Below are 72,089 nucleotides of genomic sequence, written 5' to 3'. Positions count from 1 at the left end.
AGTCCTTGACTAAAGCCCGATCGAGGTTTCAAACAGAAAATTAGGAACAACAGAGAAAATGTCATGATACTTTCACCATCCAGGTTAAAAGTGCTAATCACTTACACCGCTCAAGCTCCGACACAGTGCTGCCTATGCCACCCCAGTTTCGGTATCACGTCATCTACACCGAGTTGTTTTGACTCCAAAAGCTGAAACATTGAGAACGGAATAGTCAAAGATTTAGACTATTTTTGACATCTCTTAGTGATAGTCGATTCAAATAAGGATACATCGTCGAAAAGAATATCCGAGGATTTTTGGCAGTGTCTGAATGTCACGAGACAGACTCTCTTTAGTTATAGAGTCTAGGAGGACACCGACGACGCTGACATGCGCATTTTCCATTCTTTCAAATAAATTGTTGCAGGCTGTCACTGAGCTCTTGTACTTTACTGTCTAGCTGTCGCACCGCCAGGGAAAATTCTGAAATCAAGAGCCAAACCTACTTGGGAACGTCCACCGGACCTATCTGAAAGAAGATTTGGTAGGGGTTTACTTCTTAGTCAACCACGACGGAAGCTCTGGCTTGTACTTTGTTAAGGGAGAATTCACCGCCAACTACTCCACACGAATCTCCTCCATCCACTCCATCTCCACCTTCATCACTGAAGCTTGTCAAAACAGAAGTTCTAGTCATGGCTAACGTCCCACCTCAAAACCTTGCTACTGTATTGGCGGATCTCCAACACAACTTGGCTATCATGCAGCAAAGGGCCGACCAGGCTGATGCTTCCATGGCCACTCTGCGTGCCTTAATCGAAGAACGGCTCCCAGCAGGAGGGGGAGGCGATGAAAAGTGCGAGTGCGAGCCTGCAGCTGAAGAGGTTCCTCAAATCGAAAATCCTGCCCCAAACCCCGACATGGCTACACTAATTGATGGCAAAGCTCGAAGAGACAGTCTTCAAGTCTGAAAAGAATGGTGCTGGTTGTTTGGACATGGACCGACTTTGCCCATTTCTGAATGCTAAGCTACCCAAAAGGTCCAAGATGCAAGACTTTGCAAAGTTCGACAGAACTGGTGATCCGAAAACTCACCTTTTGGCTTACCATGGTGCGATGAAATTACATGGGGTTGAGGATGATGCAATGGCTCAATTATTCCCATAAACACTATTTGGCCCGGCATTCCAATGGTTCTTGTCTCTTGATGTCTCCAAAAGAAGGACATGGGAAGATATCGGCACGGCTTTCAATGCCCAGTACAGTTACAACTCTCAACTCAAAATGACCACTTGAGAGTTGGAATCAACCAAAATGCGCGCAAAAGAGTCTTTTGCGGACTTTATCAAGAGATGGAGGCATAAGGCAGCTCTAATGACCGATCGCCCAAGTGAGAAAGACCAGATTCGCATCATCTCTCGTAATCTATAGCCTGACTTTACCAAGAATCTTGTGCTAGTCCAAGGAGCCAACTTTGAGACTTTCTTTGACTCTGGCCTGGCTATCGAGGAAGCTCTCCAAACAGGTGTTCCACCAAGAAGTGACACATCCTCTTTCAGCTTCAAAATCTGAGCCTCGTGCTTACACCGGGAACAATACTGCTCTGTTTGGCGATAACAACTATGCCAATGCAACTTCTGCTAGCAACAACGCCACTACTCAAAGTTCTGACCACATTGCAGATGTTAACCAAGTGCAAGCCCCTCAAAAATCCCAAAATCGAAATCAATCCCGAAATTTTGCCAACTTCAAGGCATCGCTTTCCTCGGTGTTGGAGAAATTAGTCAAGACTGGTCACCTCAGGACCTTGACTCCAACCCCGCTTCCTCAAAATTTGCCTCCCAGCCATAACCCAAATGTCTTCTGTGCCTACCATCAGATGCCTGGCCATCACAACGGCTCTTGCTATCGTCTCCGACATGCGATACAAGATTTGGTGGACAATGGCACCCTTCCAACTCCACCTACTAAACGCAATGTCATCTCCAATTCCTTACCCAATCACAATTCTAACCCCCAAATTAACCAGATAACCCTCAACTCCACCATAATCAACCCTAGCTCCACCATATTCAACCCCACCAGCCATATCAACCCAGAAAACCACCCTAAATCGGTTATAGCTATTCCAACTGATCTTGGTATTAACATGCTGGCAGTTGGTTGGAATATGGAAGACAAAGCAGAGGAATGGAAAGAGCTCTCCGAAGATTGGATCGAGCAATACAATATGGGTTTCCTTGCATACCCTCATGTCAATCAAGTATGGTTAAACCAGTGGGAAGACGAATGGAATGCGGCGCAAGCTGATCCTTTGGATGGTCTATCTTTGTTCATGCTCTTCCATCAACCTAAACTGGACCAACCCAGGGAAGAAGTCAAAGAGTATGTGTGGGATTCATAACCTGACGCAGGGCAAATAGAGTCGGGTCTTAAAGCTGATCTAGACTAGAGTGATGTCAATGAAGAGTACTGGAGTTACTTTCAGGCAGGGGAGGTTATTCCTAATATTCATCGTCCACTTGATGCCATGCTACCTCTAGTAGACTCAATTGCAAACACAGTTGATCGACGTATCCATGAATTTGACCTTACCCTCGACATCATTTCTGTGGAGCAACCTTGCCCTATCGTTCCCACTCCCGGAGATGATTGCAGTATCATGGTCCTACAAAGAGCACCGCCCGATGATCTTTGGGATGTGAATGAGGCTGTTGACCTTGGCAATACTCCACCGCCTACCGATATTTGGGATGTGGACAAAATCATTGATTTAGACATGGGAAATGAGGTGTAGACCGTCAACACTGCTCTTGTGGATGGAGGATTTTGAGATGTTCCGTTTGTCACCAACCCGGGGACGCCTTTTGAAGAAGCTGCAGCTCAAGACCCTGCCTTTTGGGAAGGTCTAGTAATGGAAGATTTGGAATGGAATTCAGCTCTGGGGCAAGACTCGTCAACAATGGTTGCATCAGTCAACAAGGGAAAGCGCAAGCTGGGGGATGTACCTGCCGACTTATGGGATTTTGTCGATGCATCTTCTTGGTGGGATGTCACTAATGTCACAAGGAGCGGCCGAGTCTTTCAGCCATCCAATTTGCAGGCCAGAAGCTCGTCTAATCCCCCTGTTCAGAAGTCCACCGCTCCTACTACTCAAAGGAATGTCCCAATTGTTCCTAATGGAGTCCAGGAGGAGGATGTTATCCAGAAGCAACTCGAATGAATCCCTACTGCCATCTCTATTTGGGGATTGATATCTTCTTCAAAGGAACATCGTGAGAAGTTGATATCTTCTTCAGAGGAACATCAAGAGAAGTTGTCTCAGCTTTGGCTCGTTTCAAGGTACCAACCGACATTACTCCCGAGTCTATGATCGCCCTTGTACTGCCGCTTCTTTCTAATCACTCTATTACTTTCACCGAAAGGGATCTACCTGTCGAAGGGACTGCTCATAATCACTTGCTGCACATCACTATTAAATGTAGGGGACATTGGGTACCAACTGTGCTCATTGACAATGGTTCCACAATCAACGTCTGCCCTATGTGGGTTGCTTATCATCTTGGACTTACCAAGAAGGGCCTTACACCGTCTAACTTAGCAGTCAAGGCATATGACAGCATGTGCCGCGTGGTAGAGGGGATCTTAATACATAAGCTCGATGCTGAAGGTTTCGAAATGGATGTGGAATTTCATGTGGTCGATATCCCCGCTACTTTTAATCTGTTGCTGGGTAGGCCATGGCTTCATAGGCCAGATATCATGGCAGTGCCTTCAACTCTTCATCAAAAGTTATGTTACTCCCCACTGAGACTTTGACCATTTGCGGAGACTCTGGGATCCGTCCGCACACACCACCCACCAAAGATGGAGTACCGATCTTGGAAATCCTGCACGAGGAGGAAGATTCAAACTTCGGGGGTTTCTCTTTTGACACATCTGGCTCAGTCCTCGCCATTACCGTGGATGATGATTTTATCATAAGTTCAGCTGCCCTCGAGATAATGAGGAGAATGTCATTCATGCCTGGTTTAGGACTCGGGATCAACCAATAAAGGATCGCCGAGTTCCCTATTTTCCCTTCCACTAAAGGCCGCTTTGGTTTGGGATATGTTCCCCTGCCTAAGCCACCAAAAAGAGGAAAGATACGGGAGAAACTCAAACCCTTTATGGTAATCCCGACAGTTACTTTGTCTGCGAAGGAGGAGGCACCGCTTACTTGGGGCAGGTCGAACCATTTTGGGATCCAGAGACTTACGCTTGGTACTCCCCACTAGGACTTTGACCATTTGCAAAGATTCTGTGATCTGTCCGCACACACCACCCGCCGAAGATGGAGTACCGATCTTGGAAATCCTGCATGGGGAGGAAGATTCAAACTTTGGGGGTTTCTCTTTTGACACATCCGGCTCAGTCCTCGCCATTACCATGGATGATGATTTTATCATAAGTTCAGCTGCCCTCGAGATAATGAGGAGAATGTCATTCATGCCCGGTTTAGGACTCGGGATCAACCAACAAGGGATCGCCGAGTTCGCTATTTTCCCTTCCACTAAAGGCCACTTCGGTTTGGGATACGTTCCCTCTGCCAAAGCCACCAAAAAGAGGAAAGATACAGGAGAAACTCGAAACCTTTATGGTAATCCCGATAGTTACTTTGTCCGCGAAAGAGGAGGCACCGCTTACTTGGGGCAAGTCGAACCATTTTGGGATCCAGAGACTTGCGCTTGGTACTCCCCACTGGGACTTTGACCATTTGCAGAGACTTTGGGATCCGTCCGCACACACCACCTGCCAAAGATGGAGTATCAATCTTGGAAATCCGGCACAGGGAGAAGATTCAAACTTTGTGGGTTTCTCTTTTGACACATCCGGCTCAGTCCTCGTCATTACCGTGGATGATGATTTTATCATAAGTTCAGCTGCCCTCGAGATAATGAGGGGAATGTCATTCATGCCTGGTTTAAGACTTGGGATCAACCAACAAGGGATTGCCGAGTTCCCTATTTTCCCTTCCACTAAAGGCCGTTTTGGTTTGGGATACGTTCCCCCTGCCAAAGCCACCAAAAAGAGGAAAGATATGGGAGAAACTCGAACCCTTTATGGTAATCCCGATAGTTACTTTGTCCGCGAAGGAGGAGGCACCGCTTACTTGGGGCAGGTCGAACCATTTTGGGATCCAGAGACTTGCGCTTAGTACTCCCCACTGGGACTTTGACCATTTGCAGAGACTCTGGGATCCGTCCACACACACCACCCGCCGAAGATGGAGTACCGATCTTGGAAATCCTGCACGGGGAGGAAGATTCAGACTTCGGGGATTTCTCTTTTGACACGTCCAACTCAGTCCTCGCCATTACCGTGGATGATGATTTTATCATAAGTTCAGCTGCCCTCAAGATAATGAGGAGAATGTCATTCATGCCTGGTTGAGGACTCGGTATCAACCAACAAAGGATCTCCGAGTTCCCTATTTTCCCTTCCATTGAAGGCCGCTTTGGTTTGGGATACGTTCCCCCTGCCAAAGGTGCCAAAAAGAGGAAAGATACGGGAGAAACTCGAACCCTTTATGGTAATCCGGACAATTACTTTGTCCACGAAGGAGGAGGCAACGCTTACTTGGGGCAGGTCGAACCGTTTTGGGATCCAGAGACTTGCGCTTGGCTGCCAGGTTTTGAAATCTTTGCTGCTGACACCTAGTCTGATAGCGAGGAGGAAATGGCTAAGGAGGAGCATGCCAAGGAAGAGCTCAGGAGGCAGCTGGCTAGGATCAAGGAGAAGGCTGACCGGTTGAAGATTTTTAATCAGGGAAGCTTGGAGATGCTATTCTCCCAGGTAGGTTTGGTTGGCAAGGATTAAGAGGCTAAAGTGTTGATGCTTGGGCTCGTGTCACACCCCGCCCCGCAAAACGACACCCATTGTGAGTCCGAGTCGGCGCGGCCATGTGGCATTCCCAATTGCCAACCGAACAATCACTTAACAACAGATATTAACTCAGAATAAACCAGCGGAAGACTTAACATTAATTTTAACAAAAGAGTTGACATCAAACCCATACCATTACATACTTGGCATACTAAAGTGTAATACATCCTTGCTACAAAACGAGTCGATAATATGTACAAGACGATTCACAACCACTGACACAAACAACAACCTTTAAGCCAACCCCAAAACGCCGACCGGTAGTGGACCATCCTACAAACCCCTGCTATCTGGCAATCCAAAAGAAAACCAGGAGTGTGTGAGATATAGAATATATCCAATAAAACTCAACATAAACAACTAACTGAATATCCACAATTTATATTCACAACACATGCAGTGACACGTCTGCCACATCCCATGTACCCAAGGTATTGTGTCCCGCACACCAGACTCCCATTCACCGTAAATAGAACGGCACGGCCCACGACAAGGTGTGACTCACTCCACAAACCTTATACGGGTACAATCAACATACACCAATCATGTACATCAATAACTAGACCAACCATAGCATGATACACAACCAACATGTTAACATCTTATTGAAGATATAAGATATCAAACACACTCACCTGTGAGTCGACCGAAGTATGCCAAATTACAGTTTTGGCACCTCCCGATTACCCAGCTCGTTACCTAACCACACGCTTAATCGTATTAGTAATGAGTTCAACGAACGATCAACACAAAACATAAAGTTAATAAGGAACTAAACAATGCCCAAAGAATGCAAGTATGTCCATCTCAGAGGCCTAGAAATAAACCAAAACACAGATGAAGTTCAAACACAACAAAACTCCCAAAATGACAAGACATCCTACAACGAGCCTGTCTTTAAATGACTGTAGTATTTTAAAGGATCAGAGTTGGATCATGAAACTACCACCATTTGAAAGTAGACTTCCAGTACACCAATATCGATATAAAGTTTGTCCCAAATAGATTTCGGATGACAAAGTTATGACCGTCCGAAGATGCACGATTAGAAACACAAATCTACAGTTTCTGCAGATCAGTCAAGTTCGAACCAAAAGCTGTATTTACCTACGAAATTTCAAGGTACAAACCCTACATGTTTTGAAAGTATAAGAGTCTAGTTTCCAAATCAAAAACCGGTTCGCAAATCCGATACACGTGCTAAAAGATATGGCTATTTTTCCAAGATGTGTCGATGCAGAAAATACGAAATTCAGCAGAACTGTCTGTGATCGAAAGATCACTAAAAATCGTACACTTAATATTTTTCGATGATTCTTGCGCCAAAACATCACCAACTCAATAATCTTTAAGACTCATAAGGACCCATAACCAATTAGCCTGTTTAACTATAATGAATTGAATGAAAAACACAGCTCTGAAAGCTGTCCAGATTTTCCAGAATTCACAGGACATCAAATCAAATAAAGCCATATCAATTCACCTCCAAAACATGAGATATAAGCCCTAGAACATGGAATTCAAGACAAAGGCATGAAATCCAGTGCATGAATACAAGAATTATCAAAACCAAACCTCAATTAAGCAAAGAGATTAAATCCCTAGGTTTTTCCTTATTCTCCTTGTCTTCCTCCTTCTTGCCATGCTTCTCTCTCTCTCTCTCTCTCTCTCTCTCTCTCTCTCTCTCTCTCTCTCTCTCTACGTGTATAAACAAAGAAAAGGAAATAGAACACGTACTCCAGTTTAATAAACTCTAAGAAGAATTATTGTGTACAAACAAGACTACATGCAATCATGCTCCAATCCACAAATCACACACAAGCCCCCACACTTCTAATGTATGCAATTTAACCCCGAGACGTATAATTTAATTAAATACGTGAATTAAAATACCAAATATCCGAGACAGGTGCGACAGCTCGACTCTCCCGATACTCTTAGGATCCCACCTCTCTGCAAAGGGTAGTATTAATAACTGCATTTTCACTCCACGTCTGACATGCATTGATGATACATCTGAAACTGACATAGAGTCTGTCAAGTCTAGGTCTAGCTCAAAGTCAGAGTTTGTGCCTCTTGGCCCTCCATGTCATAGCTTTCATTTTGAGTTCGAGTCATCTGTACTTGGTAACCCTACAGGGTTTTATGAAATGCATGATCCTACTTTCGACTACTTTGCTAGCTTGTACATAAACTGCGTCGACCCCGACGATGAAGGAACAGACTTCGACAAGAACATCTCGGCTGAGTTGCGTTCCCTCATCGAAAGGGAAGGCGAAAGGCATGCTCATCCTCTAAAAGAAGAAGTAATTTCTGTAAACTTGAAAGAAGAGGATGACCCCCCATATGATGCAAATTGGTTCAAACCTGTCCCCGGAGGACCGCGCTGCGACAATCGAATTGCTCAAGGAATTCTTCAAAGTCTTTGCATGGTCTCATAAGGATATGCCTGGCATTGATCCCGAAATAGTGCAACACCGAATTCCGTTGGCGCCTGGGGCTACACCTGTCAAACAGAAGCTCTGCAGAATAAGGTCGTACTGGGTTCAGAAGATCAAAAAGGAAGTCACCAAGCAGATTGATGTAGGATTCTTGAGGGTTGCAGAATATCCTAAATGGGTCGCCAACATCGTGCCTGTTCCCAAGAAAGATGGGAGAATCCGAGTCTGCGTCGATTTTAGGGACTTGAACAAAGCAAGCCCCAAAGACACTTTTCCTTTGCCACACATCGATGTGCTTGTAGACAACACAACAAGACATGCCTTGCTCTCTTTTGTCGATGGATTCGCAGGATATAACCAGATTTTTCTGGCACCTGAGGACCAAGAGAAAACAATGTTCGTCACTGAATGGGATACCAATTGCTATGTGATGATGCCGTTCGGGCTAAAGAACGTTGGTTGCACTTTTCAAAGGGCCCAAACGACCCTGTTTCATGACTTCATCCACAAGATGGTGGAGGTCTACGTCGAAGACATGATTGTGAAAGCAAAAGAACAAAAGGACTACATTCCCTCACTCAGGCAGTTTCTCGAAAGACTCTACAAATACAAAGTACGTCTCAACCTGCAGAAATGCACATTTGGGGTCACAACAGGTAAGATGTTGGGATTCCTAATCACCGCAAGAGGGATCGAGGTAGATCTGTCCAAAATCAAGGCAATTCTCGAGATTGAGCCACCATGGTCTGAGAAAGGTGTGCGAAGTTTTCTAGGGAAGGTCCAGTTTATCAGCAGATTCATTGCCAAGCTAACCTTGACTTGCGAACCACTGTTTCGTTTGCTCAAAAAGGATGTCCCATTTGAGTGGACAGACAGGTGCCAAGCCGCTTTCGAGTCTATTCAAAGGTACTTGTAGAACCCACAAGTACTAATGCCACCTACGCCGGGTTGACCATTGATTTTATACTTGTCGGTCACTTCAACAGCCATGGGATGTCAGCTGGCACAAGAAGGAGATAATGGAGTCGAGAAACCAATCTACTATTTGAGCAAGAAGATGGTAGGATGTGAGGAGCGCTATACCTCTCTGGAAAAGACATTTTTGGGCGCTGGTTTGGGCTACCAAAAAGCTTAGACACTATATGCTAGCCTATTCAGTGAGACTGATTTCTCGAATGGATCCTATCGAGTATCTATTTGAGAAGCCTGCGTTCACCCATAAGCTAGCACGTTGGTTGCTTCTGCTGGCTAAGTTTGATCTCCAATATGTCACGAGGAAATTTGTGAAGGGCCGTGTTGTGGCAGAATTCTTGGCTGATCACCCAATTGATGGTCCGAAGGATATGGATTTCACTTTCCCTAAAGAGGATGTGCTAATGATAGTTGAGGAAGTTTGGACGCTCTACTTTGATGGGGCTACTAATCAGAAAGGATTTGGGATCGGAGTGTTGCTGATCACGCCTGCTGGTGCTCATATTCTGCTTGCCTTCAAGCTAAACTTCGATGTCACTAACAATCAAGCTGAGTATGAGGCCTGCATCATTGGAATGGAGGCTAATATTGCCTTGGGAGTCGAGAAGCTCGAAGTAGTTGGAGATTCAAACCTGGTGGTCTCTCAAGTGAATGGAGGTTGGAAGGTTCGTGAGGAAAAGCTGAAGCCTTATCACCAAGATTTGGAAGAACTGATTCCTCGTTTCAATAAGGTGACTTTCACCCATATTCCACACTTGAAGAATCAGTTTGCCAATGCTTTGGCGACTTTGGGTTCAATGATCGAACTTCCAATAGGAGTTAAGTTGCGGCTGATCGTGATCGAACATAGGGACTTGCTCGCTTATGAATACGTCAACGCCATCGATGATGTTGATAATGGGCTGCCCTGGTACCATGACATTTGGAACTTTGTGGAACATGGGGAGTTCCCTGCCGAGGCCACCAAGAAGGATCGGATCGCTTTGCAAAGGCTGGCTGCTCAGTACATCATTTGTGGAAGGAAACTGTATCGAAGATCTCACTATGGGATGCACAAGTTGTGTGTTAATGGCACCGAGGCAACAAGGATAATGGAGGAGATTCACGAAGGAGTCTGCAGTCCTCACATGAGTGGTGTTATGCTTGCCAGGAAGCTCCTAAGGCAGGGCTACTACTAGTCTACAATGGAATCTCAGTGTATTGATTACATGCGGCGCTGCTACAAGTGTCAAATCCATGCCAATCTGCAGCATGTTCCTCTGTCTAAACTGTATGGCATGACTTCACCTTGGCCTTTCTTTGTATGGGGCATTGATGTAATCGGCATGATTAGACCATCTGCTTCAAATGGCCATAAGTTCATACTGATGGCGATTGACTATTTCACTAAGTGGGTTGAAGCTGAGTCCTACAAAACCCTGACAACGGTTCAAGTTGCTCAATTCATTCGAAAGAACATCATCTATCGATACGGTGTTCCTCAGCCATTTGTGTCGGACAATAGAAGTCATTTCAAGGGCAAGGTTTTGGAACTCTTGAAGGAGTTCAAAATTGAGATCCATCATTCCACGACCTATCGTCCACAAACTAATGGAGCAGTAGAAGCCACAAACAAGAATGTTGAGATGATCATCAAGAAGATTGCTGAGTCTGCAAGGGATTGGCACGAGCAACTACCTATAGCGCTTTGGGGGTACCGAACATTGATCCGCACTTCAACTGGTGCAACTCCATTTTCCCTAGTTTATGGAATGGAGGCAGTACTCCCCATTGAGCTTGAGGTTCCGTCTTTGAGGATCATGGCTGAAAGTGGTCTCGAGGAATCTGATTGGCTGAGAGGGAGGTTCGTCGAGCTGATGCTATTTGATAAGAGAAGGCTTCGTGCTTTGTATCATATTCAGGGATATCAGCGTCGAATTGCTCGCGCGTTCAATAAGAAAGTGAAGTCTAGGGGTTTGGTCGAAGGGGACATGGTCACAAAAGAAATCCGTGCTCCGGTGTTTGATCCCCGCGGGAAGTTCTGTCTGAAGCATTCTGGGCCTTACATTATCAAGACCATCCTATCTGGGGGTACTGCTAAGCTCATTGATCTCGATAGCAACGAATTCAACACCCTGGTCAACCTTGATCAACTCAAGCGTTACTATCCCTGAGAGATGCTCGTTGCACCGAAAGCCACAAGGGTGGGCGGTTCCAAGCAAAAGTTAGAGCAGCCTGCTAGACCGAAAACCAAAGGAGGCGGTCTAGGCAAAAATAAATAGGCAAAAATTCGAAAGCTCGCTAGGCTGAAAACTTGAAAAGGCGCTATTAGGCAAAAGTTAGAGCACAAAAGGAGAGGTAAAATACACGAAAGAACCTTGGCCTGAACTACGTGCTGACCTGATTCCTTGAAAAGGGATACATAGGCAATCTCACCTCGAGATTCGGTCGCAATCTTTCAAGTCGATCCATGGTTGACACATTTTGGCACATATCAAAGGTTGAGAAGGTCGAGAACAAGTCAAGCTGCATTGGAGATCAAAAGGGGCAAACCCTTCGTCTTTCAACTTTATTGAAAATTACTACTTCTAATACAAAAGATGAGCATAAAAGCCTTAAAACATTTGAAGCATGAAAAACATAACAAAATGCTTGAGAAGCCTAACGGCTCACAGCTTATTCTAAGTACAGCAAAGTGGTCCGGAGTCGGTCAATATTCTCTCTTGCATTTACTTCTGCTCGTAGCCACTGTTTATAGCGATTCTTTAGCCTTGGGGTGAACTTTGTGTCCCCTGCTTGGATACCTCTCAAGCCCGAGCGCCTTTGATATCCACCGAGTATTTGAGCATTGAAGTTTCGAAGACGAAAGTTCCCAGTGCTAACACAGTTGTTCTCTTGGCGAATGCCTAGCTAGCGAAGAATGCGGCTTAGAATAAAGAAGGTGAACCTTGTCAATCCTGCAATCACCATCCTATCAAACCCAGCAGAGTGAGTAGCCATGTCAGGGAGGTCCAGCCAGGGGCACCTCCAGACAATCTCGTCAGGCTGCATCTGCCGCAGGAACTCATACCAGCCTTCCAGATCCATGTTAGGATACCTCATCTCTCTTTGGTGAATCCTTTTTGGGAAGAGGTTCCAACCTGCCACCGATGGGTGCAGTAGCCCAAGTTTATCCTATAGCCATAGCTGCAGGAGTGAAAAGATAAGTAAGAAGCCAGATAAAGCCTGAGTGGAAAAACAAATAAAGAGCTAGGAATCAGCCTAAGCTGACTGTCGAGGTAAAATGAGAAAGTGCGAAAAGCCAGAAAAAGGTGAGCTGAGTGAGTTTACCTGAAGCAAAAATGGACTTCCACTGAACGTGTTCGTTTGGCCAGTGTACACCAAATCCAAACCTAAGAGAGTCTCCGTCAGAACAAGGGGCACCACGTTCCTTCACGCCACCATTTGAGCAGCCACGCTCACAAGCAGGGAACTGACTCTTCCATCAGCGGGAATGAGCAGATAAGCAGCAAGCAAACAGATCACCAAGGCAAAGCGGCGCTGAGCCTGCACGGCATGGTCGTCCAAATCACCATCTGGACTGTACATCTCAATCAAGCGCATGATGTTGACTTGACCACCTTCAAGCAGAGTGTTGGCCAAACCCTGGGAAATGTTGAGTGAAGTTGTCAACAGCCCCAGCATGCTTACTTGGTAAGGCAGAACAACGAGTGTAGGGGAAGCAAAGCTCCTAAGGTATGCTTGGAACTCTTTAACAGTCGGGCACATCTCATCGCCGCCAAAGCGAAAAACATGGACATCGGGATCCCATAACCTGAGAGCAGCTCTTAGGACAGCAGGGTGGAGTGTTACATGTCGAAGGTAACAAAAAGAGGCAAGGCCGTGCGATTGGAAGTTCAACCAATCAATAGCCAGAAATTGCACTAACCAAGGCCTGATCAAGGTTCCATGGGAAATGCCAGAGAATGCTGAATAGGGGGAGTTGAAATGAGAATGTAAGTGCAACAAAGCACACACCTTCCATTTATGGGCCAAAGATACACCTCATTTCCCGTGTCAAATTCAAAGCTAAGTATTAAAGGCCAAACAACCATCGTAAGAAAGGACTCTGCCTTCTGCAACTCAGAAACTGTGTGGGGGTGAGGACAAAATGCTCTCTGAAAAAGGATAGTTGGTCAGACAAGTGGATTTGCATCAGACTTTACTGGCGTGTGCCAGGTACCTACTAGCGTGAACGTGTCCCCTTCCTACTGCCGTACGGCATCAAACTACTGGCGCACGCCAGTCAGATGCACCAGAAATAGGTTTTGCAGCAGCTATTGCCTCCGCCACGCCGTCTTTGATTTCGAGGCCTATTTTGCAAGTTATGTCCGTTTTTGTGACATTTTTAGCATTTTCGGTTTATTTCTCATCTCGGGATGTTTACACCAGTTTCATCGATTCGTATAGGTCATTGTACATCTATATGGTCTTACAAAAATGTCGATTCCCCTTGTGTAGGAGAATTTTGAATTTTGGCTCATTAATGCCCAAATTTTCATTATTTTCCGTGTGTCTAAAGATAGGTGTCGTATCCTGGGGCTTTTCCACCCTTTTCTTTCGAGCTAAGTTAGTTGTATATGTATGCAAGTGTCTATTTGTCAATTCAGATCATTCATCAACGCATGTTGGATATTAGTGAATGATTTATTCTTTTCCTTTGCCAATTCTCATCAAAAGGAGATTAATAAACGGAAAATGCAGCTGTTATATACTAGCAGATCAATATCCGCAAGCAAAAGGTGGAAATGTATGAAAGCGGCACAATGGCCCGAGCAAAAGCAATAAGTACTGGGCACATCCGCCCGAAAGTCAAGAGGCACGCAGGCCCCGTCCCATGACCAAAGTATCAAGTATCAAAAGTCAACAGGCAATAAAGTAAATGAGGCTCAGTGATAGCCCTCAGTCGTCGAAAAGGTCCTCGTCATTGTCGTCGTCCTCTCTCTCTTTTGGGTCTCTCTTGTACCTAGGGTCGTCGGCAGAGTCGTTGGAGCCATTGCAGAAAGACAAGCGCTCCTCTTCCTATTCTTTCTCCTCATCCTCCTCGCTTTCCGCAGTTCGAGAGGTCGTGCCTCCCGTCCTCTTCTTCTGTGCTAGCCTCTTTTGTGCCAGCCTCTTCCTCAGTTCTTGACGGAACTGTGGCTCGTCGCTAGTAGAGATTATCTCTACTCCTCTCTACACGCTCGTTGTTGGTCATGAAGCGCTTGCCTGTCTTTGTGCTGCAGCAAGAGTAGCAGAGGCACTCGGTGTCGTTTTCTTCTAAGGAGTTGGCCGCACACTCTTTCTCCTAAGAGCCGCCCTAGCCTATCCCTGCATGGTCATTTCATTCAGTCATTTAGCATTCATCGTACATATGGTATATATTGAAATGCTGAAAATAAGAAATATCAAGAGCAGTTCTGTCAAGCATACATCATATTGAAAGCAAGTCTATCTAAGTATCGAAACAAGAATGGAACAGGTTTTTGAGATTCTACCTGAGGTTGTATAGTAGGAGCCGGAGCCGCCGGTGGGTAGTGCAGCTGCAGAGGAGTACCGCTCGCTATCTTGTGGAATTCTTTCTCCATAGCCAGCATCAAACGGACAGCCTCTCGCACCCATTCAATTGGCATCTGTAGTACATTTTGGAATCAAAATCGGGATATGGTTCGGATACAGTTCAAATACGGTACAAAGGAAACATACAAAACTGAAAGTACATCATACCGGTCCTGTGATCTCCGTTGGCTCTGTACTAGCAGGCTCAAACCTAACCGTAGTAGCCTCTCCCTGTGCGTCATGCATTGCTAGTGTCCACGAAAGTCGAGGAAGTCCAGTCGCTGCAGCATAGTCACTCCTCTCCCTCAAGCAGGCTGTCCTGCCCCTCTGGCTCTGTCTCTCCTCGCCAGCCTCTAGAGCCTCGCTCTCCACAGCTATGTGCTCCATCACTCCAAGTGGCCTCGCCAGATATTGCGTTTAGTAGACAGCATAGTCACGCTCGGGCCTCAAGAAAGGAACAAGATCCTCCGAAATGGCGAAACGTTGTAGCTCAGCAAGGGTATACTGGCCTGTGTGTGAAGCACGAGGCGGAAGTGGCCCGAGGGCTTGGAACTTAAGCAAGCCAAGCGATTGTCGTGTCACTCGGTCACCCAAATACCACGGCCACCAGAAGGCCGACTCCAGCAGTAGTCGGCTCGTAGTCACCACCCTACTCCTCGCCAGGTACTCAAGCTTAGGCTCTGCATTGCTCCGCGGGTCCCACTCCACCTGCAAAACAGTCAAAAGCCAAAACCAAACAAGCATCAGCGACAACATTAAAACAATTGAAAGGCAAAGATAACCGATGAAAGTTTTGTTTACCTGAGTACCCGATAGCTCGTCAAGGTACGCTCTGAAGGCTAGGAGGTTCCTTCTCAATTTCTTCTTGCCTCTATGCAAAGGCCCCCAGATCATGGCATGTGGAAGCATCCTCAGGTCCGGACATTTGTTCTCCGGAGGGTATATCTTCAGCACCTCGTAGGCCCACAGTTGCAAGGTTTTCAAATAATCAAAGTATTAGAAATGCAGCATATATGATTCAAGGAAAAGTGCGAGTATAAAATGAAATCAAGCTACAGGTTTTGTTTATTACCTCCTATACTCTCCAATACCCGGCAGTCGCCTTCTTCCCTTGCGAGAACTCCCCCATAAAACCGTAGCATGCTCCCAAAGCTGCTCCTCCCCAGTTGTACCAAGAAACTGTGCGTAGGTCACGGAGGGCCGGCAAGTAAGACAAGTGCACTGTGGCCCGCATATTCGGTTATAGTGTGGCCCCAAACAAGTACAGCAGATAGGCTCTCGCCATCTGCCCCTCCTCTTGCTTTGTAGTCGGTACTCTCCCCTGCAAGTACCTCCTGAACTGGTCGTGATGGGCCGTCTCTACACCGCCCTCTGGAACCTGTCCCAAGAACCACTCCAGTGCCGTTGTATCTCTATGAATCCCTGAGTCAAACAGGATGGGCTCTCCACCTACCCTCAGGCCAGTAAGGGCTGCGAAGTCTGACGGGAACAATGTCATCTTCCCGATCAGAAAGTGGAAGGTATTGGACGTATCCCACCACCTCTCCGCCAATGCAGTCAGTAGGGCGTGGTCACTCTTCACCGCAATCAGAGTGAGGATAAACGGATCGAATCCTACAGCATCTACCAAAGCCCTTACTCACTCAGGCAACCCCCTATACAGCTCGAGCGAATCAAGTTACAGGTCTCCGCGTGTTTGCTGCTCCTCTCTGCACACCACAACAGCCAAAACAAAAGGAATTTTATCAATATGAGCAATCCAAGTTCAATGAGTACTTTAAAGGCACATCATCAGTGGAATCAAGTTACAGGTGTTCTATGGTCGAGTTCAGATATATAACTGCATCTCATGGTCGATTCAAGTTTCCCAGTTACAGTATCAGTCGATTATTGTTTCAAGGCATGTTATCAGACTAATCAAGCTATCAAGACATTCTATTCGGTCGATTATTGTTTCAAGGAGTACTATTCAGTCGAATCAAGTGATCATGGCATTCTACTAATCCGAATTCAAGTTCTAAAGTTACATTATCAGTCGAGGTAGTCTATGGTCGATTCAAGTTCACTATTAGAAATTTCTATCAAAGTACATTCTAGGGGCTTTATAATCAAATTCAGCTATAACAGATGTTCTATCAAGTCGAATCAAGTCCTAAGCTATGTTGTTGGTCGAGGCATGCTGTTGAATTCTAGTCGACAAGTCGAGTCCAAGTTCAAGTCACATGCATTGAAAACTATGCAGTATAATTTCAAACACATGCAGATACAGCAGTACAAAATGGAAGCTGAAGCAAGTTCAAAAATATACCTGTGCCCAGGTCATAGACAAGTGTCTCTTGGGGTCCCTCAGTATGAGCTCTGCATCGTAGCTATCCTGTCGGGGCACATAGCTCTCGACCCCAGACGGTACGAACAAGTGTGGCTCTGGTGGGGTGTATGTCTCCACCACAAATTTGGCATGGGGTGCCTGCCGTAGGGACTCGGCCAGTGTCACCGCACACTCATGCGCCCATACCCCCTCCTCCTGGGCCTTCTCAGCTGTCTCGGTCTCTCTTACAAAGGCCTCCTCCTCAGCCCTAGCCCTCTTGGCCTCGGCTCTCAAACGCTCCTCCTTCTGAGCTCTCTTAACTTGCCTCTGTCTATCCTCTCGGGCCGCTATCACTGCCGCGACCACTGCCGGATTCTCTCGAAGCAACCAGCCAAGCTCCTCCTCCGTCATAAACTCCACGAAGTCTCCGTGCGTAATGGGAACATGCGCTGAGGACCCCGCTGCTGGTCTAAACTCAGCTGCCTCTACTGGTACCTCTCCGAAAACCTCTTTCACAATCACCGGATCTTTTCCCCTTGCCAGATCCCTTTTCGGTGACCCCAATCGGCCATTACCGTCGTCACCTCCACTGCCTCTACTTCCAGCCCTAGCCGCCGAACCTACTCTGGCGACCACCAAGCCTTCCACATCACTCCAGTAGTCCAGTCGTCGAACCCGAGGGCCATCTGGTCCCACCGTCACTAGCATACACCCTAAATCAATCGGCGTACGCCAATCGCCGTCACCACCGAACTACGTTGCATGGCCATCACTGCCGCATGTGCTGCTTGAAACCCCTACACCGATACCTAATGAGGCCTCCTCCATCGGTTGATCATTGATTTGAGGCTCCGGAGTCTCACCTCTAACGTTTGGCCGACTCCTCTCGCCGCCATTATCACCATCATCACCGTCGCCTTCATCGCCACTGCCACCACCGATTTTGGCCATGGATGAGTGTGGGTAAGTGGTTTTTGGGAGTGGAATGGAAGAATGAGGGAGAGATTAGGAGGTTTGAGAGAGTTTGAGAGTGTTTGGGAGTTTTGAAACCAAAGTATGCCGGCGGTTTCGTACTCCTGCAGAAGTTTATAAGTCAAAGGAGCAGTGTTGGGCCGGGTCTGGGCTAGACCTGGGCTCGCACCTATCAATTTTTCTGGCGTACGCCTGTAGTGGGATGCCATACGCCTGTAGTATCTAGGCCTGAGGCCCAAATCATCTTCAGTATAAAAACCCATTCTCAATACTAGCTCATATAGCCCCGATCTATGTTGTTAATTATTTCCCAAGCAGAACCCATCCAATCTCAAATCAACGACGGTCCGCCTGTCCAATTTCAAATCCATGACGGTCTGTCCAATTTCAAATCAACGATAGCCTATACTGTCCTTGTTCTTTCAAATCAAGCAAGCAATACCGACTTGCTTACAAATGGATTATTCCCTAGGAGAGTCCACTTTCTGTGACAGCCTGTTCTGTCCTTTAAAATCAATCAAGCGACAATCGATCCAGCCCACATTACCCCCAGCAGCAGCAACCGCTCAACCAATCAGGTTCTTCAAGTTTTGTGTCTACTTTGACTCGGACGTTCTATTCTGGAAAACCTGGAAGGGTGTCTAGAAAGCCTTTAACGTTACTTGTACCAAGTCAATGGTGCTCCAAGTGCCGCCAAAGGGGGGCTACTGTAGACACCATATTCTGGATTGTCCAGATTAGTTTACTTATGGTCTTCGATTCCCCAATGATGATTAAAGTCAAGAACATCCCGAGGTTGTTAATGTGTTTGAGCTTTGAGCGTTCCGAAACTCATTCAAACCCTTTCGAACCCCTATAAAATCCTTTGAGCCAAAACCGAATGGCCTCAGCAAAACCCTACTTGCATACGCTGGTACTGTACTGGCGAGCGCTGGTAAATTGCCACGTGTCAGTCATCGACCGTTGACTCAGTTTCCACTGGCGCACGCAGGTACAAGGCTGGCATACGCCAGTCAAAATCAGCCAAAAGTCACTATTCAACCACGTGCACAAGACTTTTGCGGCCACCCCAGTATGCTGAACAGTCTCCTGATAATTATGAACATACCAGGATGTTCCCCCCTCTCCTACAAACCTTTTCATGCAAGTCCCATGCATTTAATGCATGGAGACTTATCTCCCTAACCCAACCAGCCCTAAACCAGCCTGGTTACTACCCTCTTACCAGCCCTCATTGCCTATATATCCCCCCCCCCCCCCCCCCCCCCCTTGCATTTATATGCAAGGGGGTTACACTCATTAAGAGCTCTTAAGCCTTTCTCTCTCTCACTTCCTTAGTTCTTTGCTTCCTCTTCTTTCATCCATTAAAAGAGTAAGCAATGGACCTTTTTCCACATACCACAACACCCTTTTTCACTCACCATCCATCCATCAAACCCCAAGCTCAAGCTCAAACATTCCATCAAACTCAATCCAAAGGTATACCACCTTTTATTCTATAATTTGTTCTGACCCCTGAGGGGGGCTGGCAGGATCAAGGCTGGTAATCAATACCAGTCCTGGTCCTAAAGTTGGCAAGGTTTCAAAGATCGTGCAAGGCTATCAATGGCACACGCCAGTAAGGCTAAGCCGTATGCCAGTCATGGTTGTCCGTGCAGCACTGGCGTGGGGATCACTGGTAAGCTATTTTCTATTTTCTTTCTATTTTCATCACCTTATTGCATGCTAAAAACCAATTTACAGCTTTCTGTATTTTAGAACTGTGTAGTTGTAGCATTCAATATTTGTTTATATCTGCTTTGAAATGCCTCTAGGATCTTTCTGGTCATGTTCCAGAGTCCAGAAGATGCAAAACCAAGCACTGGACAAAGGGGTATAACTGGCATACGGGGCCTTATGATTGGCATACGGTAGTCATATCTAGCCCAGTGGCTGGCCCTTGCATGGCATTTAGGCCATGGCCTATATCTATTTCCCCACATTGTTTATGGGGTGTTCTTTTCATTTTGTTTCCTCAGATTCATTCCTGTTGTCTGTATATGTATATATCTTGTTATATAAACTGCGTGGTTTGTCTTGGGTGTGCACTGGTCCTTTCCAGAGCCCAGAGGGTTGAGAATAGAAGCTGTGGGTTTGGACTTACCGACGCACGCCAGTCTAGGAATGGAGTACGCATGTCATTTCTGCATGCAATGGCATCGCCAGTGCATGCAGGTTTCCTCTTGTGTACGTCATTTTGGATCAGCGTGTTTCAGTTTGTTTAAAACACTCACAGGTGATTGTTCTCAATCTATTTTACTTGTTTCAATAAAGCAAATCATCTATCATATTTTGCCACATAAATGCAACTTGTTACAGTTTTGATCCCCTTTAACTGTTCCCCCGCTCTAATTGGCTAAAAAAATGATTAATGAGAGAAAAATGCAAATGTTTTACAAAATGCCCGAGTAGAGACCGATCTCCGAATTGGGCGAGAGGGGTGCCATAAAACCCATCCCCTCTTGTAACCTGGCTCCCGAACCTCAGATATCGAAGGTGACGACGGACCAGTCTATGCCTTTTCAAAATCAAATGACGTAGCAAACATTTCAAGTTCGGTTGCTTGGGTGCTTCACCGCTAAAACCCGAGTGGCGACTCTGAATTGTAGCATTTTGCCGTGCTTTTTCAAAAAAGGGCGCACCTGATTTTATACATTAAATAAAATTTCAGGGGTGTGTGCCCACACTTGGCGGTAGGTACGGCTATGAAAAAAGTACGTCGGCTATCGAACGGAGTGACTTCCTACGGTAAGCTTACGGTAGTTTCGAAAGAGAAAAGACAAGACTTTCTTTCTCTCTAAACTAGTTCTTGACTAGACTACTAAAATTTTTGGATCGAAAGGGTGGTCGAGTGATGGTTTAGTGGCAGCCTTGGATGAGTCTCTTGAAGAACTCAAGAACACCAAGGACAAGAAAGAACAAAGAACAAACACAAGGATTTCTAGAGAGAGAAGTTGGAAGGTTTGAAGGTGTGAGTTGAATGGCAAAAGTGGGGTGCTATTTATAGCAAAAATTTGGCTCCCTCTCTCCCCTCCTTGGCCGGCCCTCTCTCTCTCTCTCTTTCTCCCATCTTTTTGCTCCATTGTATTGTCCAATCAAGCCATTTGAGCATGCCAAAGCATTGTCACTTCTATTTTTTAGGCACAAAGCTATATAATCAAGTAGGATCTTAAGGCTTTATAGGGAAAATCCTAGGTAATTATACCCTAGCTAAGCAAGTCTTACAAGTCTATAGATATGGTTAATTAGGCTAAAGAATAGCCTTCCATGTTTAGTCAATCCTAAGCTAGGTTGAAAGCCAATTTCTAGGATGATTAAAGGCCAGGTTTTCAAGTGCAATATATTGTCCAATGGGTAAGACTTTTCCTAGAAAGTATATCTATGTATATATAGGCATGATTATAGTAGGCTATTATGCGTGTGTGTGTGTGTGTATATATATATATAGAGTCCGGTTCCCCTAAGGGATCCCGCACGGGCTTACCGTGCGGGACTCCCCTTTTCCAATCAAATTGCGACGATCCGAGCCGCTCAAAGTGATCAGAACGTGATTTTAAGGGTACCCGCGAGAAATCAGCAAAAAAATGATCGGGAAGGGCTTGATCCGAACAGTTTTTTATTGAACGGTTCAGTAAAAAACTGCTCGGATCAAGCCCTTCCCGATCATTTTTTTTTTATTTCTCGCTGGTACCCTTAAAATCACGTTCTGAACACATTGAGCGGCTCGGATCGTCGCAATTCGATCGAGAAAGGGGAGTCCCGCACGGTAAGCCCATGCGGGATCCCTCATTGGATATAAAGTGTGTATATATATATATATATATATATATATAGAGAGAGAGAGAGAGAGAGAGAGAGAGAGAGAGAGAGAGAATCTAGGAAAGTGATCTTTGGAGGGTGATTAGGTTTAGGGCTAAAATCCTTAGGTTTGCATGCATGGTAAGCCTAAGTATACCACTTTTGGAAGCATTATGATTACTTCCTATGGTCTAGTGGTTCAATTAGGGTTTGGAGGGTTCATAAGGCTCAACGATGGTTAAAAAGGTTCATCTAGGGTTAGGAGAATGTAACTAGGTGAAATGGTAGTTAGGTTTCTCTAACTAATCGGTTGGAAGCCAATTCTACTTGCCAAGTAGGATTTCTAGCCAAGAAATACAATTTAAATATTTTATTTCACTCACTAGGAAAATATACAAGTGCTTCTATAAGCATACTTGTCTTTAGAAAAGGACTAGATTGTTTGGTGTGAAAAGATATAATTTTATAAGTCTCAAATTTAATTATGACGGATTATTAAAGCTTAAAAAGAAAGTTATAAAGCAAATCCAAGAATTTATAAGGAAGTTTCAAATAATTAAAAGAGATTTTTATTTACTAAAAATCGGAGTTGTTACATAATGCATGCAAACCTAGAAATATTAGACTTGAACCTAATTACTCTTCAAGAATAACTTTCCTAGATTCCTTATTAGTGTACATGTATGCAAGACTAGAATTAGCCTTCCCTAGATTATTGTAGGTGTTCATGCATGCAAACCTAAACTTAGACCTAGAACAAAACAAAAAAAAAAGGCGGGGGGGGGGCGGGGGGGGGGGGGGGGGGGCGTGGGGAAAGAGAGAGGGAAATTTCGGCTAGGACAGAGGGAGAGGGATGATCATTGTCTTACACATTTGAGTGTAAGACAAGTAAACAATTTTAGGCTACTTTAAACATAATCCTAGCCATTTATTTTCTTCTTTCTTGCAAGCAAACCCTCCTAGACAAGACAAGGCCAAAACCCTTCATGATAATCTAGATTTTGACCTAAAAATAGAAATGACAAGTGAGGGAAGGCTATGGCATGTTTAAAGCCAAGATTTGACAAAACAATAGACCAAAGTAAATGTGTGTGCGTGTGAGAGAGAGAGAGAGAGAGAGAGAGAGAGAGAGAGAGAAAGAGAAAGAGAGAGAGAGGGCTGGCTAGATGAAAGGGAGGGGGAGCTCAATTTTTGCTATAAATAGCACCCCACCATTGCCTTGAACTCACACCTTCCATTCCTCAAACTTCTCTCTAGAAAATTTTAGTGTTCTTGTAGTGTTCTTGAAGTAGTTCTTAGAGTTATTTCCTTGTTCTTGAGTTCTTCAAGAAACTCAACCAAAGCTGCCACTAAACCACCTCTCAATCACCCTCTCGATCCAAAAAGTTTGGTAGTTTAGTCAAGATTTAGTTTCGAGAGAAAAGAAAGTCTTTTCTTTACTCTTTCGAAGCTACCATAAGCTTACCGTAAGAAGTTACTTCGTTCGATAGCCACATTCACCTTCCGTAAGCCGACGTATTTTCTTTTCCATAGCCATACCATCCGCCAAGAAGAACGGTAGAATATTTCTACTCACTTTCTCTAGTAAAAATTTTAGTTAATTTTTTTTTGTTTAAAAATGCATATTAAATTAAAGTACTAAAAAAATAGCTAGCAAACTTGTTTTACTAAAATATTGAAATGAAATATGATCATGTAGAATATTTCTACTACTTTCTCTAGTAAAAATTTTAGTTATATTTTTTTGTGTGTTTAAAAATGCATGTTAAGTTAAAGTACTACAAATAGCTAGCAAACTTTTTTTACTAAAATTTCAAAATGAAATATGATCATGATGAATATCTCGACTTTATTCCAGAAAGTATATGTGGTTTTGAGTTATGTGCATAGCTTGTTGAATTTATAGACTAGTCGATGGATTAAGCATGAAAAAATACCATAGAGTTGGAGCATCTTGTTATTTTAATTATTCTAGTTTAGTTTCAAGATTACAATTAATGATGCATGTTTACGAGACATTGTATATAGTGTTCTTATTTGAAATGTCTGACTTCGGAGTCCTTGCATGAAAACGAGACATGAAAATCAAGGAAGTCTAGAAACATGACGCGTAAGGTGTCGGTAATAAAAAGACATGTTTTAAAAAGGAAATATTTTTGAAACCACATTGTGGCCAGACGTTGTAATCCATTGTGTGTGTGTGCGCGCGCGCACGCCAATGGGAACCCAGGATGGCGGAGCCATAGTGAGGGTACTCGGGAGCCCGGAATGGCGGAACCGAGGTTCAGTGTGTAAAAACGATTTTGGTGTTGATAATGAAAAGACGTGTTTTAAAAAGAAAAAGTTTTTGAAACCACAATGTGGCCGAACTTAGTAGCCCATTGTGTGTGTGTGTGTGTGCGCCTATGGGAACCCGGGACGGCGGAACCATTGTGGGGATACTCGGGTGCCCATAACGGCGGAACCGAGGTAGGGTGTGTGACTTGGTTATTCGCGGAGAGGAGCCAATGCAAATTGTGTGCGAATGGGAACCCGGGACGACGGAACCATTGTGAGGATACTCGGGAGACTGGAACGGCAGAACCGAGGTTGGGTGTGTAAAAATGATTTTGGTGTTGATAATGAAAAGATGTGTTTTAACAAGGAAATGTTTTTTAAACCACAATGTGGCCAGACTTAGTAGCCCATTGTGTGTGTGTGTGCGCGCGCGCCCGCCTATGGGAACTCGGAACGACGAAACCATTGTGAGGATACTCGGGAGCCCAGAACAACGGAACCAAGGTTGGGTGCGTGACTTGGTTATCCAAGGAGAGGAGCCAATGCAAATTGTGTGCCAATGGGAACCCGGGACAGCGGAACCATTGTGAGGATACTAAGGAGACCGGAACGGCGAAACCGAGGTTGGGTGTGTAAAAATGATTTTGGCCCCATTGTGTGTATGTGCCAATGGGAACACGGGATGGCAGAACCATTGTGAGTATACTCGAAAGCCCGGAATGGCGGAACCAAGGTTGGATGGGTGAAAATGATTTTGGTGTTGACAATGACAGGAAGTGTTTTAAAAAGGAAATGTTTTTTAAACAACAATGTGGCCAGACTTAGTAGCCTATTGTGTGTGTATGTGCGCGCGCGCGTCTATGGGAACTCGGGACGGCGTAACCAAGGTTGGGTGCGTGACTTGGTTATCCAAGGAGAGGAGCCATTGCAAATTGTGTGACAATGGGAACCTGGGACTGCGGAACCATTGTGAGGATACTCAGGAGACCGGAATGGCGGAACCAAGGTTGGGAGTGTAAAAACGATTTTGGCCCCATTGTGTGTATGTGCCAATGGAAACCCGGGATGGCGGAACGATTGTGAGGACACTCAAAAGCCCGGAATGGCGGAACCAAGGTTGGATGTGTAAAAACGATTTTGGTGTTGACAATGAAAGGAAGTGTTTGAAAAGGAAATGTTTTTTGAACCACAATGTGGCCAGACTTAGTAGCCCATTGTGTGTGTGTGTGCGCGCACGCACCTATGGGAACTCGAGATGGCGGAACCAAGGTTGGGTGCGTGACTTGGTTATCCAAGGAGAGGAGCCATTGCAAATTGTGTGACAATGGGAACCTGGGACTGCGGAACCATTGTGAGGATACTCAGGAGACCGGAATGGCGGAACCAAGGTTGGGAGTGTAAAAACGATTTTGGCCCCATTGTGTGTATGTGCCAATGGAAACCCGGGATGGCGGAACGATTGTGAGGACACTCAAAAGCCCGGAATGGCGGAACCAAGGTTGGATGTGTAAAAACGATTTTGGTGTTGACAATGAAAGGAAGTGTTTGAAAAGGAAATATTTTTTGAACCACAATGTGGCCAGACTTAGTAGCCCATTGTGTGTGTGTGTGCGCGCACGCACCTATGGGAACTCGAGATGGCGGAACCAAGGTTGGGTGCGTGACTTGGTTATCCAAGGAGAGGAGCCATTGCAAATTGTGTGTCAATGGGAACTCGGGACTGCGGAACCATTGTGAGGATACTCAGGAGACCGGAACGCCGGAACCGAGGTTGGGTGTGTAAAAACGATTTTGGCCCCATTGTGTGTATGTGCCAATGGAAACCCGGGATGGCGGAACCATTGTGAGGACACTCGAAAGCCCGGAATGGCGGAACCAAGGTTGGATGTGTAAAAACGAGTTTGGTGTTGACAATGAAAGGAAGTGTTTTAAAAAGGAAATGTTTTTTAAACCACAATGTTGCCAGACTTAGTAGCCCATTGTGTGTGTGTGTGTATGCACGTGCGCGTGCGCCTATGGGAACCTGGGACAGCATAACCATTGTGAGGATACTCAGGAGCCCAAAACGGCAGAACCGAGGTTGGGTGCGTGACTTGGTTATCCGCGGAGAGGAACCAATGCAAATTGTGTGCCAATGGGAACCCGGAACAGCAGAACCATTGTGAGGATACTCGGGAGGCCGGAATGGCGGAACCGAGGTTGGGTGTGTAAAAATGATTTTGGCCCCATTGTGTGTGTGTGTGTGCGCGCCAATGGGAACCTGGAACGACGAAACCATTGTGAAGATACTCGGAAGCACGGAATGACGGAACCAAGGTTGGGTGTGTAAAAACAATTTTGGGGTTGATAATGAAAAGACGTGTTTTAAAAAGGAAATGTTTTTTAAACAACATGTTGCCAGACTTAGTAGCCCATTGTGTGTGTGTGTGTGCACGCCTATGGGAACCAGGGACGGCGGAACCATTGTGAGGATACTCAGGAGACCAGAACGGCCGAATCGAGGTTGGGTGTGTAAAAACGATTTTTGCCCCATTGTGTGTATGTGCCAATGGGAACCCGAGATGGCGGAACCATTGTGTGGATACTCGAAAGCCCGGAATGGCGGAACCAAAGTTGGATGTGTAAAAACGATTTTGGTGTTGACAATGAAAGGAAGTGTTTTAAAAAGGAATTGTTTTTTAAACAACAATGTGGCCAGACTTAGTAGCCCATTATGTGTGTGTGTGCGCGCGCTTATGGTAACCCGGGACGACAGAACCATTGTGAGGATACTCGGGAGCCCGGAAGCAAGGAACCGAGTTTGGGTGTGTGGCTTGGTTAACCGCAGAGAGAAGACAATGCAAATTGTGTGCCAATGGGAACCCGGGACGGCGGAACCATTGTTAGGATACTCAGGAGACCAAAACGGCGGAACCGAGGTTGGGTGTGTAAAAATGATTTTGGCCCCATTGTGTGTATGTCCCAATGGGAACTCGAGATGGCGGAACCATTGTGTGGATACGCGAAAGCTCGGAATGGCGGAACCAAGGTTGGATGTGTAAAAACGATTTTGGTGTTGACAATGAAAGGAAGTGTTTTAAAAAGGAAATGTTTTTTAAACCACAATGTGGCAAGACTTAGTAGCCCATTGTGTGTGTGTGTGTATGCGCGCGCGCCTATGGGAACCCGGGACAGCAGAACCATTGTGAGGATACTCAGGAGCCCAAAACAGCAGAACCGAGGTTGGGTGCGTGACTTGGTTATCTGCGGAGAGGAGCCGATGCAAATTGTGTGCCAATGGGAACCCGAAAAAGCGGAACCATTGTGAGGATACTCGGGAGTCCGGAATGGCGAAACCGAGGTTGGGTGTGTAAAAACGATTTTGGCCCCATTGTGTGTGTGTGTGTGTGCGCGCCAATGGTAACCCGGGACGGCGGAACCACTGTGAGGATACTCGGAAGCCCTGAAAGACGGAACCAAGGTTGGGTGTGTAAAAACAATTTTGGTGTTGATAATGAAAAGACGTGTTTTAAAAAGGAAATGTTTTTTAAACAACAATGTGGCCAGACTTAGTAGCCCATTGTGTGTTTGTGTGTGTGCACCTATGGGAACCCGGGACGACGGAACCATTGTGAGGATACTCAGGAGACCAGAACGGCGGAACCGAGGTTGGGTGTGTGAAAATGATTTGGGCCCCATTAAGTGTATGTGCCAATGGGAACCCGAGATGGCGGAACCATTGTGTGGATACTCGAAAGCCCAGAATGGCGGAGCCAACGTTGGATGTGTGAAAACGATTTTGGTGTTGACAATGAAAGGAAGTGTTTTAAAAAGGAAATGTTTTTTAAACCACAATGTGGCCAGACTTAGTAGCCCATTGTGTGTGTGTGTGTATGCGCGCGCCCCTATGGGAACCCGGGACAGCAGAACCATTGTGAGGATACTCAGGAGCCCAAAACGGCTGAACCGAGGTTGGGTGCGTGACTTGGTTATCTGCGGAGAGGAGCCAATGCAAATTGTGTGCCAATGGGAACCCGAAACAGCGGAAACATTGTGAGGATACTCGGGAGACCGGAATGGCGGAACCGAGGTTGGGTGTGTAAAAACGATTTTGGCCCCATAGTGTGTGTGTGCGCGCGCGCCAATGGGAACCCGGGACGGCGGAACCACTGTGAGGATACTCAGAAGCCCGGAAAGACGGAACCAAGCTTGGGTGTGTAAAAACAATTTTGGTGTTGATAATGAAAAGACGTGTTTTAAAAAGGAAATGTTTTTTAAACAACAATGTGGCCAGACTTAGTAGCCCATTGTGTGTGTGTGTGCGCGTGCCAATGGGAACCCGGGACGGCGGAACCATTGTGAGGATACTCAGGAGACCAAAACGGCGGAACCAAGGTTGGGTGTGTAAAAATGATTTTGGCCCCATTGTGTGTATGTGCCAATGGGAACCCGAGATGGCGGAACCATTGTGTGGATACTCGAAAGACCGGAACGGCGGAACCAAGGTTGGATGTGTAAAAACGATTTTGGTGTTGATAATGAAGGGAAGTGTTTTAAAAAGGAAATGTTTTTTAAACCACAATGTGGCCAGACTTAGTAGCCCATTGTGTGTGTGTGCGCGTGCGCGCGCCTATGGGAACTCGGGACGGCGGAACCAAGGTTGGGTGCGTGACTTGGTTATCCAAGGAGAGGAGCCATTGCAAATTGTGTGTCAATGGGAACCCGGGACTGCGGAACCATTGTTAGGATACTCAGGAGACCGGAACGGCAGAACCGAGGTTGGGTGTGTAAAAATGATTTTGGCCCCATTGTGTGTATGTGCCAACTGAAACTCGGGATGGCGGAACCATTGTGAGGATACTCGAAAGCCTGGAATGGCGGAACCAAGGTTGGATGTGTAAAAACGATTTTGGTGTTGACAGTGAAAGGAAGTGTTTTAAAAAGGAAATGTTTTTTAAACAACAATGTAGCCAGACTTAGTAGCCCATTGTGTGTGTGTGTGTATGCATGCGTGCCTATGGGAACCCGGGACGGCAGAACCATTGTGGGGATACTCAGTAGCCCGAAACGGCGGAACCGAGTTTGGGTGCGTGACTTGGTTATCCGCGGAGAGGAGCCAATGCAAATTGTGTCCCAATGGGAACCCGGAACAGCGGAACCATTGTGAGGATACTCGGGAGACCGGAATAGCAGAACCGAGGTTGGGTGTGTAAAAACGATTTTGGCCCCATTGTGTGTGTGTGCGTGTGCACCAATGGGAACCCGGGACAGCGGAACCATAGTGAGCATACTCGGAAGCCCGGAATGGCGGAACCAAGGTTGTGTGTGTAAAAACGATTTTGGTGTTGATAATGAAAACAAGTGTTTTAAAAAGGAAATATTTTTTAAACAACAATGTGGCCAGACTTAGTAGCCCATTGTGTGTGTGTGTGTGCACGCCTATGGGAACCCGGGTCGGTAGAACCATTGTGAGGATACTCGGGAGCCTGGAATGAAGGAACCGAGGTTGGGTGTGTGGCTTGGTTATCCGCGGAGAGAAGACAATGCAAATTGTTTGCCAATGGGAACCCGGGACGACGAAACCATTGTGAGAATACTCGGGAGCCCGGAACGGCCGAGTCGAGATTGGGTGTGTAAAAACGATTTTGGAAATGTTGATTTGGAAAATGAAAAGCGAAAATGATGACACGGTCTACAAAAATGTTGCGTAGTAGAAACTCTGATTACCCGGACACTGACGCCAGTTAAATTGTGAATGTGCATGTGTTATTGTTAATCTCTGAATTGGAAATTGTTGAATGCACATGTGTTATTGACATGTTAACGCGGATTATTTACCTGCTATAGTATGCTGCTACTATGTCCTGTTATTAGAAATTATGGGTTACCGGGTGTGGGATTCTTCTTATGAGCTTTTGTAGCTCACGGTGTTACTATTGTAACCTTGACATATTATACTGGGGGCAACACCGGTATAATGTGTCAGACTTTGCAGATGAGCTTGGTGAGCTCTATACCTTGGAGGCTTTCGGAGCCAAGGAGCTGGCTAGGAAAGAGGAGCAGGTAGAGCAGTAGATAGGAACCCTAGTTTCCCTCCCTTTGTTGAATAAATGTACTCTTGTGAGAATTATGTTGTAATAATGAGCCAGACTCTATTTAAGTTTTCAATAAAAATATTTATCTAACGTTCTCAAAATTCGGGGCGTTACAGTTTTTCTACTAAGCTCGTAGATATATTACTTGATCTCTTTAACATGTTGATTTAATTGGTGACATACCTTGAGGGCATTTGGTATGAGAATGGGAAATATGAAAAATTATTACATAGAGATGAACACGTAATGTTCTAAGTGAATTGTTAAGCTCTAATTCATGATGCATGTGGAAATTTTATTTCGAGTGAAGTATTGAGCAGTAAAGATGAATGTATATGACATAAATGAAACATGTTTTTATTAAACTTTGACAATCTACCTTTGGATATTCGGTTGGAAGGGTGACTAGCCACCGCAACTTCACGTCGAATATCCGAAATAGAAACTCTTATACAAGATATGGGAAATAGATTGTTATATTTCAATGGAATTGAATACCGATAGACACGTGATATCAAAGTTAAAGACTGATACTTGTTTGTTGACTTTATACCTTTGAGACATTATTTTTCTGATGTGAACTTCTTTATAAGGGACAATCTAGACACTAAGAAATATATTGAGTATGGTTGATGGATTGTGAAAGAAATTAGGGGCAGTATTTACTGTCGAAATATTATCACAATGGTTATTGATAAGTAGGATAGACCTAAAGAGCTCAGCACTACAAAAAATACGGACCTGGGGAGTAAAAGTTAGATTCGCCTAGAGTTGGTGCATAATACAGATTCACCTTTTACACCTGAAGTCATGGGGCTTCCTCTTCCAAGGAAATTTAAAATGCCCCAGTTGGAAACGTTCAATGGCTCCACGGACCGATTGGATCATTTGGAAACGTACAAATCTCTGATGCATTTGCAAGCAATACTAGACGAAGTCATGTGCAGGGCATTCCCAGTAACTCTCAAGGGGAGTGCCCGAGCGTGGTTTAATAAACTCCCTCCTGGGAGTATACGTAGCTTCAAAGAGCTTAGCACAAGCTTTGTAAGCTACTTCATTGCTGGCCAACGCTACAGCAAACTAGCAACACATCTCCTACCAGTAAAACAAGAGAGATGGGAGTCACTAAGAGAATACACCACCAGGTTCAACAAAGAGGTGGTTCAGATAGATGAAGCCGACGATAGTGTAAGCATAACTGCATATATAGCCGGACTGTACTTTGGACAGTTTCTATACCTCTTGTCTCAAGAACCACCCAAAACTCTGGCAGAGCTTATGCTCAAAGCTCAGAAACACATGAATGCAGAGGAAGTTGTCTACGCAAGAGGTACACGTGATGGCTTTGATCCCCAAGCAGGACCATCACAGGTTGGCAAATTTCCTCCACCTGATAAGAAGAGAAGAGAATCAACCCGTAAGATGAGAGGTGAACCAAAGAAAAAAAAGGTGGATTCAAGATCATCCCCAAAGCGGGGAGGAGCAGGAGGACCGCCCCAAGGCCGATACAAGCAGTTCACTCTACTCATAGATGTGGCAGAGCAAATCCTTAGCAACCTACAGGATGATCCAGACCTCAAGTGGCTCGAAAAGTTAAGGACTGATCCTAATAGGAGAGCTAAGGATAAATACTATCGGTTCCACAAAGACCATGGTCATAACACAGATGAATGCATTGACCTAAAGCAGCAGATCGAGGATTTGATCCAAAGAGAGAGACTTCAACGTTTTGTAACGAAGAAGTATCAGAAACAATCCAGGAGGGAAGATACAAGCAAACAAGGTAGAGATGGCACGATGCCCCAGTCAGGTCCCGTTGGAGAGATCAAGGTCATTCACGGAGGATTTGTTGGAGGTGTAGAGTCTAGCAATGCCAGAAAAGCTCACCTAAGGAAACTGAGAACAGAAGAACATTTGGAGGTCAACACGGTTGGCCGCCCAAGCAAATTCCAAAAAAAGGAGGAAATACCCATTATTTTCTCAGAAGAGGACATCAAGGGAGTTCAAATCCCTCATGATGACTCTCTCATTATCACCATTGTCGTGGCAAACTACCTTACGAGAAAGGTATTAATAGATAGTGGAAGCTCAGCTGACATCCTCTACCTCCATGCATATGACCAACTAAAAATTGGACGAGAAAGGTTAAGGCCTATGACATCACCATTAGTTGGATTTGCAGGTACGCTCGTTTATCCAGCTTGTCAAATAGCCCTACCAATTACTATAAGAGGAGAGGGAAGTCAGATCACACAAATAATAGACTTCATAGTAGTCGACTGTCCCTCAGCATACAATGCAATACTGGGGAGAGCAACTCTGAATAAGATCGGGGCAATAATCTCCACATATCATTTGTTGATCAAGTTCCCAACACCAGAGGGAGTTCCTTGCGTCAGAGGAGATCAAAAAGCAGCACGAGAGTGTTACGTCACCTCACTCAGAGGAGCTAACATCACCATGAATGTAGAGAGCCTCAACACATGAGATGAGGAGAAGCTCCAACATGGAGAGCCCGTGGAAGAGCTCATGGAAGAGCTCCTAGAACCAGGGCAGCCGGGCAAGATAGTAAGGATGGGAATAGGATTGAGCACGGTAGCAAGAACAGAGCTACTATAATTCCTAAGAAAGAACAAAGATGTCTTTGCATGGTCCCACGACGATATCCCAGGGATAGACCTCCCACAAACTGAACGTGGATCCCACAATGCGCCCAGTTAAGCAAAAGAAGAAGACCTTTGCTCCAGAACGAAATGAAGTTGCAGCCAACGAGGTAGACAAACTCGTACAAGCAAGATCCATCCGCGAAGTTCTCTACCCCGATTGGCTAGCCAACGTGGTTATGGTAAAAAAATCCAATGGCAAGTGGAGGATGTGTGTAGACTTCATTGACCTCAATAAAGCATGTCCAAAGGATAGCTTTCCTTTGCCAAGGATTGACTCCTTGGTATCTCTACTACTGGGCACGAGCTCCTCAGCTTCATGGATGTATTTTTAGGATATAATCAAATCCAAATGCACAAAGGAGATCAGGGAAGTTTTTAGGCTTCATGGTGTCCCAAAGGGGCATTGAAGCAAACCCTAAAAAGATCCAGGCCATCCTCACCATGTGCTCACCTCGAAACATCAAAGAGGTCCAGAAGCTAATGGGGCGCGTCGCAGCATTAAGCATATTTATCTCACGAGCGACTAATAAGTGTCAAACATCCTTGAAGGTTTTGAAAAAGGCGTTTGAGTGGACTACCACAGAGGAAATAGCTTTCAATCAACTGAAGGGGTATTTGACATCCCCACCATTACTTAGCAGAACCCAAGATGGAAAAGACCTATTCTTGTACCTTATTGTCTCCCCCCATGCTGTTAGCGCAGTTTTGATAAGGGAGGAGCAAGGGAAGCAGCTCTTGGTGTACTAAACTAGCAGAGCGTTGCGAGGAGCCGAGCTGAGGTATCCCAGAGCTAAAAAGATAGCCATTGCAATGGTGATAGCAGCCAAGAGGCTACGGCCATATTTTCAGGCTCACTCTATCAAAGTACTGACAGAGCAACCACTTCGAAGAATTCTCCATTGCCCAGAGACATCAGGCCGGTTAATTCAATGGTCAATAGAGCTTGGTGAGTTCGATATAGAGTACAAACCTCGGATTGCCATCAAAGCGCACGTGCTTGCAGATTTTCTCGTAGAATACACATATCCAGAACCAGAAGAGCTCCCTAAAGAAGAACCTAAACCTTCGATCTTTCAAGTTGATGGATAGACAACCAGAGAAACAAGAGGAGCTAGATTAATTTTAACATCTCCAAAAGGACAATGCCTGAGCTACACGCTTAGATTAGAGTTCAAAGCAACCAACAACGAGGCTGAATACGAAGCTCTTGTGGTTGGATTGGAGCTAGCCAAGGCCATTGGTGCTAACCACGTGTTAGCCAAAAGTGATTCACAGTTGGTAGTACGACAAGTCCTAGGAGAATATACTGTGAAAGAAGAGGTAATGCAAAAGTACTTGGATAAAGTGAAGACTCAAGTTGCAAAGCTGCAAAGATTTAACATTGTCAGAATCCCAAGGGAGGAGAACATTGAAGCTGATCATTTGGCGAAGCTAGCCACGGCCAAAGAAGACGCTATTCCACGGAATACACCGGTATGATATTTGGAGTTACCAAGTATCTTTGCCCCGGACGTGCAGGTACAAGCTATTGACTACAGCAACTCATGGATAGGTCACATAGTTGACTACAAAACAAACGAGACACTACCAGACGATAAGGTCAAAGCTAGGCAGCTCAAGATCAGAGCTACAAAATACTTGATGATGGGAGATGTGCTATACAGAAGGAGCTTCTCATTACCATATCTTGGACGTCTGACCATGGCAGAATCTGGACGGGCTATGGAAGAAGTTCCCACATGCTAGCCTACAAACTCCTTAGATTAGGATACTACTGGCCAAGCATGCAAAAGGAATGCAACTCTATGGTCCAAAAATGTGAGTAGTGCCAACGCTTTGCAAATATCATTCATGGATCACCCACGGTCTTAACTCCAATGAAAGGACCTTGGCCATTCACCCAATGGGAAGTAGACTTGATTGGCCCACTTCCTATGGCAGCAAGCCAGGTCCAGCATGCCATTATAGCTGTAGATTACTTTACGAAGTGGGTCGAAGCTAAGGCACTGGCCACAATCACAGCAGTGTTTACAATTGACTTCTTATGGAAGTTAATTATTAGCCGATTTGGATTACCACGAGTTATAGTCACAGACCGAGGAAAGCAATTTGACAATGCTCAGTTCAAAGCATACTGTATTTCCAAGGGAATACATGTACATTATGCGTCTAAAGCTCACCCGAAAGCTAATGGGCAAGTGGAAGTCACGAATCGAACCATCAAAAAGGGGATTAAGAAGAGGCTGCGAGAGGCCAAAGGAGCTTGGCCAGATGAGCTTTATAATGTGCTATGGGCATATCGGATAACACCTCGAACTGCAACTGGAAAAACTCCATACTCCCTTGCATTTGGGGCTGAAGCAGTAGTTTCCATTGAAATTGAACTCCTCAATTACAGGACCGCAAGCACAGATCACCAAGAAAACCAGGAAGATCTCAGGGCTGAGCTAGATCTCTTGGAAGAAACAAGAGAAATAGCAATTGCCAAAATAGCCGTGTACCAGCAAAGAATGGTCAAGTACCATGAAGCCCAGGTTAGGCCAAGAGATTTTCAAACTGGTGACCTAGTCCTAAGGAAAGTTAACCCAACTGGAAAGAAGGTGGGCAAGCTTGGCCCAAATTGGGAAGGACCCTATCAGGTCTTGCATCATGTCAAGGCTGGTGCATACAGGCTTGCAATCTTAAGGGGAAAAGAGCTGCCAAATTCATGGAACACTGAGCATCTCAAGAAGTATTACAAGTAGGTACTTGCAATGGAAGTTTATTTCTGTTTTTAGGAAATTTATACCTGTTTTTAGGAGACTTTTTGTTTTCAATAAAACTTTAGCAACAAAGTTGTTTTCATTAGGACCATGTGTTCTCTTTGTTAGCCCATGTGGCCAATAAAACTCCCCACGAGGGACGATTGTTCAATTTTCCTATACGCATGATATTGAAAAAAGCAAGCAGAAGAATAAAATTATTCAAAATTTTATTAATAAATCCACACCCCAAGGGGTATGGATAAATTTTTACATAAAAACTTTGTGGGTAAAACCTACAAAGTTGCAACCTAACTACTACCTCCCTCCCTCGGAAGGGAAGGAATTGGCGAAGCCGGTTGCCCTCGAAAAGCCTCCAACTGGTCCCAGTTGGCTATCAGCACCATGCGGACCGTATTCTCCATGACAGAAATTGATTCCGCCATGGTCTCCATTTTTGAAGACAGCCTATCAATGGCCGCCTTTAGGCTTTGCAGCTCCTGGCACAACTCTGAAATTTGCTCGTTGTTCGCCATCACAATTTGAAAACTGATTATGGAATGAAGAATAAATCATCACGACTGCTGGTTTTTATAGCACAACTTAGACAGTTCACTAACCGTTTGCCAAACCAATCACACTACAACACATATCACTTTTAATAGCATAATTCAATAGCGTTCTTTTAAGAATGCTATAATAAAGGACCAACAATAGCATTCCTTAAACTACAAGGACCAACAACAGCGTTTCAAAAACACGGAAGGAATTTATAGCATTTTCATTTAAACCTCGTCTACAGACTACAGCGTTTCGACCTAAATATATTGGGCGGAAACCCTTGGACACCTCTGAAATTTTCGAACCCTCCACCAGGGGATGGGGCTTCCGATTCTCGAGTTTTGAATGCTGGAACCGACCTTCTCGACGAATCCTCCGAAGCCACTTGTGCCGTTGAGGTTTTCGTCACTGGCGGAGGGCTTGAAGACCAGGGATCGACAGACTTAGCTGATGAAGTCATTCGTTTTCTGAAATATTGGGCGAAAAACCTTGGATCCTCACAAACGCCTTTGAAATTTTCTCAATCATTGTTGTGCGAACTGGTTTGGATGGATCTGTTGTGATTCTAGACTTTTGTTCATTTCAGGTTAGTTCATTTTTCTCAATCGTATCTCTCTAAATTCTTTTTCTATGCACCTGTCTCTTCTCAATCGTTTTCTATGTGTCATTTTTCTCTATTTTTCCTAATAGCTATTGGGTACTCCTTGATCCTTATTAATGACTTCGTTTTTCTACTCCCTACTCGGACAAGAATGAAGCCATATTCGAAGAAGCCCTAACCAGGATTGATTCAATAGTTTTCTTAATTCTTGGCTAAATTCAAAGCTAGGGCAATATTCATTCATTAGCATGTGATATAATTTCAGGTTTTGCACTTATCATGCACTAATATGGTTTAATAATCCTTATTGGGGCTTAACATTTTAATCAATAGCATGCATGATTCTAGGATTATGCACTTGTGTGTTGTAGGGAGGTATTCCCGAACCCATACATTTAGTTGCCGAACACGTGATATTCGGGAGCACGTGGTAAGTATGACAGGACTTACCGCCGGGCAATATAGTGAACAGCAATATGGACCAATGATATGAGAAGTCATTGATCCATGCAGTCTGTTCGGCAAACTAAGGGCCAAGTTACATGTGAAATAGATGGTCCAAAGCAGACTGTTCGGTTATAAACAGCCGAACAGATGAAGCAAAGAACCAAGCACGTGATATGAGGGATCACGGGTTAAAAAGCAATGCAAATGGTATGTGGGACCATAGTTTGAATATAGGCAGGACAATCATCATGCTAAACAAATGTTCGGCAAGATGGACCAGTGACATGAGAAGTCAATGGTCCAAGCCGTCTGTTCGGCAACGAGATGGCCGAACAAAAGAAAGAACTTCAGTCAAGTATTGGAGCATAAGGAACATTCTGGAAGAGTCCAGAAACAATAGTATTCCGTTAAGGAATAAGATCCCGAGAATATAGGATCTGATAAAGATACCCAATGAGTATGGGATGTTCGGCTTGTTATGGAAAAGAGTCCTACAAGGATTAAGGTAATGAACTAATAAAGGAAACGAGAATCCTTGATATCCTGGGATTCCTATATGAGTTAGGAATCCTAGGGCAACACGGATGCTTGGCCAGCAAGCATACGCAAATCTATAAATAAGAGGTAAACCTAGAGGTAAAAGGTACGCAATACTTTGCATTCTTGCTTTCCTACTGATAATTAGGGTTTAACTGCTAGTACGTGATACTAACTTTGGCATCGGAGGGCTTTTGCCACGAGAGGCAGAGGTGCGCTCACCCCCTGTCTATTTTGCAGATTAGGGTTTCGACGACGAATTAGGGTTCCGGTGAAGAGGCACGAGAAAGCCGTTGCAAACCAGTTGATCAAAAAGCATCAATTGTTTTCATCCCCCTACAATTGGCGCCGTCTGTGGGAAAGAACAAACTTTTCTGAAAAAGTAATCATGACGGAAGAAAATCCAGTCACTCTGTTTAGTCCAAAGGACCAGTTGGGTGGGGGAAAGGATAAATCCCCACCAGGCGCTCCGAGAAAGCCCACTGGAAGACATGATAGAGATAACTCCAAAGAAAAAGGAGACAAAACAGCTACTGGCTCCACAAGAAGGAGTAGGTCTCATCGAAGAGAGGAGTCAATTACTCGTTCGAAGAGTATACACAATGATGATGATGTCCTTGATAAAAAGAGAAGAGAAATCGAGGAGTATGCTTGTTTAATTAGAAAACGAGAGTACGAGATACGGAGCTGCAGCAGGTACGAGAGCACCCAGAAGATTCTGGACTCTGTCGAAGGAATTCCCAGAGAGACGGACGGGCTCTGGTGGTTCATAAGCAGACTCATTCACGTAGAAGAAGGAGCAGAAGTCCTGTTATAGGGCATCACGAGGCTTCTCCATGAAAAAGGGGAAGAAGAAGTAGAAGCCGAACACCTGAGAGAAGGGCTTCTTCACGAAAAAGGAGGAGCAGAGACCGAAGTTCTACTCCCGAGGAAGAGGAAACAAGAAAACATCATCGAGATAGGTACGAGAGACCTGATGCTGATTGGGTCAAAGCTTCGGCCCACAAGTCAAAAGAGCAAGAGGATGGGACAGTGACTGCACGAGAAGGAGCACGCAAGGCCCTGAGTAATATTGCTGCCTCCCCCTTTACAAAGAGGCTACAAGAAGCGAGGTTGCCGAGCAGAGTGAAGCATGGTGCGTTCGTACTTTACGAGACAAATATGGATCCCGTGGCTCACATACAGCATTATCAACAGGCTATGTTTATGCATGAAGGGGATGATTCCATCTTGTGCAAGATGTTTCCCTCCAGTCTTGGCAAGGTGGCTTTATCCTGGTTTCATAAACTAGGCCCGCGATCCATACGAGGATGGAGGCAGTTGGCCGAGGAATTCACTGCTCGGTTCCTAACTAGCAGAAAGGCCCCTAAGACCTTTGAGAGTCTTTCCACCATGAAACAGGAGGAGAACGAGCAGATCAGGGATTATGCAAAGAAGTACTGGGAGACTTTCAACGAGATTGAAAGTTGCAGTGAGGAGTACGCAATTGTAACCTTCAAGACTGGTTTGCCTGTTCGGGGAGAGCTGCGCCGCTCATTGAATAAACATCCGGTAGCCACCTTGGCTAAATTAATGGAACGGATTGAGCAACATGCCAGAATGGAGGATGACATACTCCGTGAGGATGGCAGAACGGTTGCCGAACAGCCAACAGCACCTGCCAAAAAGGTGGATAAGCCAGAGCCCAAGACTTATAGAGAGAGAAGGGAATATGGGCAGGCTAAGAAGAGCCGTACAAAGATAAGCAAGCTCCTGACCCAAAAGCTTTCTTTTCTATCATTACGGTTTGGAAGGAACCAATATACAGGATTCTTTATCGAATAAAGAATCAGCCATATTTCAAGTGGCCCCCAAGTCTAGGCAGAGACAAGGATGCAAAACGTGCTACGAATCAGCACTGTAGTTACCACAAAGATTGGGGCCACATGACCGAGGATTGTGAAATGTACAAAAGGCACCTTGATGATTTGGTCTCTCGGGGCTATCTCAAGGAATTTATCCAAGAGGATCCAAAGGAAAAAGGGAAAGCTATGGAACTGGGTTACGAACAAAACCCTAAAGGTGTGATCCATATGATACATGGGTTGGCTACACCTTATACGAGGAATGAGGTGAGGCTGTTGCAAAGGCAAGTCAGACACGATCAGCATGTGATGCGTTTGGGAAATAAGAGAGGACGAGAGAATGATGTGTGCAACGAGAGAATAGCATTCACTGACGATGACTTGGGGGAGGTCCAAATACCCCACAACGATGCATTGGTCGTAACCCTACGAGTTGGAGAGTATGACATCGAGAGAATTCTAGTGGACTCGGGGAGTTGTACAGAGGTATTGTACTATGATGCATTCAAGAAGCTGGGGCTGGCCCAAACAGACTTAGAACAGTCTACAACACCTCTCATTGGGTTCGGTGCAGGAGCAGTTTGGCCCCTAGGGAAGGTAACGTTACCTGTTCGGGCTGGGTCAATGGTGTTGAGAACAGATTTCCTAGTGTTCGATGTTCCTTCTTCCTATAACGCGATTATAGGGAGGACATGGTTGCACAAGATGAGAGCAGTCTCCTCGACTTATCACCAGATGGTGAAATTCCCAGGTTCAAATGGGATTGAGATACTTAAAGGCAACCAGAAGGTGGCACAATAGTGTTTGATTTCCATTATCAAAACTGCCCCAAAGGTCCACCCTGTTCATACATTAGAAATACCTGATCAACCAACCATCGAGGATGTTGGAAGAAGGCCGGCTGAAAAAATGGTTGAAGGCCTGGAGAAGATTCAGATCAATGAGACTGATCCTGAAAGATATTTTTTAATTGGGGAATCACTACCAGCAGACGAAAAGGCTGAATCGATAAGATTTCTAAAGGAGTATATTGATGTTTTTGCATGGGTGCCAGAGGAAATGCCCAGGGTGGGTGCAGATGTGATCTGTCATCATTTAAACATTGACCCTCAGCACAAGCCAATCATTCAGAAAAAACGAAGAGCAGCCGTGCAGCATGTAGATGCAGTGATTGAGGAGGTCGATCGTTTACTGGAGGCCAAAGCAATACGAGAAGTCTATTACCCAGAGTGGTTATCCAACACTGTCATGGTAAAGAAGAAGAATGGGAAGTGGCGTGTCTGTGTGGACTTCACAGACCTAAACAAAGCGTGCCCTAAGGATAGTTTTCCTTTGCCCAGGATTGACCAATTGGTTGATGCAACCTCTGGTTACGAGTGAATGAGTTTTCTCGATGCATATCGAGGATATCATCAGATTGCTATGTTTGAACCTGATCAAGAGAAGACTTCGTTCATCACACCACGAGGGTTATACTACTACAGTGTCATGCCGTTTGGGCTGAAGAATGCTGGGGCTACATACCAAAGACTTGCAACCATTATGTTCAAAAAGCTCATTGGGAAAACTTTGGAAGTTTACATAGATGATATGGTGGTAAAGAGTCGAAAAAAAGGAGGGCATATTACTGATTTAAAAGAAGTATTCGAAATCCTAAGGAAGTATAAACTAAAACTCAACGCCTCGAAGTGTGCGTTTGAAGTTGGTTCAGGAAAGTTCCTGGGCCATTTGGTAACCATGAGAGGGATAGAGGCAAATCCCGATCAGATTGATGCCTTGCAGAGACTACAGAGTCCCAAAACTACCAAGGAAGTCCAGAGGCTGACTGGAATGGTAGCGGCACTTAACAGATTCATCAGCAGGTCAAGCGACAAGTGCAGACCCTTTTTTCAGCTATTGAAAAAGAGCAAGGGATTTGAATGGGGAGTAGAATGTGAGCAAGCTTTCCAGGACCTGAAGAAGTACCTGGCCGAGCCCCCACTGTTGTCAACTCCACAGCCAGGTGAGTCTTTAATTCTGTACTTAGCTGTTTCCGAGCATGCAGTAAGTGCAGTCCTGTTGAGGGATTTAGGGACCGAACAAATCCCTATTTATTATGTTAGCAAACATTGTTGGATGCAGAGACGAGATATTTGCCTTTAGAAAAACTTGTCCTGGCACTTAGGACAGCCACAAGGAAATTGCCACACTACTTCCAAAGCCATAAGGTTGTGGTTTATATTGAGTTTCCATTAAAATCGTTGCTACGAAAGGCAGACTTTTCGGGAAGGATCTCAACTTGGTCCGTGGAGTTAAGCCAGTATGATCTCGAATATCAGCCACGCACAGCAATCAAAGGCCAAGTGTTGGCTGATTTTGTGGCAGAATTTTCACCCACTGTGGCTCCCCTACCTCCTACGAGAAAGGAACAGGTGACTAAGACATCATTCATGAAAGATCAACCTTCAGCCGAACAGGATCCCACGGAGTGGAAGCTATTCGTTGATGGATCAGCATGTAATACTGGTTCTGGAATTGGGGTAGTCCTGTTTCCTCTTCAAGGAATTCTGATTGAACGATCTGTTCGACTTGAATTCAGTGCAATGAATAATGTAGCTGAATATGAGGCACTCCTGGCTGGATTGAGGAGTGCAAAAACCCTTAAAGCAGAACGGGTTAGGGTATATTGTGATTCCCAGCTTGTGGTGAATCAGCTGTCCGGCGAGTATGAAACTCGAAATGAAAAGATGTTGGCTTACGTACAGGTAGCCAAGGACTTGCTTGATACCTTCGAGAGGGTATATATTGAGCAGATTAGTTCTGGACAGAATGCTCATGCAGATTCTTTAGCTTGGTTGGCTACAGCTATACCAACCGAGTTCAAAAGAAAGGTGTCAGTCGAATATCTGAATAAGCCGAGCATTGGGAGGAGTGAAGACTTAGTCTTGGACGTGAACCAAGGACCAAGTTGGATGGATCCAATCATGGAGTTCTTACGAGACGAGATACTCCCTTCTGACAAAAAGGAGGCCCACAAGATAAGGGTCAAATCTGCCAGGTTTTGGCTATCTCCAGAGGGTAAGTTGTACAGGAAATCCTTTACAGGCCCATATTTACTATGTGTACATCCCGAGATGGTGCAAAAGTTTCTCCATGAAATCCACGAGGGAACATGTGGGAGCCATGCTGGAGGGAGATCCATTGCCCACCGAGCAATTACTCAAGGCTACTGGTGGCCACACATGCAAGAAGATGCAAAGGTGTATGTGAAGATTTGTGAGAAATGTCAAAAATTCTCACCAATGATTCGGACACCCGCTGAGGATCTGGTGCCTTTGACAAGTCCCTGGCCGTTTGCCCAATGGGGGATGGACATCGTGGGTCCACTACACAAAGCAACTGGGAATCGAAAATTCCTGGTTGTGGCAACTGACTATTTTACTAAGTGGATTGAGGCAGAACCACTGGCCAAAATTACTGAACCTATGATAGAAAGGTTCGTGTGGAAAAGCATCATCACTCGCTTTGGGGTCCCTTACTCATTGATCACAGACAATGGATCCCAATTTCAGAAGAAATTCAAGGCTTTTTGTGCTCAATATGGAATACGAAATTATTATTCCACCCCAGCCTACCCTCAGAGTAATGGGCAAGCGGAGGCGTCTAATAAAACTATCCTTGATGGGATCAAGAAGAGGTTGGATAAAGCCAAAGGGAAGTGGCCAGACGAGTTACCCTTAGTGTTGTGGGCTCACCGAACAACGCCTAGGAGGTTTACGGGAGAGACCCCCTATTCATTGGCCTATGGAACAGAGGCTGTTATACCTCTGAAAGTTGGTCTGCCGACCAATAGGACCGCGTTGGTAGATAGTGGAGGTAATGACAAGGCTCTTGAAATTGAGCTTGATCTCGCCGAGGAGAGGAGAGAAAGGGCATTGGTCCATCTGGCTTCCTACCAAGAGCAGCTGATGAAGAGCTATAACAAGCATGTTCACCCTCGAGAGTTTGGTGTTGGGGACCTCGTACTACGAAAAGTGCTTGGCAACACCAAGGTGGCCAATGAAGGCAAGTTGGGGGTCAATTGGGAAGGCCCCTATCGAGTTACCGAGGTTGTTGGTATAGGGGCCTATAGATTGGCAGACTTGGATGGGAACCCAGTGCCAAGACCTTGGAATGTCCATAATCTGAGAAAGTTTTTTATATGAATAAATTTTTCTTTATGCACATCGTGATTGTGTGAGGGTTACGAATAAAACTCTCTTGTTCTAAGTTTTGTTGTTCTCGTTGGACGGGGTACGTATACGCCCTCTTGAGTTTTACAGATTATGAATGAAGTCACTTTTTTAGTATAACTGTTGGAATCTTGGTATTTGTTTTAAATACGAACTACGAGATTAGTTTCCCTCATTCATATTGGGGAGCAGGGTATACATTTAAAAGTACATGAAACTTAATACACAACGCACGAAACACTTGTGAGAACGCAAGTACGAAACACTTGTGTGATGTTCTAAGTACGTGAAACTTAACAACGAACACAAGTATGAAACACTTGTGTGATTTTCAAACAGTTAAGTACGTGACACCTAAACACAAGTATGAAACACTTGTGTGATTTTCTAAGTACGTAAACAAGTATGAGCACACTTGTATGCCTTGTTTAAAGTACGTGAAACTTAATTCAAGTATGAAAACACTTGTATGGACAAACAGTACGAGACACTGAGAAGAGAATGAATCTGAGTACGAGAAACTTAGATTCAGTACAAATAATCATGTTTGTAAGATTTGCTAAAAGTATGAAATACTTATGCAAACAGGCAATATATATGATTAAATGATCAAAGTATGAAATACTTAAAGATTAAAACTATTTGCATCCGAACAGATGCAAACACAAGGATAGCCGAAACAAAACATAAGGTTATGCCACGAAGGGCCGAGTACCTGTGTTAAACAAAGTATTTGATTGTACCGATGCCTCACAGGGCCAAGATATGCTTATGGTCACGCAGGACCGGCAACAGTTTATATACTTACCAGCTTAGTCCACATTCTGGACCTCTGGAGTGTTAGTGTTGATCTCAGTATCAGCACCATCTTCAACTACACTCTCTTCCAAGTTTATGGGGTCAAGGGTCAAAGCCCGAGCAGGAGATTGAGCAGGGTGCACGCCTGTGGGTGTGTCTTCTTCAGCATTAGCAAATTCCTCAATTTGCTGTTCGATGTCGTCCTCCGGATGTCCTGCTGGTTCTTGAATGTTCTGAGAAAGGGTGCTCGGCAGATCATTGTCAACCCAGAGGGGTGAATCCTCAGCAACCCCTACCTTGGTCAGACATGCCTCCCAGCATGCAGTCCAGATCTGGTCCTGTATTGTAACGACCCTGATTTTTGGTGAATAAAAATTTCGTTAAATATTTGAATTTTATTTAAATTACTTATTTTTCTCTTGTGTGGCTATACGATTGCTTATTAATTTCCATCGTAGTTAGATTTTTTTGGTCATTGGTTAAACTCTCGACTAGAAACCCTACGTGACCAATTTAGTTAGTTTCCAACCGACTACTTGGAGGAACCAAGCAACTGACTTACCTAGTTACTAGATGAACCTTTTGGACCTTTTGAAACTTTTGAACCTTTTGCTTTTACCCATTGGTCCATAATGGTTAGGGTAATTTTTATCCATTGGACAATAGGCTTTCTTTTAAAATATTTTGATAAGTACAAGGATATAGTATTTTAATGGTGTGCAAAGTACATTTATTCTTTGTTTATTGGGGATTCTCCCACCCCTCCATTATCCATTGGATAATAACCACAAGGGTAATTTTTGTCCATTGGATAATAAATTTTTTATTATGAAAGTACATGTAGTCTTTCAAAATTCATATTTTAAAATAAAAGGTACTTGTACTCTTTTGTCCAATGGTTATTAACCGCAAGGGAAATTATTAACCATTGGGTAATAACCGTTAGGGAAGTTAGTGACCCTTGGATAATAGAGTCTTTTGACCAAATAAAGTACCGATATGACTAGGGAACCTTCCAATAAAGTTGATTTGACTTGTACTTTATTATTATTTTAATAGAAAGAATCCTAGTCTTTTTATTTAATTGGGGTACTTGGTACCACACCTATATTTAATATAGGGCTTTTGTCACATGCTTAAAAGTACTCCTTGATTATTTTACTATAAAAGTTCCCTAGTTATTATTGTCCATTGGATAATAAAAGTTAGGGTATTTATTATCCATTGGGTAATAGAGTTATTCTTTCACCAAGTACATGGGCTTATTAAACTAGTCATTTTTTCCTTATTGCCCATGTGATGAAGTACCCATATTTTGTTATTAAAGTACTTATTAGCCTTAGTAGCCTTTAAGGCCTAATATTCTCCTAAGTACCTTTTTATTATTTTGTATTGGGGTTTTGTACCCAATTGAATTTATTTATTGGGGAGTTGATCTTCCTAGAGTACACTAGTTTATTTGTTTAAATCAACATGTGCCTAAAATTGGATTTCTTTAATCTTGTACTTTGTACCTTTTTTATTCTTTCTTGCATATATTTATATATTTATATATATATATATGTATTTATGTGTGCGTGTGTACTAGAGAGAGAGAGAGAGAGAGAGAGAGAGGATGAAGGAGAAAGGAAGGTTGGTTGTACCATGCTTGATCTTTCCTTGATCTTTGTTCATCCTTGGAGAATCTTTCTCCTAACCAAACATAACTCTCCATTGTACTTATGATTTGTTTAGTACCCAAATCTTGTACCCCTTGTCTCCTTTCCTTGCAACAAATCTCCCATAGTCCAATCCAAGGACTAAACCTAGCCTTGCAAGCTACCTTATTAGGCCTTAGTCTTTTTATGCCTAATGAGAACCTATGATGGACTATTATGACACAATCCTAGCCTTTATTAGCCTTAGACCTTGACTACAAGCTAAACCTAGATTATAATTACCTAGATTCACCTAAAAAGCCTAAGATCTTAGTTGATTACATAGCCTTACACCTAAGATTTGGATTGGACAAGGCATGGCTTGTCATGTGAGGTGATTTGATGACTTAATGGAGCAAAATCCATGGGAGATATAGAGAGAGAGAGGGCCGGCCATAGAGAGAGAGGAAGAGCCAAGAATTTTGCCTATAAATAGCACCCCATGTTTGCCATTCAACTCACACCTTCTCATTGCTCCAACTTATCTCTAGAAATTCTTGTTCTTTCTTTTGTTCTTCCTTTGTTCTTGAGTTCTTCTTGTGTTCTTCAAGAAACTCATCCAAAGCCGCCACTAAACGGCCACTCGACCACCCCTTCGATCCAAAAGTAGTAGTAGTAATAGTCAAGTAGAAGTTTCGAGAGAAACCATTCTCTTTCGAAGCTACCGGAGACCACCGTAGGAAGTTACTCCGCCCGACCACCGACGTACTTTCCGACCGCCGACTAACCTTCCGTAGCCGCCCTACCGCCAAGAAGTAAGGTCGAATACCTCTACTCACTTCCCTACGTATAAGTAGAGTCCCTCGTCCACTAACTCAACGTATAACGTAGAACCGTATGTTGGAACGTATAAGTAGAATACCTCTACTCACTTCCCTACGTATAAAGTAGAACCCCTTGTTCCCTAACTCTACGTATAGAACCGTATGTTAGAAAGTAAGGAAATCCTTACTTACTTCCTATTTATTTACTTACTCAAGTATAAAGTAGGTTATCTTTATTTACGTACTTATCGTTTGTTTAGAAGTATTTGTATTTTGATCTTTAAGATGATTATGAGTATGTATATATAAGTTGCTTGTATTACTTGTGGTGTGATAAAGCATAAGTGATTTCACTCCAAAGACGTCCGTACATGTGGCGTTGTGCTTTGAATAAAGCATAAGTGATACACTCCAAAGGCGTCCGTATATGTGGCGTTATGCTATAAGTAGTAATTGAGCGTGATAAGTAATATAGAATTGGATGATCTTGTTAGTATGTTTCATGCTTACGTTTGTCCTACCGCGGAGTCTATGCATGTAACGAGACACGAGAATCGAGAAAGTAGAAATATGACACCTAGGGTGTGAGTAATGAAAGGAAATATTTTTCGAGGAAGAAAATATTTTTGAAACTACATAATGACCAGTTTTGTGGGGCATTATGTGTGTGTGTGTTGTGTGCCAATGGGAACCCGGAACGGCGGAACCATTGTGAGGATACTCGGGAGTCCGGAACGGCGAAACCGAGGTTGGGTGAGTTAAATGAACTATTTTTGAAATGTTTTGAAAATCGCAATGTGGCCGGACTTGCCCATTGTGTGGTGTGTGTTCCAATGGAAATCCGCGAAAAACGGAACCATTGTGAGGTTGTGTGCGTTCCCATGGGAATCCGGAGCAGCGGAACCATGGTGAGGTATAGCTTGGTTATCCGCGGTACGGAGCCAATGCAAATATTTTTGTGTGCCAATGGGAACCCGGGACGGCGGAACCATTGTGAGGATACTCGGGAGTCCGGAACGGCGGAACCGAGGTTGGGTGTGTAGCTTGGTTATCCGCGGTACGGAGCCAATGCAAATATTTTTGTGTGCCAATGGGAACCCGGGACGGCGGAACCATTGTGAGGATACTCGGGAGTCCGGAACGGCGGAACCGAGGTTGGGTGTGTAGCTTGGTTATCCGTGGTACGGAGCCAATGCAATATTTTTGTGTGCCAATGGGAACCCGGGACGGCAGAACCATTGTGAGGATACTCGGGAGTCCGGAACGGCGGAACCGAGGTTGGGTGTGTAGCTTGGTTATCCGCGGTACGGAGCCAATGCAAATATTTTTGTGTGCCAATGGGAACCCGGGACGGCGGAACCATTGTGAGGATACTCGGGAGTCCGGAACGGCGGAACCGAGGTTGGGTGTGTAGCTTGGTTATCCGCGGTGCGGAGCCAATGCAAATATTTTTGTGTGCCAATGGGAACTCGGGACGGCGGAACCATTGTGAGGATACTCGGGAGTCCGGAACGGCGGAACCGAGGTTGGGTGTGTAGCTTGGTTATCCGCGGTACGGAGCCAATGCAAATGTTTTGTGTTAAACAAATGGTTTTTGAAATATTGTTTTGTAAATGAAAATGTTGACACGGTCTACGATGAGTCGCGTAGGAGAAACACGAAACTCTTGGACACCAACGATAGTTGATTAATGAATGTGGATGTGTCATTGATTAACTGTGTATATACTTATCATGTGGAAATTGATGTTGTATTATAGCTTTGTTTGTAAGTTATGGGTTAGCGGGTATGGGATTACTCTGCTGAGCTTTGTAGCTCACGGTGTTGCCTTTTTGGTGACCCTGACATATTATATCGGTGGTGACGCTGGTATAATGTGTCAGATTTTGTAGATAATCAGGATAAGCAGTTCACCGTGGAGGCTTTTAGAGCTGAGGAGCTGGCAAGAATGGAGGAGCTGAAGAGCTATAGTTAGGAACCGTAGAACCCCCTTCATTTTTTGTAAATATTGAACTCTTGTAGGAGTTTTGTTGTAATAAGAGTCAGACTCCATTTGATGTTATCAATAAAATGTCCTTTTAACGTACCCAAAATTCGGGGCGTTACAACTTGGTATCAGAGCTTTAGGTTCAAAACCTCGGCCATGGGTAGAATGGGTAGAACCACGAGATAAGTTGACCGTTGCACGATCGTGAATTGAGTTTAAGTTTACCGTCTCAAATTGGGTGGAATTCTGTCAAAACAATCTTCGGATTGAAGCAAGGCACGGAAATTGGCAGTACAGCTGAGCTGGGAATTCCCGAACAATTGGATGATTACTTAAATCAAGAGTCGAATGTGGAACTTAGAAACTCGAAAGTTTTCTTAGTATTAGCAAAACCCTATCCTAAAACTTTCCTAATTGAGGTTGACACTTTTTCTTGTAGATGAAACATCTAGTTGATCTTTTAGCCGAAGCCTATCAACCCAGAAATACCATAGAAATCCTGACATCCCAAAAGTTGGAAGACCCCTGGTTTTCGGGAATGTTTCCGATCCTGTCTGCTTTCCATGAATATTTTGGTGTTTTACCCCCGATGGAGAACTTTGAGGTTGAAGTTAAGGAGGAAGAAGTTAATGGTGATAAGGACGCCAATGAGGTGACCGAGGAGGAAAATCTGTTAGGTGAAGAGAATCTCAAGGAGGACGAGGCCCTAGAAGATCCGTGAAAGCCAAGGAGATTGCTTAGGCGTGCATAGAATAAAACTAGTAGTCGTTGTAATCCTTCAGGATGTAGGATGCTAAGGATTAGGATCATGTTCAACTTGTATTAGGAATCTTGTTTTAAGTCTACTTGTTTTATAGTAGAACTCTATGTTTATGTTTGTAATTCTATGCTTATGTTGTGTGATGTTCTTATCTATGAAAAACCTACTTTATTTTAAAGAGTACCGTTGCATACTATTTGTTAAACTACTTTTTGCTTTTGAAAGTTAGACCATTTGCAAAAAGAAAATTTGTTTTAGTAAACAAAAACCCCCTTTCGATTTTCCCTCGTAGATTGTTAATACGTGCCGTGGATTAGGAAACGATAATGGAGAACCCTCTAAACGTGAACCCCGACCTAGCCCAGATCGTGCAAGCACTTGTAACCGCTTTGAACACCAACCGCCGAAACCAAAACCACGATGATGGACCCGCGACCCGAACCCGGGCGATGAACGAGTTTTGCAAATGTCGACCCCCGACTTTCAATGGAGATACCAACCCTATCGTGGCCGAAGCCTGGCTGAAAGAAACCAAGGTGATCCTGGACACCTTGGAGATCACCCGAAAAGGAGACCGTGTGGCCTTAGCCACTTACCAGCTGAAGGGAGAAGCCCGCCATTGGTGGGATCTAATGGAGGCAACCCATACCGTAGCCACCATGTCCTTTGCTGAGTTCGAGACGCTATTTCTCGACAAATACTTCCCCACACCCCTTCGCCTAGCCAAGGAGCAGGAATTTATGAACCTGAAACAAGGGACGATGACCGTGACCCAGTACGCGGCCAAATTTGAAGAGCTATCCCGTTACGCTCCAACCGCTGTGGCAACTGAAGACAAGAAGGCAAGAAGATTCGAGTGGGGACTGACTACCGCTCGAAGGGCCGTAGTGGCACAAGCCTTTACCACCTATAATGGTGTGGTTCAGCGTGCTCTCCGCCTGGAAAGCGAGGAGGCTGACTTCAAAACTCGATGGAGGAAGGCGACAGGCAACGCCGGTGGACCAATCCGCACCCAAACCCTCAGCGATAACCGTGGACCCTACTCCACCAAACCCTTTACCCCATCTCAGAACAATCGACCCTGGAGAACTGCTAACCCTGGAGGTGACGAACCAAAGAGAGGTGGTACAGACATAGCGACAGTTTAGTGTTTCAACTGCCAGGCTATGGGTCACTATAAGTGCGACTGCCCCTAACTTCAAAGGAATGAGAACTTTGGAAATCAGGAAGTCCAACAACCTGGACAGGCCAGTTTTGTGAAGCAAAACCCTGGAGGCCCGTCGCAGCAGCAGAATGGGCAAAACAAGGGAAAACAGCCCATGGGAATCCAGCAAGGCACTGGAGGGCGTATCTTCGCACTACAGACTGAGGAAGCAAGCTGATTCAACAAGGATGTACTAGGAACGCCTGTAGGATACAAGTCCGCATGATGATTTGGTAGAAGTTCTGCTTTTGGCGTTAGTGTTTACAGTGGAGACCTTATCAAAGGCGTACGACGAGGCAAGCTGTTCGACGGCAGAAGCAACTTCAACCCCATCTCGTTAAGCAAGTGAAGAGGCATAATTCGATTGATGGTGACCTACTTCTAATTTTAAGGGGGATAATCGATGACTCCAAGATCGGTTTAGCAACCTAGTCTAATCTGTAGTCGCGCGCCAATTTCGGGGACGAAATTGTTTTCAGGGGGATAGATTGTAACGACCCTGATTTTTGGTGAATAAAAATTTTGTTAAATATTTGAATTTTATTTAAATTACTTATTTTTCTCTTGTGTGGCTATACGATTGCTTATTAATTTCCATCGTAGTTAGATTTTTTTGGTCATTGGTTAAACTCTCGACTAGAAACCCTACGTGACCAATTTAGTTAGTTTCCAACCGACTACTTGGAGGAACCAAGCAACTGACTTACCTAGTTACTAGATGAACCTTTTGGACCTTTTGAAACTTTTGAACCTTTTGCTTTTACCCATTGGTCCATAATGGTTAGGGTAATTTTTATCCATTGGACAATAGGCTTTCTTTTAAAATATTTTGATAAGTACAAGGATATAGTATTTTAATGGTGTGCAAAGTACATTTATTCTTTGTTTATTGGGGATTCTCCCACCCCTCCATTATCCATTGGATAATAACCACAAGGGTAATTTTTGTCCATTGGATAATAAATTTTTTATTATGAAAGTACATGTAGTCTTTCAAAATTCATATTTTAAAATAAAAGGTACTTGTACTCTTTTGTCCAATGGTTATTAACCGCAAGGGAAATTATTAACCATTGGGTAATAACCGTTAGGGAAGTTAGTGACCCTTGGATAATAGAGTCTTTTGACCAAATAAAGTACCGATGTGACTAGGGAACCTTCCAATAAAGTTGATTTGACTTGTACTTTATTATTATTTTAATGGAAAGAATCCTAGTCTTTTTATTTAATTGGGGTACTTGGTACCACACCTATATTTAATATAGGGCTTTTGTCACATGCTTAAAAGTACTCCTTGATTATTTTACTATAAAAGTTCCCTAGTTATTATTGTCCATTGGATAATAAAAGTTAGGGTATTTATTATCCATTGGGTAATAGAGTTATTCTTTCACCAAGTACATGGGCTTATTAAACTAATCATTTTTTCCTTATTGCCCATGTGATGAAGTACCCATATTTTGTTATTAAAGTACTTATTACCCTTAGTAGCCTTTAAGGCCTAATATTCTCCTAAGTACCTTTTTATTATTTTGTATTGGGGTTTTGTACCCAATTGAATTTATTTATTGGGGAGTTGATCTTCCTAGAGTACACTAGTTTATTTGTTTAAATCAACATGTGCCTAAAATTGGATTTCTTTAATCTTGTACTTTGTACCTTTTTTATTCTTTCTTGCATATATTTATATATATATATATATATATATATATGTATTTATGTGTGTGTGTGTGTACTAGAGAGAGAGAGAGAGAGAGAGAGAGAGGAGGAAGGAGAAAGGAAGGTTGGTTGTACCATGCTTGATCTTTCCTTGATCTTTGTTCATCCTTGGAGAATCTTTCTCCTAACCAAACATAACTCTCCATTGTACTTATGATTTGTTTAGTACCCAAATCTTGTACCCCTTGTCTCCTTTCCTTGCAACAAATCTCCCATAGTCCAATCCAAGGACTAAACCTAGCCTTGCAAGCTACCTTATTAGGCCTTAGTCTTTTTATGCCTAATGAGAACCTATGATGGACTATTATGACACAATCCTAGCCTTTATTAGCCTTAGACCTTGACTACAAGCTAAACCTAGATTATAATTACCTAGATTCACCTAAAAAGCCTAAGATCTTAGTTGATTACATAGCCTTACACCTAAGATTTGGATTGGACAAGGCATGGCTTGTCATGTGAGGTGATTTGATGACTTAATGGAGCAAAATCCATGGGAGATATAGAGAGAGAGAGGGCCGGCCATAGAGAGAGAGGAAGAGCCAAGAATTTTGCCTATAAATAGCACCCCATGTTTGCCATTCAACTCACACCTTCTCATTGCTCAAACTTATCTCTAGAAATTCTTGTTCTTTCTTTTGTTCTTCCTTTGTTCTTGAGTTCTTCTTGTGTTCTTCAAGAAACTCATCCAAAGCCGCCACTAAACGGCCACTCGACCACCCCTTCGATCCAAAAGTAGTAGTAGTAATAGTCAAGTAGAAGTTTCGAGAGAAACCATTCTCTTTCGAAGCTACCGGAGACCACCGTAGGAAGTTACTCCGCCCGACCACCGATGTACTTTCCGACCGCCGACTAACCTTCCGTAGCCGCCCTACCTCCAAGAAGTAAGGTAGAATACCTCTACTCACTTCCCTACGTATAAGTAGAGTCCTTCGTCCACTAACTCAACGTATAACGTAGAACCGTATGTTGGAACGTATAAGTAGAATACCTCTACTCACTTCCCTACGTATAAAGTAGAACCCCTTGTTCCCTAACTCTACGTATAGAACCGTATGTTAGAAAGTAAGGAAATCCTTACTTACTTCCTATTTATTTACTTACTCAAGTATAAAGTAGGTTATCTTTATTTACGTACTTATCGTTTGTTTAGAAGTATTTGTATTTTAATCTTTAAGATGATTATGAGTATGTATATATAAGTTGCTTGTATTACTTGTGGTGTGATAAAGCATAAGTGATTTCACTCCAAAGACGTCCGTACATGTGGCGTTGTGCTTTGAATAAAGCATAAGTGATACACTCCAAAGGCGTCCGTATATGTGGCGTTATGCTATAAGTAGTAATTGAGCGTGATAAGTAATATAGAATTGGATGATCTTGTTAGTATGTTTCATGCTTACGTTTGTCCTACCGCGGAGTCTATGCATGTAACGAGACACGAGAATCGAGAAAGTAGAAATATGACACCTAGGGTGTGAGTAATGAAAGGAAATATTTTTCGAGGAAGAAAATATTTTTGAAACTACATAATGACCAGTTTTGTGGGGCATTATGTGTGTGTGTGTTGTGTGCCAATGGGAACCCGGAACGGCGGAACCATTGTGAGGATACTCGGGAGTCCGGAACGGCGGAACCATTGTGAGGATACTCGGGAGTCCGGAACGGCGGAACCGAGGTTGGGTGAGTTAAATGAACTATTTTTGAAATGTTTTGAAAACCGCAATGTGGCCGGACTTGCCCATTGTGTGGTGTGTGTTCCAATGGAAATCCGGGAAAAACGGAACCATTGTGAGGTTGTGTGCGTTCCCATGGGAATCCGGAGCAGCGGAACCATGGTGAGGTATAGCTTGGTTATCCGCGGTACGGAGCCAATGCAAATATTTTTGTGTGCCAATGGGAACCCGGGACGGCGGAACCATTGTGAGGATACTCGGGAGTCCGGAACGGCGGAACCGAGGTTGGGTGTGTAGCTTGGTTATCTGCGGTACGGAGCCAATGCAAATATTTTTGTGTGCCAATGGGAACCCGGGACGGCGGAACCATTGTGAGGATACTCGGGAGTCCAGAACGGCGGAACCGAGGTTGGGTGTGTAGCTTGGTTATCCGCGGTACGGAGCCAATGCAAATATTTTTGTGTGCCAATGGGAACCCGGGACGGCGGAACCATTGTGAGGATACTCGGGAGTCCAGAACGGCGGAACCGAGGTTGGGTGTGTAGCTTGGTTATCCGCAGTACGGAGCCAATGCAAATGTTTTGTGTTAAACAAATGGTTTTTGAAATATTGTTTTGTAAATGAAAATGTTGACACGGTCTACGATGAGTCACGTAGGAGAAACACGAAACTCTTGGACATCAACGATAGTTGATTAATGAATGTGGGTGTGTCATTGATTAACTGTGTATATACTTATCATGTGGAAATTGATGTTGTATTATAGCTTTGTTTGTAAGTTATGGGTTAGCGGGTATGGGATTACTCTTCTGAGCTTTGTAGCTCACGGTGTTGCCTTTTTGGTGACCCTAACATATTATATCGGTGGTGACGCTGGTATAATGTGTCAGATTTTGTAGATAATCAGGATAAGCAGTTCACCGTGGAGGCTTTTGGAGCTGAGGAGCTGGCAAGAATGGAGGAGTTGAAGAGCTGTAGTTCGGAACCGTAGAACCCCCTTCATTTTTTGTAAATATTGAACTCTTGTAGGAGTTTTGTTGTAATAAGAGTCAGACTCCATTTGATGTTATCAATAAAATGTCCTTTTAACGTACCCAAAATTCGGGGCGTTACATGTATAGCTGGCATCTGTTCGACGTAGCTTGTTGTTGTGGCGTCAAAACCCTTCTGGTACCCTTCTTCATAGGAGGCTTTTTTGGTGTTATCGATCTCCAACAATGCCTGATTCAGGCCCTCCTCAGCAATCTCCAGCTTGCCTTTAGCTCCTTCAAAGTCAGCTTTGGCTTTGTCCCTCTCTCTTTCCAAACGAGCAACTGTCCGAAGCAGTCTTGTGTTGTTGTTCAGTAGCGAGATCCTTTCGTTATCTGCATCCTGGAACTTCTGGCCCAGTGTGACCATTTTTTGAATAAACTGGCAAAACCATCGAGTGGTAAGTGACGGGTGTAGCAATATATGATATGTGGTATATGAAATATACATAAAGACTTATATGAAAAGATTAAGTCACATTACCTTGATACCACTGACGAGTCCAGTGGAGACAAGCCGATCAGGCGCAGCCTCAGATTCCTTCTGCATGTCTACAGGAAGCAGTAGACCTTGGGCAAGGGCGAGTGTTGTTTTCGAAGAGCTGGCACTGTCCCCAATGTGAACAGGCCGATCGCCCCTAATAAGATTGGGGGTCCAGCTTTCAGGAAGCACTGGAGTACTCGAAGAAGGGGGTTGTTGGACTAAAGTAGTGGTTTGGGTAAGGGCGTCTCCAGTTTCTTCGCTCCTGGGACGTTTGTCCCAATGAGCATCAGTAGCCTCAATAGGGCTATCTTGTTCCCGAGGAGACGATGACGATCTTGCGGATCCCCCCCTATTGCGACGTGAACGTGGGGGAGGGGCGCCAGTTGATGCTACCCTATTGGTAGCGCCACGTCCCCATGAGGAGACAGTGAGTAAAGAACTGAGGTTAATGGGTTGGTGCGTCATCGTACCTGGGGTTGGAGATGGTCGAGAATATCCGGATGAGGACGACTGACTGGTAATTTGGAGAGGAACGGGTTGTTGTTCGGCAATGACTTGCCTACGACCAGATCTTCTGAGTACCACACGTGTTTGAGGTATACCGTCAGGAATAGCAATTTCGCCTGACTGACCGGCAAGAGTGACACCAGCTTGAAGCCTTGAGTTGTGTGGTTGGGGAGCAGTAGATGTAGACGCAGCACAAGTGCTGGGGTGGGCAAGTCTTCTGTCGATGACCCCTCTGTACGAAGGATCGTATCCCAGCAGTATATCAGCGTCTCGACCCCGACCAGCTGTTCGGGTACCTGGTTCTCCTGTGTATTTTAGGATCCTGTTTATGTCCTCTGTTCGGACGTAGCTCGGCTCACGTCTAGGACGTTTGTTAACGTTCTCAGCTGCAAGATTGGAGTTATAAAACCAAAATTAGGCACATAGAAAGCTACGAGAAATCAGTAAATGAAGAAATTGCAAAAGATAAAAAGCAAGAGCATACGTGGATAACCACATATGTGGGGGCAATGGAGCCCTAGCACTTGGCCATCCTCTCCTAGTGGCTCAAAGGCTCCAGTGACATAAAGGAAATCAATCTCGTGATCCCGAGCGGAGTCTGGCAGGTTGAGCACGAGACGCTTTTCTGCCCTTCTAACTTTGAAATAGTAGGTATTATATTCAGGGTTTAGTACAATACTGTACCACCACTGAATGTCCCAAATTCCTAACTGGGTCCCCAGAATCCTATTCAAAGCTATTACACCCATTATTAGCCTAAAGACGTTTGTTGATACTTGCATGGGGGTGAGACGATACCAGTTTAGGATCTGGCGGAGTAGTGGGTGAAGGGGAAATCGGACTCCACCTTCGACGATGGCCACGATAGGGATGCACATTCTATCCCAGGAGCCACCATCCCTATCTACTCCTAAAGGGGCAAGTTCGAGCCCCACATTATCAGGGATGCTATACTCAGACCTAAATGCCGCCATGGCAGTTGAGGTTTCACAGAGTTTCCTAAATTTACTGGGTCTAGGAGGGTGATCATTATCATCAGCCATGAGTATATTCTATAAAGAAGAAAAAAACTGGAAATGGGAACGAATAGAAACCCTAAAAACAGCCCACGAATCTGAGAGTGAGATCTCAGAGGGAAACCTAAGCAGACGAAATGGAGTGAGAACGAGAATCTTACAAGAATAATGTAACGATTCCCTGGAGTGCAATCAAATTTGCAGACGGCGGCGATGGCGGATGGCGGGATGTTTTTACCTGGTTTCTAGAGAGAGAAGGAGCGAGTTTGAAGTTTTGGGTGAGAAACCCAAAATAAGCCCTTTTCTGGGGTTTAAGGGTAAGAAACAGAGACGAAGCGTCTCCTCTTACGCCGTTACAGGATAAAGTAACGGAAAGCAGAGTTCGTTCTGACACTGTTTCATAGAACGTCAGTTCGAAATTAATGATAGGCATACGATACGTGCCACGTGGAGTCATTACCCCGAAATGGTATAATGACAGAGGCGCCAAAAGGCATCAATGACATATTGAAATTATGACTGCACGGGATCAGAAGAGTCTGGTCTAAATAAAATTCTGTTTCTAAGCATCATATATTGCCCCCGAACAGTGGTAAATAGATGAAGCCGGGGAGCAATTGTAGGGAGGTATTCCCGAACCCATACATTTAGTTGCCGAACACGTGATATTCGGGAGCACGTGGTAAGTATGACAGGACTTACCGCCGGGCAATATAGTGAACAACAATATGGACCAATGATATGAGAAGTCATTGATCCATGCTGTCTGTTCGGCAAACTAAGGGCCAAGTTACATGTGAAATAGATGGTCCAAAGCAGACTGTTCGGTTATAAACAGCCGAACAGATGAAGCAAAGAACCAAGCACGTGATATGAGGGATCACGGGTTAAAAAGCAATGCAAATGGTATGTGGGACCATAGTTTGAATATAGGCAGGATAGTCATCATGCTAAACAAATGTTCGGCAAGATGGACCAGTGACATGAGAAGTCAATGGTCCAAGCCGTCTGTTCGGCAACAAGATGGCCGAACAAAAGAAAGAACTTCAGTCAAGTATTGGAGCATAACGAACATTCTGGAAGAGTCTAGAAACAATAGTATTCCGTTAAGGAATAAGATCCCGAGAATATAGGATCTGATAAAGATACCCAACGAGTATGAGATGTTCGGCTTGTTATGGAAAAGAGTCCTACAAGGATTAAGGTAATGAACTGATAAAGGAAACGAGAATCCTTGATATCCTGGGATTCCTATACGAGTTAGGAATCCTAGGGCAACACGGATGCTTGGCCAGCAAGCATACGCAAATCTATAAATAAGAGGTAAACCTAGAGGTAAAAGGTACGCAATACTTGGCATTCTTGCTTTCCTACTGATAATTAGGGTTTTAACTGCTAGTACGTGATACTAACTTTGGCATCGGAGGGCCTTTGCCACGAGAGGCAGAGGTGCGCTCACCCCCTGTCTATTTTGCAGATTAGGGTTCCGACGACGAATTAGGGTTCCAGTGAAGAGGCACGAGAAAGCCGTTGCAAACCAGTTGATCAGAAAGCATCAATTGTTTTCATCCTCCTACATGTGTTCAAATACAAGAATGTTGCTCCTTGTAGGGAGGAGGGAACCAGTGGTAATTGAGTGGTGGCGAGACAGTGAATGGTTGTGATAATTGGGCCTTTACGTTTCTATTTTCGATAAGTAATTGGGGCTTTTTCTTATTGGTTCCTAATTTCATGCTTTTTCTTATCAATTCATAATTGATTTTCTCATGCTATAACAAATTGGTGAATTATTTGAAAAATGACCATCTAGCATAGTTTTGTATAGGGAAAAAAATTGCTTCAGATTCCTATTTTTTCTTTCCCCATAGGTTGATTGCCCTACCTATTGAGCCATAAAGGTTAGGTAGATATTAGAGAGTCCTAATTCTCAGAATATAAGTTAGGCCTTTTAACAACCCTTTGTATAAATGCCCACTTCAATGGCCAGCAAACAAGAAGTTTACTAGTGATTGGGGAAAATAATCAGCTAGAATATGTGCACTTTTAAAATCAGAAGTTTGAACTTTAGATAAATGACACCTAGCTTATTGGAGTAATAGTTTAGTTTTGACTTTGGTTAGCACAAACATTGTTGAACATAAGTGCAAAAACATTGTTGGTTAGCTTATTGTTGTTTGGCAAGGGAAGCAAGGTTTCCATTATGCATTGATTCTTCTTATTCATGGTTTTCTCACATAAAACATGGACTCATTTTTCTTTGTTTTTGTTCTTGATTTCAAAGTTTGGAAGGAGTTATAGTTGAACATTTAGACAATGGCAGTCAATTGGTTCACAACAATGGACATAGATGGCCTCATCAGGTAACTAATTGATCAACCCTTGGGGTTTCTGTACATACATGTAGTACGTCTATGAACGGGAAGACCACCGATCCCACACATATATCTTTTATGCGTAAGTTAATAGAACCAATATAGAAGGACTAAAACTATTATTGCATTGTAGTTAAGCTGATTAAGTTTTGTTTTTTGGTTGAATAAGCTAATCAAGTTATTCCACAGTTTTTCAACATCGAGTTCGCTGATGTCTGATGTCGCCCATGACAGGTGGAATTTGATTCTAATGGAAAAGCCTTTGGAGTGACATCGGAAGGAGAAACTGCAAAATGCAAAAAAGTAGTTTGTGATCCTTCAAATTTGCCTAGCAAGGTGATTAATCGTCAAGGAACCTTGAATCAGTAGCAGGAGAATGTTTTTTTGTGAACACCTTTCAAACTTAAGACCTTAGGAAGGAGCAAACTCCAAAATCCAAGGCCATGACCACCAGGCCAACCCTTTGGAATTATTATAGTAGCATGAGAATGTTGAATTTGAATGGTTTCAATTAATCTTCAAGGGACCTACTGTTTACTGTGACAGGTAAAGAAGGTTGGGGAAGTAGCTCGTGCTATATGCATTATGAGTCATCCCATCCCTCACACCCATGATGCTCACTCAGTCCAGGTTATTCTGCCCCAGAAACAACTTCGTCTTAAGTCTGATGTGTATGTACGCCAAACTCTAGATCAATTGTTTATTTGTGCAAATATGTTATGCCCATGTAAACCTTCACGGGATGGTAGGAATAGCACCAATAGAAGATAAGATGAGAGACAACAGAGGTGGTTCGGACATGTCTTAAGAGGGGTGATGTGGTGATGGTAGAGGGTAGGATCAAGGGGAAAGGTAGACCAAAATTGAATGTAAAGGTGGTAGTTCAAAAGGATTTAGGTTTGTTGGCTGTTACAGGGCACGATTTTCTTGAAAGAGCTCAGAAGAGGAAACATATTTATGTAGCCAACCCCAATTGTGTTGTTGACGATGTGGGTCCTGTTTTGAAGCTAGAATTGGCTGCCCAAATAGACATTTTAGTAAACTATGAAACTGTGATATCGCAGTTTGAAGTTAAAGAGGTGGATGATAGTTCGGAAAGAACTGATTGCTATAAGAATTTGTTGCCTAGTTAATATGTTGAAAGTGTGGTACTCTTAGTTGTAGAGACTTGGCTTCTTATGTTTCTTTTGTTTGATCAAATTTTCTATTTGGCTATGTAGTAATAGATATATGTGTTTGATGGATTTTTTTTTTGTATGTGTATGTACTGTGTTTTCAAATTTGAGATAGGTATGTACTGTGTTATTTAATATCAAGCTCTAGAGTACTTGTTTAACTATCTAGTGATGAACTGATGAAGGAAAAGATTAGTATGATTGCTCATAAATGTCTTGTAGTGGTTAATCGTTGTTGTATTTCTTGGTTAATTAGGCATACTTTTGAAACAAAAATATTGCAAAGCTTGAAGGTTTTCCTGTTGGATTGAGGACCCTTCATAGCATAATTTCCATCTCATTTTCCACCTTCTCATGGACTCATGGTGAGATGCAAACTTGTACTTGCAAAAAACAAACCTGAACAATGTTAGCCCATTAGTCTTATCTTGTTGATGTCTATCTTTTTGAGTTGTATTGATTAAGATACTAACGAATTTCAGTCCTAAAAAACCTTACAATAAGGAATATATCTTTTGCCTCAGTCCTATTATTTCGTCCTTTACCAATCTTGAACATTAGAATCATAAGTGATTATCCTAAATTCCACACTATTCCCAATTTTGGAAGGATTTAGTATGATTATACTTCAGTTCACTTTGATTAGGTGAAAAAAAGGGACTTTGTCTCTTTGATCAGTTGATGAGCTTCAAAATATAGTCCTTTCTCCTTATATTTCATTAGCAACTAGCTTTTTATGGATGTCGTGAGAGCAAACAATTATCCACCACTTTCACTTTCCTTTCAAAATATATGGTTTTCAATAAGATGGCATGCAACACAATTTAATGGTTCACTCTATTGCAGAGTGCTTGATTTATCTGTACGAAAGGTGTAAGGAAACATGTTTGAAAGTGAAAGGGTCATCTGGTTGTCTATAGCTTTCATTTCAACTTTCAGTACTAAGCACATTAATACATCCAAAAATTCACCGATGGATATTTACATGTAATGTTACTTATTTTCTTCTTGTAAATCCCAGCAGCAGTTTTTAGATATGTTGAATTATCAATTTCAACTTTGAATAGTTGTCCTTCAATTTCCTTTGCTTTTGTCAATCAGATATATGGGATCAATGTGACATCTGGTGCTGTTGTTTCAGCTTTGAATATCTCCTCGGGAGATCATGTCACCTGGTAAGTTTTCTTTGTAGCAGTTTTTATTTTTCTGAATTTTTGTTTCCAATCTTTTTCTCACATCTTATGATTCAGCTTGCAGAGGATGGCGGGCTTGATTGGAATGTGCTTGAGGGTGCAGTGACAGCTTGCAAAGGATGGCAGGCTTAACTTGAATTTTACTCTCCCCTATAGAGGTATGTTCTACTTTTGAACACACCTTTCAATTCCATCATGACAGATTTCCATCAAACGTCTAAGCTGACCAAATGTCATTTATCAGAGCTGTTTTCTTATTTTTCTTTGACCTCTATGTTGTATCTTTGGTTTTATAGCCTTCCAAAAGTTGTATTTTGCTCACTGAGACTCGTATGCTGGGTACTCATGCGTTTCTTATCTAGGTATTTAACTATCTGCTCTATAAAACTAAAATGGTTTTGACACCTGCATGAGTTAGAAGAAAAGTTGAAATTTCGGAAGAGAAAAACAGTGACATACTAATATGATATGAAATTGTATTGCGTAAGCACTATAGTAATTATTGTACAGGAGTTAAATAGGTTTATTCTTGGTTTTCATTAGTTTAAGCTGCATAATATTGTGGCTTCCACTACTAATGCTCAAGACATGTTCTCCTGATACTGAGTAACCGGGATTTATACTTTGTGTAAAAAATTTATTATCAAGGTGAGACAACAATGCGGACATAACAATTAAGCTTGTTGGCTGTAACCTGATTTTGTATTCCGGTATTCCCTTGAAAAGCAAAAGTGAGTTGATCATTTCAAATTTCCTGAAAGATTTAATGATAAAAAATTTCAAAATCTGTCTAGGGATGACGGTGCTAAAGATACAACATACACTTTTTTTAACCTCTTGTTTTTCATTAATATAGAGCTTTATCTATTTCCTTGGAATTCGTCCTCTTCCCTAACTACTCATTACTGATCATTACTGATTGAAAGGGTGCTTTAGACTCATTATGTGATGCTTCAGAATGGTTTAGTGATGGTTTCTGCAATTGGTATTCTATGTTTGTGAATACTATATATAATATTCGTGCTTTAGACTCAGTATGTGCACCATGTTCATCCCACTCCTCTTTATTCCTGAAAATTCTTTCATTCTCTTCAAAGATTAAAGAATGTTATGTTCAGCTTGGTTTGGTGTTTTTGCGGATATTTTTGTAGCTGTCCTTGTTGTTGTTGTTGTTGTTGTTGTTTGTTGTATATGCTGCTGTGTCCTGCTGGTTTCTACTGTTTTTTTTCTCTTTCTGATGTTGTTTGCTGTATAGGCACACTTAGTACAGCCTTAATCCATCAAATCACTGCATGATAGGAAGATTTTGGGATGGAAAAGACAAGTGAAAAATTCAAGGTAAGTGCATTTTGGTGTAAGTAACTTATCTGCCTTTTTTTTTTTTTTTCTTAATGGTTTTGGTTCGAAGTGTGCCTTGTCCTGATATGTTATTTCTTGTTCCAAGTGTGCCTCCATGTGATATGCTATTTTTCTTCACTGATCCAAAAAGTATGCAACTTCACTTACGTTGTTTTTGTGTGTGTGTGTGTTGCCTTGTTTTTTTTTCCGGTATAATGTGCGTGTGTATGTGGTGCCTTGTTGATAAAGAGCGTTAACAATAACCCTAAATGCAACAAGTGGACGTTGGTCTTTTAGTGATGCACATACCCGTGGTCATGTACTTATCTATCCTAGCGCAATGGTAGTTTGGGTGGATGTTGTAAAGAAACCGGAAGTATTTTTGTGGAGTAGTGAGTGACATGACATGGTTTATGTTGAAGAATCTGTTGGAACTATTGTTGCTTGGCTGACAAAGTTATTATGGACTCGACATGAGGGTAATTCATTTTTTTATTACATCCACATATTGAGAAGGAATGCATTCGGTTTCTCTGTTTATAAAATTGATTAGTTTGAAATTTGTTCATTCAAATTGAAACGTTTTCATCTTGTACGTGTAGGTCGACTCTGGGTTGAAAGACAAGATTGGTGTTTTGTGACTTTCGCTCAAGATGGAGATATGATCATGTGCCAGTGTCAGCCGGGCATTGCTCAAGCCTTTTCCTTGACACATTTACTGGCTTCTCACCGTCAAGCCTTGTAGTCCACTTTTGGGGTATATATGTTTAAGGGTGGGCTTGAAGTCAACTGAATTTCCTTCATTTTTAAGTTAACATGTATAGTACCTGATGTTGATGAAGTACAATTTTCTTTTTGATTTTGTATGGAATGTTGTGACTGTATTGCTACTGAATGGGTATTAATTAGATTATCCAGTTCTTTTTCTTTGAGCTTAGTTGGAATCATATCAATGATTCATTATTATTGAGAGTATTCGGGATATATTGCAGCAGGTGATATGGTCTCAAACAAAGCGTGCAAAAAATACTATTAAAAGTATATATCGAACACATCATGTCGAAAATGCTATGGAAAGTAAGCCAAATATAGCGTGCTAAGACTGCTATGGAAGGTATGTCAACAACAGCAGTCGAAAAAATGCTATGGAAAGTTTGGACTTTTTAATAGCATGGGCAAATATAGCGTTCCTCCGAATGTTGTCTATATGATTCCATAGTGTGCTTTGCTCGCTGTGGAATATGTTAACAATAGCGGACAATGAACGCTATTGAAAGAAAGGACTTTTAATTGCATCGGCTAATAAGGCGTTCTTCGGAACGCTATGTTTATCATTCTATAGCGTTTTTGGCACGCTATGAAAGGTCTTATTTGTTGTAGTGTCAGCATGATCATAATCAAAATTGCAATTAAAACCACCACCTCAACTGCTTAGAGTAATGGGAAGTTGCACATTCGATTACCTTGGGTAGTTGAAACGACTACTTTTACTTAATGCACAAGAATTGGACCCCAAGGGCCAACCTCTCATGTTTTGAACAAAAATAATATTCTACGGAAATAAATTGTCAGACCTGAGGCATATCCTACGGGAAACTACAATAAGTATATTAATTGTTTGGACGCAAATAATTTATATACTTAGGGGAGTAGGAATACTACCACTCTCTCACAAACGTAGCACAGCTATGCATTAAGAATGAAGCTTAGGAAAAATTTCCGAGCTCACAGATGTAGCACAGCTATGCAATCTATACCTAATATATATCCCACGGGAAAATCAAATAAGTGTTTCAAAATTGATTTGGACGAAAGCAATTTACACACTTAGGGAAGTAAGACGTAGCACAGCTATACAATCAAAAAGAGCTCAGAAAAGAATTTCTAGCTTCATAACTCAACTCAAAATAAAGAGCATGCCATCATCGAACCTGCACCTGTTATGATTTCAAAAGCAAAACAGCCTTACCAAAGCCTTGCAAAAGGCCCAAAAAATGTCACTGAGATCGACCTCAACATTCATCCAACAAAAGTTTTAAAGTCACCCGGCCAGGAAGGAGTCAAGACCAACAAACAAGCCACTAACAAACAAACACAGTTATAGTACGAAAGTATTAAAACATGTTTAGTTACAGACCCATTAAATTGAATGTTTCTTCTGCCATTCAAAGGCCAAAGTGTAAAGACCCGTAAATTTATAAAATTGATTTAAATGTTTTATAAGATTAATACAAGGAGGAAATTGGTTTGGAATATTGAGATTTGGGGCTAACATGTTAAAGTGTTATATTGGTGGGATGAATGTGTGATGTGTGTATATATGTGTGTGGGTTGGGAGGCAGGGAATTTTATTTCCCTTTCCTCACTCCCTCTCTCCCGTCCCTCTCCTCCCTCTCAGCTCTCTCTCTCTCACTCACACTCCCACTCAAACTCCACCAAAATCACCCAAACCCCCCCCCCCCCCCCCCCCCCCCCCAAAAGCAACCTCAAATCCTTCACCCCTTCGTGTATTTCAGTCCGTATATCGCCGATTTGAGCTCGGTGGAGGCGTAATCCTTCCGTTTTCAAAGTTTGGAGTTAGGGCTTGGAAAATCATTCAAATTCGTTCTTCAATCTTGAGGTAGGGAGTTCTAACTTTCAATATATGTTTATGACTTGTTTCTATTGCTTGATTTGTGCCATCGATTGTGGTTATTGTTGTTGATGTTGTCGTTGTTGAGAAACCCATCAAAATCTGCAGAAAATCTGCTCGAACAACCTTTGTTATCGATACCTTAGCCTTTGTTATCGATACCTTTGTGTCCCAAAACCCAGAAAATCACTTGTTATCACTACCATTTGCCATTGTTATCGATACCCTTGCATCTGGAACCATTTTTGACCAAATGGTATCAATACCTTTGTGTTAGGTATCGATACCTGTTGCTTATCTCCAGTTTTCATTGTTTTGCTTCATTTTTCACCATTTTGGTTTCTAGTCACTTCCAACCTACCCAAACACTTCTCGAATGATCCCTTAACATGATTACTTGTAATCGAAGAACTCATTGTACGTTCCCATGACTCTAATCCTCGTTTGGACATGACTCCACGAAATTGCTTTAGGAATCAAAGTTGGATTGAATGGTATAAACGTGACGGAAAGATGATTTTTGAACATTACGGACACGGCGAGAACCTTTCAGGACATCCCGAACGGGTAAAGAGCCTGGCAGAGGACATTGGGGTCCTTTAATTGGCCCGGTATGAGCTTTATGCTCCTATTTGATACTTCAGGACATCTGGAATGGGTAAAGAGCCTGGCAGAGGACGTTGGGGTCCTTTAATTGGCCTAGTAAGAGCTTCGGCTCATGACACATGTACGAGACACGTTTGACATGTGGTGTTTTCAAAGTTTGTTCTGTAAGACACATGATTGGTTTTGAAAATGAAAGGTTGGAATCAGATTACTGTTGTTGCCCTTTCTGTTGGTTTTGGTAGCCATCTTTCATCCTGTGACCGTTCCTGCATTTCATCTGCATACATTGTTAGATTAGAGCTTTCTATTGGGCTAGTGTAGCTCAAACCTTACATTATATTTCAGGTACTAACCTTGGACAGTAGTTGCGTGCTTGGAGTGCTTGAGCATGGACACTCTTTTGAAAGCTAACATTGAAGAAGTTACGTAGCCATCTTTGTAAATCACTTTTCGGAAGATGTATTTGTAACTCCATTTGATACTTTTGTTGATTTTGGGGTCATTGAGCCAATGATGTACCTTTTGTAAACATTTGGACATTGAAGTGTAATTTATGGAAATGGACTTGTTAAATCCTTTTGGGGTATCGTATGGATAATTGTGAGGTTTTATTTATGAAAATCCTTTATCATTATGTTTAAAATCGAAGGTGTGACACAGAGGTTGGGACTTCAGTTACCTGCCCATCACCTGATGATGGGCCAGTAGGTGTTGCCGCTGGAGTTTGAGTTACAAGGGAAAGAGAGACCTTTTCTGGAGTTTGGAGAAGGGATGCAATCGAAGAGCTAGGGATGGTTGTGTCTTTGGATACTGCGTCATCACGTTCTTCCTCCTCTTTTTGTCCCCCATCAAGACATGAGGGCCCCTCATCATCATCAACCTCAAACTTGGAAAAATCCAAATTTTGGAAAGCCAAGGCCGCCCGGCTCCTCATAGCTTCAAACCCATCAAAATATTGCTGGGTTATGTCCTGACGGTACTCAGGGGACTGCAAGAAGAGTGCAATGGCATCCCTGCGAGCCTTTTTCACCTTCTCCAACATCCCCAAGCTCATAGTCTTATATTCCTCCATCTCCACATCCCATTCAGAAATCTTTTGCTCTAAACTTCGAGCAGTAGCCACGGCAACGTCTCTCTCCTCTTCCAAACCTCTCTTCGATTTGAGGGCATCATCTCTCTCATTTGTCACTTTTTGGAGCTCTGCCACTATGGTGGCACCTTGCCTTGTGAGCCTCATGTTGGCCTCAGTAAGGGTAACCACTTGCTTCCCCATGCTATGGCTTTGGGAGGTGAGATGGCGACCACAAGCCGCAGCCTGCAAGAAGAGAGAAGGAAGCTAACAAAGAAAATAACAAATGATAAATTGTCAAAACAGAAAAGAGGAGCATACCATGGCCAACTCAACCAACATTTGCTCCCCTACATCCTGAAGAGACATCTCAGCCATCAAGTCTTTATCAGCTGCGCAGAGCAGCCCAGAAGCATGCTCGAGAGCCTCCTGACAATTGCCCAAAACAGAAGGACCGACAGAAGTTTTCAACTTCTTTCCAAGAGGGGTATACTCCATGGCTGCACCTTTCACCGTTCTCTTCGATTTCACAGCATCTCTCTCAACAATTTGCTCAACCACTAAGTCAAGAGCAAGGACATTAGACAAATCAGTGTCCAGGAAGCTATCGACATTTAGCTCTTTTAGGAGACAAGAGCTCTTCCTTTTTGGAGCTACAACCCCAGACGATTGCTTTGTCCTCTCAGCTTTCAATTGGGCCAGCAAGGCTTTGTCCATTTTTAGTTCCATCTCTTTACCTTCACCTTCTTCTTCTGAAAAGAAAAGAAATGAAAACAATGAGAAAGTCAGTAGACAATAAGGCGCCAAAATAAAAGCATAAAATACCTCTGGAAGGGCTAAGGCCTCACGAGATATTTTTGGACCCAACAGATAAATAGCTAAAGACTCTGGTGTTACAAGCAACCCCCAGCTATGAATCTCATAGCTCTGGGCCAATCTAAGCTTCGCCTCTGTAGTGGAGGTTAAAGGGAATGGAGCACGAGCTGCAGAAAAATAAAAATAAAACCTTTGAGAATAAAGAACATTCCATGATATTCAAAAGATAAAGAAAAGCTACGGCTTACAACTGGCAATAGGTGCCCCCCATCTACCGGGAATACACTACGTATAGGATCCAACCTCCCAGCTTGGGAGCTCCCATCCATCTCCCCTAACAAAAAAGAATTTATCCTTCCAGTTCTTATGGACGTTAGGGAGATCAGTAATCCACTCTTCTCCACCAGGCCTCTTGGCAAAATAATACCATCCGGTTCCCCGAGGGGCTTCTTTTATGGAGAATTGATTGAGAAATGGACCTTTGGATAGGGGAATAAGACCATCTGACATAGCTCCCTAAAGAGCTGCATAGCCAATCAACAAATGCCAAGAATTGGGAACAATCTGACCTGGTGCCAAACCCAAAAAACTTAACACTTCCCTAGCCACGACGGGGAAGGGCAGACGAAGACCTCCTTCTAGAGCCCCAACGTAGAGACACGTTTCATTCTCAACAAAAGAGCAGGCTCGCTCGGATTCAGAAGGCTTCCTAAGGGTAACAGAAGAGGGAATCGAATACCAAACTCGAAGGACAGCTAGTTCCTCGTTCGTAATTGTCGACGGAATATTTGAAGCTGTAAAAGATGGGCGCCCATGGGACCCCCTTGAGGGATTGACCGGAGGTGAGGATGCTCTAAAGCTACTCAACTGACCCAAGTCAGACTAAGCCCTAAAACCTCTGCTACGACGCATTGGGACCTCCTCTTCCACAGTCGACTTTTCAGTGTTGAGAATCGAGGAAAAGTTAATAAAACTTTCGACATCAGGGTTCCAACAGAAAATCGTGGGTACAAAGAAGCCGATAGATAAAATAGGTCGTGAAAAATCCTGTTCTGAAGAACAAGGGAGTAAGGTGCAAAATCCTCTATAATAGGGGAATGCAGATTGATACAAGAAAAACCAACCAACCTAGCGCAAATAAACTCCCCCGGAGCGACCCATGTTGGGCCTGTGATCTCTACACTAGAGGGAGAATCCAGCGTAAAAGAGAGGAAAAACCAGCAAAGAAAGAGGAAGCGTACCTACGGGGACGGGCTCTAAAACTTGACGACAAAAGAGAACGACGAAGAAGAAAATTGCCTGAGTGGATTCGATTCAAAATACTCCTCTGACAGGGTTTAATCAAAGCAAGGAGAAGCTTAAACGATAAGCATTAATCCCGAGGAATACTCCTTGATCTTCACCATCCACCTCTAAACACCAGAATAGTGAGGATCTCGACACCTGTCCCACGAAGTGACCCATATATTTAAAACCCTCTGCAAAAGGAAAAAGAGCGGTAACCGCCACTTAGGTCTGACCAATGTTCCCTACCTCCAGGGAAAAACCGTAGCTTGGAAACAGGGGAGTACCTGATAAGTAGGATAGACCTAAAGAGCTCAGCACTGCAAGAAATACGGACCTGGACAGTAAAAGTCAGCTTCGCCTATGCACCCCTGGAAAGTATCACTTGCAACAAAGTTAGGGTATGCTAGCCCTGCCCACCAGACAGAGCTATCATAAGGTCTAGAAACCAGCTCTGACACAAAGCTAAGGCTGGATAAGTAATATTCACAGAACATACTTATTCCAATCAAAGATACCACTTTGAGAAACCATAAATCCTACGGGATAAAGGAAAGATGTCGATAAGATAAGCATAAAATGCCAGTGATAAACACAATTAATGATGGATAAGGATTCCATGCTAAAGCAAGGTGGACGTGGAGTTCCAACTAAGGCAGGACTCCACGCAGTCCATTAAAGCGATCCTAAATCTCCGGAATATAGTCCTATGAGGACTCAACCTCCTATCAAGATGCCTATAAATATAACGGTAGAACTCTCATAAAGGTACACACACATACGCAACTTATAACCAAGAATCTCAATTCGCTCACCATACAGCAAGTTCTTTACTGACTTAGGCATTGGAGGGTGGTTGGCACGCCACCACACCGGTGACTTGAGCTCTTGCTTTGTTTTGCAGGATCAGGTCGGAGCTAGAGACAAAGCCGATTCATCAGTTACCACATTTTGATGCACACTATGGCGGATGGTGAAGAATTTCATCATGATGGGCAGATATTGGAAAATTCTTAGATGGGTTGGAAAGTAGCACATCGTTTTGTACAGAATTCTTGAGTTAATCATTATTTGTTTTTATTCCATGTTTGGATGTTTATAAGATAGAACGTGTTTTTCTTAAAGGTTTCACCTATAAAAGGAGTTTTAAAATCTGGAAAGACAAGAAAGTTCAGTCCATGTTGTGTTGGTCGTTTTGAGATCCTAGAGAGAATTGGGCTAGTTGCTTATCGTTTAGCATTGACCTTAGAACTCGCAAAAGTTCATGTTGTATTTCACTTCTCCATGATAAGATGTTGCATTAGTGATCCCTCCCACGTGTTGGGACGACCTCCAGTAGAGTTATAGGAGGATTTGAGTTACAAGGAGAGGCTTGCTTGTGCCTTGAATCGGCAAGAGAAACGGTTAAGAAAAAAAAAATGTAGTTCCGCTTGTGTGAGTTTGGTGGGAAACCAGTCTATTTTGAAGCCTCGGAAGTTGACATGCACAAACTTTACCCAAGGTTGTTCGTTGTAGGTACTTTGTGTGCTACCGATTACATTCTCTGTGTATGTACGTGTTAAGTTAATTTGGAGGACTAAATTTCTTGAGAGGGGAAGGATGTGAGAGCCCTCACGTTAAAAATAATATTAGTAAGATGATAATTTGTCACTAACTGTAATTATTGGTCACAGACGGGGTCACAAACATTTTACAAGTCAATCGGCCAGGCATTTCAAATCTCCGTGTTTTGGATTTTTCGTTGAAATTTCAAGAATGGAGTTATTCTTAGAATAATATATTTAGGGTATTGTGCGAGTTTCATATTTTTCTGAGTCCAGAACCCGTACAGCTTTTTGAGTCGCGCGCGAGTTGCACTCCGGAACTAGCCATGCATGCATGGCTTGTCATTGAGATCAAGCCAACACTTGGCATGCTTTTAAATTGATCATGTGCCAAGTAAGTGGGCATGTGGCACTCTAGGGGAATCTAATAGATTTTTATTTTTGTAATTATACTCATAATAGTTCAAC

At 43.5% G+C, this 72,089-nt stretch overlaps 2 protein-coding genes and 1 long non-coding RNA gene across 6 annotated transcripts; all 3 read left to right on the top strand.

The window, feature by feature from the left end:
• The first annotated feature begins 31,154 nt into the window (after nt 1-31,154).
• Nucleotides 31,155-32,831, top strand: LOC131308528 (uncharacterized). Its single transcript, XM_058335466.1, has one exon. The coding sequence runs from the start codon at nt 31,155-31,157 to the stop codon at nt 32,829-32,831; it is 1,677 nt and encodes a 558-aa protein (XP_058191449.1).
• A 2,113-nt stretch (nt 32,832-34,944) lies between these two features.
• On the top strand, nt 34,945-35,456 carry LOC131308527 (uncharacterized). Its single transcript, XM_058335465.1, has 2 exons — nt 34,945-35,373; nt 35,409-35,456. The coding sequence occupies exons 1-2, from the start codon at nt 34,945-34,947 to the stop codon at nt 35,454-35,456; spliced, it is 477 nt and encodes a 158-aa protein (XP_058191448.1).
• Nucleotides 35,457-36,427: 971 nt separating this feature from the next.
• LOC131308112 (uncharacterized) lies at nt 36,428-64,536 on the top strand. Of its 4 annotated transcripts, XR_009194311.1 has the most exons (8): nt 36,429-36,898; nt 59,874-59,952; nt 60,199-60,300; nt 60,511-60,635; nt 62,241-62,314; nt 62,390-62,490; nt 63,588-63,670; nt 64,273-64,536. It is a non-coding gene; the product is annotated as an uncharacterized LOC131308112 (long non-coding RNA). The 4 variants fall into 4 exon arrangements; XR_009194313.1 differs by lacking the exons at nt 63,588-63,670; nt 64,273-64,536 and having other exon boundaries at nt 36,428-36,898; nt 60,154-60,300; nt 62,390-63,497; XR_009194310.1 differs by lacking the exons at nt 63,588-63,670; nt 64,273-64,536 and having other exon boundaries at nt 36,435-36,898; nt 62,390-63,497.
• The last annotated feature ends 7,553 nt before the right edge of the window (nt 64,537-72,089 follow it).

The sequence above is a fragment of the Rhododendron vialii genome, chromosome 11a (assembly GCF_030253575.1).
Source record: "Rhododendron vialii isolate Sample 1 chromosome 11a, ASM3025357v1".
Taxonomy (NCBI): Eukaryota; Viridiplantae; Streptophyta; class Magnoliopsida; order Ericales; family Ericaceae; genus Rhododendron; species Rhododendron vialii.
This window is presented reverse-complemented; position numbering and strand designations above follow the sequence as displayed.

Coding starts and splice junctions, on each gene's coding strand:
- LOC131308528 (XM_058335466.1), top strand. CDS start 31,155: ATGGGGCTTCCTCTTCCAAGGAAATTTAAAATGCCCCAGTTGGAAACG.
- LOC131308527 (XM_058335465.1), top strand. CDS start 34,945: ATGGCAGCAAGCCAGGTCCAGCATGCCATTATAGCTGTAGATTACTTT. Junction 35,374..35,408: donor TTGCATTTGGGGCTGAAGCA/GTAGTTTCCATT, acceptor CCTCAATTACAG/GACCGCAAGCACAGATCACC.